The sequence below is a fragment of the Schistocerca serialis genome, chromosome 5, assembly GCF_023864345.2.
Source record: "Schistocerca serialis cubense isolate TAMUIC-IGC-003099 chromosome 5, iqSchSeri2.2, whole genome shotgun sequence".
Lineage (NCBI taxonomy): Eukaryota > Metazoa > Arthropoda > Insecta > Orthoptera > Acrididae > Schistocerca > Schistocerca serialis.
This window is the reverse complement of record NC_064642.1, coordinates 705,963,327-706,035,415: the sequence shown is the minus strand read 5'-3', so window position 1 is coordinate 706,035,415 and position 72,089 is coordinate 705,963,327. Positions and strand designations below refer to the sequence as shown.

The 72,089-nt window shown below is 43.6% G+C and overlaps 1 protein-coding gene across 1 annotated transcript; it reads right to left on the bottom strand.

Annotated features, from left to right (window-relative positions):
- Positions 1–14,185: 14,185 nt before the first annotated feature.
- Positions 14,186–67,748, bottom strand: LOC126482186 (uncharacterized). The gene is made up of 3 exons (XM_050106165.1): positions 66,943–67,748; positions 24,844–24,943; positions 14,186–14,320 (listed from the first exon to the last, which is right to left on the bottom strand). Exons 1-3 carry the CDS (start codon positions 67,746–67,748, stop codon positions 14,186–14,188), a joined length of 1,041 nt encoding a protein of 346 aa, XP_049962122.1.
- Between the last annotated feature and the right edge of the window lie 4,341 nt (positions 67,749–72,089).

The following is a 72,089-nucleotide window of genomic DNA, read 5'->3' as shown; positions in this document are numbered from 1 at the left end:
AATGAGATTCTAATTTTCCTTGAACCATTCAGCAACTATTTCATCTGAGTCAGAATGCACCAATGAAATTTATTTTGGTTGTCAAGTATAACTTATACCAATACTAATTCAATGCTAACTTAAAGCAAAATCAGTTTTCAGATCAACTGTTCAACGTACAGGTCAATGTCCAGGTCATAATAGAGTTTTGGAATGTTAGACCACGAATGTCACTGTTTTTGCACTGTTTTTGAAACAATTAATGTCGTTCTACTCCAGATATACAGAACATTGGATGTAATAGGGTTATCTGGACGCAGAACCGAAAAATACTGTTCTTTCCGTTGTAGTGACACTTCTTGTCTCCATGTTGTTAACGAAGGGAGGATGTATGACATCTGGCTGGCACTGTTTAACAACTGCAGTTCGACAACCAGTTTAGACAGAGATCGCTGTTGCCCGCCATGTCATGTTGCCAAAGAGCTCTGGGCAACTTGATGAACGCGCTCTGTGTGACGTCATATTACACAGCAAAGGATGTGCACGTTTAGGCAATGTCTCATCGTAGTGTAGAGGACATTTCTTTTTGCCGAGACCCGTGACTGAGGATATGGATCCATCATCGCACATCTTTCTCACAGACTGTTGGTATGAATGCTGAGAATCGGAATGTTTATTAGCCCTAAAAATATGACTGAAATTGTCGAACGTGGAAACTGAGAGAATTCCATAACTGTGAATGGAAATACTTCATACTTAACATTGCAGCAGCAATAACTTCGTGACCTTGTGTACCCTTTCCTTTGACACGCTAAAAAGCAGCACCAATCTAAACTACTACTAGAGGCAACTGAGACGGTGAAAAGCATGGTTTAAATTGACTGAATTTTAATTGTTATAGAATTAAATTTTATTTGCGTGATCATTTTTGCACCAGCTGAAGCGTGAAAGGAGCATGTGCGTATAATTAAACTCAAATACATTTACACCTTTCAATCATTTTCAGCTCACACTTTCCATCACTCACCGTGTACGTGTTGTTTGTCAGCTTTGTCCAGTCATTCCAGCATACCAATATTGCAAGAAGAAACGAACGAGCTGTATTATGTCGCTCTGTAGTTATTCTAACGTGACTGAACAATTTGAGCCACAGCGTTCTGCTGGAAGTTACTAAATTCGATCTGGATTCCTTGTAGCTTCTGATGTGGTATAACTTCTCCTTGCATTATAGCGATCCCTGCTACTTCATGCAGGATCAGTGTACAAGTCATTCTGGCTGAAGCAGTAAGCATTAGAAACTGTTTCGTGCTTTGTGCGAAGAGCATCATCCGAGATACAAAGCAAGATCAATCTGTCGCACGCTGTCTTCAGTGACTGTTAAAATGTTGCAGCAGCGTGTAGTATGAGTAAGTTGCCTGCAGCAGCTGAAACAAAGGACAAGTTACAGGTATTGCAAAGACTTAAACTGATGCTTAACTTAGTGCAGAAAAGGAAAACAAAACTCATTCACAACATGTTGCATGTTTCACAAGGAAACAGACAATTTAGTGCTTTATTTTCTTTCTTAAAAAATAAACAATTAATTTATGTCAGAGACGTAAACTATTTTTCCTAAATTCTCCGGAGACAATCGCTCTTCGTTAAAGATGCTATTCACATAAGCATTGGCCTGTCCGACATTTCATCAGAGATTCTTCGAACCATTTCTCAATGGTCCCTACTATGTTCACAGGAGCATTATAATGTTAATTTAAGGCAAAAGTTACTTATTTCTTTCCTAACAAACGCACAATGAATATTCCCACAATGGTTCCAGCATCAATATATCTGAGTTTAAAAAAATGATGCACTACACCTAGAAGCGTTTTAATGGAGAAAAGGGTTTGCTGGATCGCAAACTCTTGGATATACTGATCATTGTACTGCAGGGACCGATGACCATAGCAGTCTGGTCCCTTCAATCCCACAAACCAACCAACCATTGTATTGCATAGGTGCCATCCACCATGGAAAGGAAACCGTTTGTGCGTGACTGTCATTCTCAAATGGTTCAAATGGCTCTGAGCACTATGAGACTTAACATCTGAGGTCATCAGTCCCCTAGAACTTAGAACTACTTAAACCTAACTAACCTAAGGACATCACACACATCCATGCCTGAGGCAGGATTCGAAACCTGCGACTGTAGCAGCAGCGCGGTTCCGGACTGAAGCGCCTAGAACCGCTCGGCCACCAACGCCAGCTTTGTCATTCCCATATTAACTCACTTTATCAGGAAATTCAGATCACTGGCAACAGGCATATTACTTGATAAAGAACCATGTAATTACTTGCAAAACTTTTTTACTGTGTAGAGGAACTACAACTCAAAGAGCTATCTGTGCGATGAAATTTCTCTTCACAAATGTAACATGGCAACACAGATGTGATTTTATTTGTATAATGAAATATCTCTTTCTCGATTTTTTATTAAACCTTGTATTTATGCATCTTCATACACCATAAACACTTTGTTACAATTTTATATATCACGACTGCCAGTGTTTGCTCTTATCGCAGATAGTGAAATATTAATTTAATTAAATTGGGCGATGTTACCAACTTGGGTTAATTAATGACGCAGACACAAAGAGAGAGTAGCCTGCGTATGGAATATCTGAGGGAGGAAGCTGTCTGTTATTGGTAGTGGTAGTTGTTGAGTCGCCAAGGTAGCTGAATGCGCAGTGGTTTATCGTTTGATGTAGCTGCATCAGCATGCAGCGGCATCGGGAGGTGAGACTGGCTACGAGTTGTTGAACGTAAGTCTTTTCAAAAAATAATTCGTCTGGGAGCCGGCAGCACCAACCCGAAGTGTCCTCTTCTTACGTCAGGAAAATGGGGCATTGCACTCGTCCTCTGACCTCGTCGCATCTGCCACATCAGCAGTCGCGACTAAACGTCGCAGCCATTACACACAGATTTACCTGTATTTCAGTACTAAATTCTTGAATAATTACAGATCTGTTGACACTTCATTTATTCCTGTCTGCCTCCGGTAGCTGAATGGTCAGCGTGACGGATTGCCAGTCCTCTGGGCCCGGTTTAGATTCCCGGCTGGGTCGGGGAATTTTCTCCGCCCAGGGACTGGGTGTTGTGCTGTCATCATCATCCTATCATCCTCATCGACTACAGGTCGCCGAAGTGGCGTCAAATTGAAAGACCAGCACCTGGCGAATGGTCTACCCGAGGGGGGGCCCTAGCTATACGAATAAATAAAAGTTTATTCCTGACTAATCATTGACCTATGACGTTTTTACCCGACCAAGGGTTAGCTTTATGGATAGTAATATGTTAGAAGTAAACTATAATATCATTTAAAGGTATGCAAAAGTGTTGCCAATTATTTTCGCATAAATGTGCCTCATGACTAAATTGTAAAGTAAAATAATAGTTATTCCTTTTCTCTGAAATTAAAAAAGTGGTACGAATATAATTTACGATTTTTTAAAGTTAATGCTACTGGTAATTAAATTACACATAGATTATGTAATTCATTTTATAAACATTTAAATTTTTATCTGATTGCATTTTTATGTGTATCTTGTTTGAGTGTAGTATTGTGTTTTAAGGATGCATGAACGGTGTTCCACTAACCTAAAATGATTAGTCAGAATAAAAGTACTTAAAAGTACTCAGAAGAATAATTTTGATCATACTGCTTCAAATAATCAGAAAAGAAAGTCCTGCGAGGTAGCGTTGCTGTGACGCAACTTGTTTCCTTCAGTAGTGTGTGAGATCCTCAACCTTAATGAAGTGGCCGTCACGAAATTAGACAGATCGAGGTCTTCTCCCGTTGTCACAGTATTACCAATTAATGATGATTCCAAATGTTGCTAAAAATAACGAAAACATATGTATACATATCTACTTTTAATCTAAAGTACTAAAATATGATGGAGTATCTTCCAAAAGAAAGTTCTTGCCAGTCGTTAAAAAAAAAAAGACAACTAATTTTACAATAAATTTTGAAGAAATAATTTTTTCTGCTTCAAGGAAACATGAAGTTGACTGGAGGGATAGTCGGCTAATTAGAAATTTATATTTGAACCAGAGAGCAAGAGTAAGGATAGGAGGTGTGATGAGTGAAGAAATTGAAGAAATTTAACTGGGAAGAAGTGTAAGACAAGGTTGTTGTTTATCACCAACACTGTTCAATATCTATCTGGAGGAAATTATTAATGAAAGTTTTCATGGAAGGAGTGGAGTCTGTATAGGGGGTCAGAGAGTGGAGTGTATAAGATCTGCAGACGACATTGTTGTCATGGCAGAGAGTGCAAGAGAGATGAAACAGATGTTAGATGACCTAAACACAAAATTAGAAGAATATGGAATAAAGATTAACAAAAAGAAAACGAAAAGCATGTTAACTAGAGGAAAGAGGAGAAAATGACATATGAAAATAGGGGGAGAGGAAATAGAGCAAGTGAATAACTTCAATTACTCGGGAAGTGTAATAATGGATTATATGTATTGGTCAACAGAAATTAGGAAAAGAATTGCAATGGCAAAAGAAGGATTCAAGAAGAAACAGAAATTACTTTGTGGACCACTAAACAAAGATCTGAGGAAAAGAACTGCCAAATGTTACATCTGGAGCGTTGCACTGTATGATGTGGAAACGTGGACATTGAGGAAGGAAGATGACAGAAAATTGGAGGTACTAGAGATGCGGATATGGAGAAGAACGGAAAAAGTGAAATGGGAAGACCTAGTAAGGAATGAAGTATTAAGAAGAGCTGGAGAAGAAAGAAACATGCTGAAAGTCATCAGAATGAGAAAATGGAACGGGATTGGACATTGTTTGAGGAGGGACTGTGTATCGAAGGAAGGAATAGAAGGAATGGTGGAGGGAAAAAGGGGAAGAGGAAAAAGAAGATATCAAATGCTGGACAATATCAAAGGAGACAAATATTCAAAAATGAAAAGACAAAAGTGGAAGAGGCTTAACCCATGACAAGACCTGCCGTAAGGCAGAATACCATACCACCACCTGTGGAGAAAAAGGCACACTAAAATATTGAGACCGAAAAAATATGAACATTCTCAAATTTTATAGATGCATTTGATACATATTTTATCGTGAAACGTAACAGCATCTCGAGAAAAAAAACCACAAGAGGTATGAAATTGCTTCGCTTGTGAAACGAAAAATGTCGTCGCTGATGAGCTTGTGCCCTACTGAAACCAACTGAATCTTCCAGCGAGAAAGTTGTTAATAAAACTATAAAATTAATTTAGGTAACATATGTACGTAATGTGTAGTGTCATGTAGAAATACAATTTATTTAGGTGCCGCCACCAGGATTTTTGCTCCGACGGCCCGCCTTATTAGTACTGCTAATATTCCCTACCTCCCGATCTTTTAAAAAATGTTACAGACCCTTCATCTTTGCGACTTTCACCCATAAAGCCTATATACGTTATACAAAAGTAACTGTAGGTACTTTAAGGCCACTATTTCTGTTGAAACCGAGTAATATATATTTGTCCGCATGGTTTTGTGAAACCCAAGTGTACTACAAAACTATTATCCTCAGCACGCAAGTGGCTCTTACTGCTGCAAATGAGCGGGCAAGACGAAGAACGGAGGTCTCTCGGTCAGAATAATTAATTTTTTCACAGAGATCACCCCGAATTTTCTGCCCAGCGGATTCTTTCCTTTGTTGTAATAACGAAATGCAGTTCTGTACACTAACTTTTTTATATTCCTTTCCTGGGAATCAAAGCACGTGCCTACATCTGGAGATTCTGCCGATGTCACTGTACTATTAATACAGAATACGGTCGATTCGGAAATACCACAAGGTTTTTCTGTCAATTTATGAATCCGCACAAAATAACAGCGCCTCAAACCACTGCCCCGCCGTCAGGAGAAGCGGTTCGACTAACGTCGGCCCTATTAAACCAAATGTAAGCAAGCACGTAACTCAGGTACGGTTCGTCTGTTTATTATCACAGCTGTTACACAAGTGCTTAAAATGTTGAACTTGAGCATTGCCACACGCTATAAAGTGATTCTGCAGCTACAATACTACACGTTGAATTTCGTCCGGAGTTAACGGCAGCACAGGTCCGTGTTATAAGGCATTTCATACCTTGGTGTACTAAGTCAGCCGTCTATGGACCCTCTTCTCCTGACGGCAGGGCTGTGGTTTTCTGTGCTGTTATTCCGATTCTATTCGACCTAGTTACATACATGTTATGTCGTTTGAACTTCTCTCAGAAACTTCTTTCTAGTGGCACATAAAGAAGTTTATAATGCCATTAGAAAGAAAATACAAAGTCGGAGTCATTATTCGGCAACTATAAAAGATAATAATTATTTGCAACATCAGGAAATTCGCCATATTGTCGATTGTAACTTGGCGGAAACCGCACCCCTCGATATATTCATCCATTCTGGATATACGGTGATGTGACAAAAGTCACTGGATAGCGATATTCACATATACAGATAGCGGTAGCATCGCGTACACGAGGTATATGATTACGGCCACACGACGGGAAATGAAATGAAATGACCGTATGGAATTGATGGCCGGAAGGGCCCTTCCGGTGGTGTTCGGCCGCCGAGTTGCAAGTCTTATTTCAGGTGACGGCAAATAGAGGCACTTGCGCGTCGGTGATGATGAGATGAGAACAACACAACACCCAATCCACGAGCGGGGAAAATCACCGAGCCGACCGGGAATCGAACCCAAGCCCGCTGCATGGTAGGCAAGCACGTTACCACTCAGCTATGAAGGCGGACTAACGACGGGATTTAACAGACTTTGAACGCAGAGTGATTATTGGAGCTAGACGTTCATTATATCCGATATCTATGGTGTCAAGAGTGAGCCGGAAAGACCATATTTCAGGCATTACCTCTCATCACAGAAAACGAAGTGGCCGACCTCCTTCACATAAGGGGAGCCGGAACGATCCATCTCTTCCATGTTAATTTTAGCAAATAGAATGAACATTTTTACTAAAACAATTAAACATATTGCTCTGAAATCTGGACTACATGCTCAGTGAATATTTCATTACAAAGTTATAATGCCATGTTAAGAAATATTTATTGGTTTTTGTTTTACAATTTTTTTAAACAGATGCTTATTTTTTTCTCTAAAATTTTGCACTTTTTCTTCTATAACTCTTGAATTATACAATATTTTTTTACAATTTGCTAAAAAAATGAAGGAAAAGAAGTAAACAATATTGTGTATAAATTTCATTGATATACTGTTAGCAGTTTTTGAGAAAATGTTCCTCAACGATGAAAATTTTAAAGTTATGGGAAATGGTTTCCAAAAATGTTTTAATACATTCCTGCCCCATATGACATATTATCAGCATCCTCTTCTTTTTTCAGTGTTAGTTTCCTTTTCACTGGTCTTTTCTTCCCTTTTGCTGCATGTTGTAGGCTTTTGTCTCTTCTTCCTGCACCTTTTAGTCTTTCTTCATCAATTAGGAGCATTGTGGAAATGGTGTTGTGTCCTGGTTGGAAACCTAAACGTTTCAGCACATCTCATTTGATAATGTTTCCTTCATTGTACGTTGCCACTGCCCCATACACTCCAAAATGCAATGTTTTTATTTGTACAAACACTCTTTTGGGAATCTTAACCTAAATTAAATTATTTACACTTTCATTTTGATTTTGTGTTTTCCCATGTAAACACTATTCCAAAGAACTTGGCTGTGATAAATCTCTGAATATGGGCTTAATTACATCAATTACAGCATTTGGCAAATTGTTTTTATGGGCATCACCTGTGGGGCACAGTGCATGTTGTGGGTGCTCATTTGTTGATGTAGTATGAAAAAATAATGCCCTTACTGCTCTCCTCATATGCTCAAAGCTTCTTGTATTTTGCTTAATTGAACACCCACAATACCTCTGCAATCTATCATTGCTTCATCTGTCACTCTTCCTCTTCTTCCAAGGGTCTTACCATCACTAAGCTTCTGGAACCGTAATGTCTGCTTTAGTTTGTGCAAGCGAGCCCCCACGCGCAAAAATAATGTGAATTTCATTTCCATAAGGTTTGAGTTCCTCTACAGCTTTATATCCCTTAGAATCACCATCTCCTAGATAGTTAGTGTATCATACATTATTGCTTTCAGTCCCTCTACTTCCATCGCTCCACTCGTGTCGTGAAAATTTGCTTCACAGCTTTCACTATGTTCGTCCTTGGTATTGCCCTTACATCTACAATGTTTTGAGAGAATAGCAACATCAATTACTTTGCAACTCTCTCCACTGGTAGCTGTCACAACTCCATTTAGAGATTTATGACCTCTACGTTGCCATGATCCATCTAAAGCAACAGTTAATCTGTCACAACTTCTTCAACTGCTTTCTTCATTGTTGCTTGAGCAATATCTTCAGCAGAAGATCTCACCAATTCATTATAAAATTCAAACTTGGTTGGTGGTTTTGGCAAGTTCATAATTCCACATAACATTGTCCGTGCAGCACTGCCTTTGCCAATGCAACACAAGCCGTACACTAGCCCAACATTTATATCATACACCTTCTTTCCACTATTACCACTACGAGGAATACTGTTAGAATTAGGAAACGAAACTTCTGCAGCACATTTGTTGCATTTCAATAACATTTCACATGCCAAACCAATGTGTGAAGTTATTTTCAATTCCAGTCCTCCTCCTTTGCAAACTTGGCTAAAACGTAATGTTTCAAAATATTAGAGAGCAAGGGAATGTTAACTATTTCATTCACATCATTACTGTCACTTTCATAGTTTTCACATTTTTCTTTGCTGTCACAAAGTTTCTTGCTGAAAGAAGTTCTATCACATTCATTTGGAGTAGTCGGTGAAGCAGTCTGCAACAAAAGATTGCTTCTTCCACTCATTGTGCCTTTTCTTAAACACTCGATTGCCGAAACGGGACATATTGATATCCACAAACCAAATACGTAAAACAGGTACGAGCAAAATTCGTCAAATACGCAAAATTGAACAGATAAACAACACAAAGCAAACTCCACAAGTCAACACACACGGTATAGCGTTTATGTTTAGCGATATGAAGAGTCACTTGTCACAGAGATAAAGCCATACAACGTTGGAAGACAAAACACTAACTCCGCAAAGATACCCTGCTTGCAGCCAGCGAGCGGCGCCGTCAGAGGTGACACACCAAGTCGCTACAACAGTTCACGCGGCGCGTCAACTTTGCAGCGTTAAAAGACACACTTAGAATTCACTTAGAAGGTTGAGACCTGATTTGTTTTATTCAGAAAACTCCAAATAATTTTATAATGAAAAAAATGTAAATTTTGTCATTTTCATCGCTCCAGATTCCCTAAACAATCTAGAGCAGCGGCGTTTGCGTAGAATTGTCTGTGCTAGTAGACAAGCAACACTGAGTGAAATAGCAGCTGAAATCAATGTGGGACGTACGACGAACGTATCCGTTAGAACAGTGCAGCGAAATTTGGCGTTAACAGGCTACGGCAACAGACGACCTACGCGAGTGCCTTTTCTAACAGCACGACATCGCCTGCAGCGTCTCTCCTGGGCTCGTGACGATATCAGTTTAACCCTAGACGACTTGAAAGCAGTGGCCAGGTCAGATGAGTCCATATTTCAATTGGTAAGAGTTGATGGGAGGTTCAATTGGTTCAGTTGGCACTGAGCACTATGGGACTTAACTGCTGTGGTCATCAGTCTCCTAGAACTTAGAACTACTTAAACCTAACTAACCTAAGGACATCACACACATCCATGCCCGAGGCAGGATTCGAACCTGCGACCGTAGCAGTCACGCGGTTCCAGACTGTAGCGCTTAGAACCGCTTGGCCACGCCAGCCGGCTTGATGGAAGCGTTCGAGCGTGGCGCAGACCTCACAAAGCCATGGACCCAAGTTGCTAACAAGCTACTGTGCAAGCGGGTGATGGCCTGTGGGCATTGTTTACATGAAATGTACTGGATCCTCTGGTCAAATGGCTCTGAGCACTACGGGACTTAACATCTGAGGTCATCAGTCCCCTAGACTTACAACTACTTAAAACTAATTAACCTAAGGACATTACACACATCCATGCCTGAGGCAGGATTAGAACCTGCCACTGTAGCGGTCGTGCGGTTCCAGACTGAAGCGCCTAGAACCGCTCGGCCACACCGGCCGGCTGATCCTCTAGTCCAACTGAACCAATCCTTAATTGGATATGTTCTGATACTTGGAGACCATTTGCAGCCATTCATGGACTCGATGTTATGGATGACAATGCGCCATGCCACCAGGCCACAATCGTTTTAGAACGTTCTGGATAGTTCAAGAGAATGATTTGGCTATCCATATCGCCAGATATGAACCCCACCGAAGATTTATGGGACGTAATCGAGAGGTCAGTTCGTGCATAAAGTCCTACGCCGGCAACAGTTTCGCAATTGTGGACGGGTATGGAGGCAGCATGGCTCATTATTTCTGCTGGAGATTTCCAGTGAGTTGTTGATACACGTCACATTGAATTGTTGCACTGCTCCGGAAATAAAGAGGCCCAATGACTTTTGTCATTTCGGTGTATTTGCGGTGGCTTGTCTTGGTTACCTCGCGCTCTGTAGCCGCAGAAATCAGAGATTCATAGCATGTTAGATAAAGTCAAGTTTGGGACGCGCTGCATGTTGAAATGCAATATCACCAAAGTATCACATCACCAGAGCACATTTGCCTGCAGTGACGACGATAATCCAGTCGTTGGAGAACATAAGAACATACGGCGAGCCGTCAGCAACAGTGGCTGATGAACACAGAGGGTTGGGTTGGGGGTTGGGTTGTTTGGGGGGAGAGACCAAACAGCGACGTCATCGGTCTCATCGGATTAGGGAAGGATGGGGAAGGAAGTCGGCCGTGCCCTTTCAGAGGAACCTTCCCAGCATTTGCCTGGAGCGATTTAGGGAAATCACAGAAAACCTAAATCAGGATGGCCGGACGCGGGATTGAACCGTCGTCCTCCCGAAAGCGAGTCCAGTGTGCTACCACTGCGGCACCTCGCTCGGTGATGAACACAGAACAAAGCCCACAGTAGAGGAGGGGAGAGCACTTTGTTGTCGTATTGCGCACAGCTGCGTGCTTACCGAGAGGAAGGTGGCCCTGTTGATGAGGAACATCCTGCCAGCCGTCAGCGCCAGCGGCCTCTGGGCTCGGCAGATCACCAGCAGCAGGGAGCGCCGCAGCTGACAGCTGGACTCCGGCCACCCGCAGCTGTACGCCGCCGTGGACACTGCTTCTGCCTGCGCACATTGGACTCCGTTGCGCCATGCCAGGACACCCTTGCGGCCGTTCCATAAATTTTTCATTTACGTGTCTCACTTATTATTAAATTTGAGAAGTAGAGTGGACTGATAATACACACATCAAAAAAAAGTTTTGCATCACCTTGGTTCCGAGAGTTCCGAAACATGTACAGAAAATTGTAATAGAGATCAACAGAAACTTCATTTCCGCCCTTTTTATTGCTCATGATAACGAAACATTGCGTGTTGTACCACCACGCAGCGAGACCTTCAGAGGTGGAGGCCCAGATCGCTGTAAACACTGGTACCTCTAACACCCAGTAGCATATCCTCTTGCATTGATGCATGCCTGTATTCGTCGTGGCATATTATCCACAAGTTCATCAAGGCACTGTTTGTCCAGATTGTCCCGACTCATCAGCAGCGATTCGGCGTAGATCCCTTAAAGTGGTTGATGGGTCACGTCGTCCACAAACAGCCATTTCCAATCTATCCCAGGCATGTTCGATAGGGTTCATGTCTGGAGAACATGCTGGCCACTTTAGTCGAGCGATGTCGTTATCCTGAAGGAAGTCATTCACAAGATGTACACGATGGGGGCGCGAATTGCCTTGCCAATATGCTGCCTATACGGTTTCACTATCGTTTGGAGAATGGCATTCACGTATCGTACAGCCGTCACGGGACGACCCATGAAAGCCAGCGGCGTACGTCGGCCCCACATAATGCCACCCCAAAACAGCAGGGAACCTCCACCTTGCTGCACTCGCTGGACAGTGTATCTAAGGCGTTCAGCCTTACCGGGTTGCCTCCAAACAAGTCTCCGACGATTGTCTGGTTGAAGGCATATGCCAAACTCATCAGTGAAGAGAACGTGATGCCAATCCTGAGCGGTCCATTCGGCATGTTGTTGGGCCCATCTGTACCGCGCTGCATGGTGTCGTGGTTGCAAAGATGGACCTCGCCATGGACATCGGAAGTGAAGTTGCGCATCATGCAGACTATTGCGCACAGTTTGCGTCGTAACACGACTTCCTGTGAGTGCACGAAAAGCATTATTCAACACAGTGGCTTTGCTGTCAGGGTTCCTCCGAGCCATAATCGGTAGGTACCGGTCATCCACTGCAGTAGTAGCCCTCGGGCGGCCTGAGCGAGGCATGCCACCGACAGTTCCTGTCTCTCTGTATCTCCTCCATGTCCGAACAACATCGCTTTGGTTCACTCCGAGACGCCTGGACACTTCCCTTGTTGAGAGTCCTTCCTGGCACAAAGTAAGTAACAATGCTGACGCGATCGAACCGCGGTACTGACCGTCTAGGCATGGTTGAACTACAGACAACACGAGCCGTGTACCTTCTTCCTGGTGGAATGACTGGAACTGATCGGCTGTCGGACCCCCTCCATCTAAAAGGCGCTGCCCATGCATGGTTAAACAACCATCTTTGGGCGGGTATAGTGACATCTCTAAACAGTCAAAGGGACAGTGTCTGTGGTACAATATCCACAGTCAACGACTATTTTCAGGATATCTGGGAACTGGGGTGATGCAAATTTTTTTTTGATGTGTTTAAAAATATGTCTACCCCTTAACATAAATCCCCGAGTTATCTCGTTTTTTACTTTTTCTTTTTTTGTTTCACGGAAACCTAAAATGCCGAGTATACTCGGGCAACTAAACAAGAGGCCTTCGAAAAAACAAAGCCCCGATACCACCAACGAGCCAAGACATTATGACCGCTCGTATAACAGCGTGTTGGTCCGCTTTACAAATACAGTGCAGCAGTGATTCTGCTTGGCATGGATTCTACAGATCCTTGATCCGTTTCCAGTGGCACCAGATGCCCACTCACAGGACACTAATTTCCCCCCAAATTACGGGACAGTGGTTTACGGAGACCAGCTGGCGCCCAGTACGACGAACCTAGGTGCACGAATGGCAAAACGTCATTTTTTTCGGATGAATTCAGGTTCTGTTTACAGCAACATGATGGTCGCATCCGTGTTTTGCGACATCGCGGTGAACGTACATTGGAAGCGTGTATTCGTCATCGCCATACTGGCGTATCACCAGGCGTGATGGTATGGGGTGCCACTGGTTACACGTCTCGGTCACCTCTTGTTCGCATTGACGGCACTTTGAACAGTGGACATCCCGTGGTCGTGCGGTAGCGTTCTTGCTTCCCACGCCCGGGTTCCCGGGTTCGATTCCCGGCGGGGTCAGGGATTTTCTCTGCCTCGTGATGACTGGGTGTTGTGTGCTGTCCTTAGGTTAGTTCGGTTTAAGTAGTTCTAAGTTCTAGGGGACTGATGACCATAGGTGTTAAGTCCCGTAGTGCTCAGAGCCATTTGAACCATTTGAACAGTGGACGTTACGTTTCAGATGCGATACGACCCGTGGCTCCACCCCTCATTCGATCCCTGCAAAACTTTACATTTCAGCAGGATAATGCACGACCGCATGTTGTAGGTCCTGTACGGGCCTTTCTGGATACAGAAAATGTTCGACTGCTGCCCTGGCCAGCACGTTCTCCACATCTCTCACCAATTGAAAATGTCTGGTCAATGGTGACCGAGCAACTGGCTCGTCACTTTACGCCAGTCACAGCTCTTGATGAACTGTAGCATCATGTTGAAGCTGCATGGGCAGCTGTCTGTACCTGTACACGCCATCCAAGCTCTGTTTGACTCAATGCCCAGGCGTATCAAGGCCGCTATTACGGCCAGAGTTGGTTCTTCTGGTTACTGATTTCTCAGGATCTATGCACCCAAACTGCGTGAAAATGTAATCCCATGTCAGTTCTAGTATACTATGTTTGTATAATGAATACCCGTTTATCATCTGCATTTCTTCTTGGTGTAGCAATTCTAATGGCCAGTAGTGTATATCGCGCGAGAGTAAGCACGGTGAAAAATGTTAGAGCAGGAGACAGAGACACAGAGGCATTACCTGGTCCATGAGGTGCTGGGCCCCGGAGCAGTAGAGGAACACCTGTGTAGCGATTAGAGGCAGCGCGCCCCAACATTTCATGACAGCCGCGTCGTCTTCACTCTGCAATGACACCACAAGCTTCTCTCAACAGAACAGGCTGGGAATGTGCTTGATTAAGTAAGTAATGTACTTGTGGTGATAAAAGTTATCTCGTACTGACACCACGCTGTTCTTGTAGAGTCTTCCGATCCGAAATTTCGGCTAAGGCCATCTTCCGGAAACTGGCGGAACACTGGGACGCAGCGTTAAAATTTAACTAATTTATGGAGAGTGTTTCCGGCGTTTATCGCCGTAAAAATTTGAATGACGTGGCTGTTACTAGTGGAACCGTTAACTGATGTACTAGTAGTTGAAGGGTAGGGCATGAGTGGTACCTTGTTTGTGTTTGTGTTTATGTGTATTATGATGTATCATGTAATAAGATTGCTATGCATTGATGAGACAGTACGAGAGAGAGAGAGACTAAGATATTTTCGACTTTTGTAGTCCTGTCTTCCTCAGTTGCGTGTAATATTACGGTATATTGATAATTTGTACTTATGGACCGTCTGACAGCAACTGAATAAAACACAATTTTAGTGCCATACGCGTTTCGCCTTTGCTTTCTGCAAGGCATCATCAGTGGCAGATTGCGTGGACAATTTCCTACATATTACGCTCCTGTTGCGTTTTTGGTGTTGTTCTTCTTCTTATGAACGCCAATTTGCGGTTTTTTCCACATTCCACAGCACTATAGTGTGCAAACTTCTTCATCTCCCAGTACCTACTGCATCCCACATCCTTCTGAATCTGCTTAGTGTATTCATCTCTCCGTCTCCCTCTACGATTTTTACCCTCCACGCTGCCCTCCAACACTACATTGGCGATCCCTCGATGTCTCAGAACATGTCCTACCAACCGATCCCTTCTTCTGGTCAAGTTGTGCCACGAGCTCCTCTTCTCCCCAATTCTATTCAATCCCTCCTCATTAGTTATGTGATCTACCCATCTAATTTTCAGCATTCTTCTGTAGCACCACATTTCGAAAGCTTCTATTCTCTTCTTGTCTAAACTATTTATAGTCCACGTTTCACTTCCATACATGACTACACTCCATACAAATACCTTCAGAAACGACTTCCTGACATTTAAATCTATACTCGATGTTAACACATGTTTCTTCTTCAGAAACGCTTTCCTTGCCATTGCCAGTCTACATTTTACATCCTCTCTACTTCGGCCATCATCAGTTATTTTGCTCCCCAAATAGTAAAACTCCTTTACTTCTTTAAGTGTCTCATGTCCTAATCTAATTCCCTCAGCATCACCCGACTTATCTCGACTACATTCCATTATCCTCGTTTTGCTTTTGTTGATGTTCATCTTATACCCTCCTTTCAAGACACTGTCCATTCCGTTCAGCTGCTCTTCCAAGTCCTTTGATGTCTCTGACAGAATTACAATGTCATCGACGAACCTCAAAGTTTTTATTTCGTCTCCATGGATTTTAATACCTACTCCGTATTTTTCTTTTGTTTCCTTTACTGCTTGCTCAATATGCAGATCAAATAACATCGGGGATAGGCTGCAACCCTGTCTCACACCCTTCCCAACCACTGCTTCCGTTTTATGTCCCTCGACTCTTACAACTGCCATCTGCTTACTGTACAAATTGTAAATAGCCTTTCGCTCCATGTATCTTGCCCTTGCCACCTTCAGAATTTGAAAGGAGTATTCCAGTCAACATTGTCAAAAGCTTTCTCTAAGTCTACAAATGCTAGAAACGTGGTTTGCCTTCCCTTAATCTTTCTTCTAAGATAAGTCATAGGTCAGTATTGCCTCACGTGTTCCAACATTTCTACGGAATCCAAACTGATCTTCTCTGAGGTCAGCTTCTATCAGTTTTTCCATTCGTCTGTAAGGAATTCCCGTTAGTATTTTGCAGCTGTGACTTATTAAACTGAAAGTTCGGTAATTTTCACATCTGTCAACACCTGCTTTCTTTGGGATTGGAATTATTATATTCTTCTTGAAGTCTGAGGGTATCTCGCCTGTCTCATACATCTTGCTCACCAGATGGTAGAGTTTTGTCAGGACTGGCTCTCCCAAGGCTGTCAGTAGTTCTAATGGAATGTTGTCTACTCCGGGGGCCTTGTTTCGACTCAGGTCTTTCAGTGCTCTGTCGAACTCTTCACGCAGTATCATATTCACCTACTATGTTTCCTTCTCTCCCTTTTCCTACTCTCGAATTTCAGTCACCCATGACTACTAAATTTTCGTCTCCCTTCACTACCTGAATAATTTCTTTTATCTCATCATACATTTCATCAATTTCTTCGTCATCTGCAGAGCTAGTTCGCATATAAACTTGTACTACTGTAGTAGGCGTGGGCTTCGTGTCTATCTTGGCCACAATAATGCGTTAACTATGCTGTTTATAGTAGCTTACCCATACTCCTATTTTTTTATTCATTATTAAACCTACTCCTGCATTACCCCTGTTTGATTATGTATTTATAACTCTGTAATCACCTGACCAAAAGTCTTGTTCCTCCTGCCACCGAACTTCACTAATTCCCACTATATCTAACTTTAACCTATTCATTTCCCTTTTTAAATTTTCTAACCTACCTGCCCGATTAAGGGGTCTGACATTCCACGCTCCGATCCGTAGAGCGCCAGTACTCTTTCTCTTGATAACGACGTCCTCTTGAGTAGTCCCCGCCCGGAGCTCCGAATGGGGGACTATTTTACCTCCAGAATATTTTACCCAATTGGATGCCATCATCATTTAATCATACAGTAAAGCTGCATGCCCTCGGGAAAAATTACGGATGTAGTTTCCCCTTGCTTTCAGCGGTTCGCAGTACCAGAACAGCGAGGCCATTTTGGTTAGTGTTACAAGGCCAGATCAGTCGATCATCCAGACTGCTGCCCCTGCAACTACTGAAAAGGCTGCTGCCCCTCTTCAGGAACCACACGTTTGTCTGGCCTCTCAACAGATACCCCTCCGTTGTGGTTTCACCTACGGCACGGCTATGTGTATCTTGAGGCACGCAAGCCTCCCCACCAACGGCAAGGTCCATGGGTCATGGGGAGGGGGGGGGGGAGGGATTCGCGCCTTATGCACGTCGATATCATCATGCAGAGAACAAGTTATCAGGGCCCATAGAGGATCCTGTGCCTGCTAGGCAACAGGACACATGCTGAACTGAGGTGAGTCAGATGATAATCATTTCTACAGAACATTCTAATGTACATGCCCTGTGAACATGAGCGTCCTGTCTCAAGGTGCTCTTTTTTCCTCAACATGAGTGTATAAGAAATAGGAGTGGAATCAGAACTGAACCTTGCGAGATTCCCTCCGTGAATTCTCCCCGACATTTAATATTTTCTCCCCTTCTAACATTGTTTTGAATTACTGTGCACAATTTTGTGCGTTGTGTTTGTTAAGTATGATTCAAATCAGTTGTTTGTTAAGTTATAAATTCCATAAAGCTTATTTTTCTGAGAGACTAACATGATCTACACAATGAAATGCCTGTTGGTACCATGAAAGTTGCACTCGAATCCCGTGAGGGGTCAAGATTAGTCTTTTCACTCAATTCAAAATAAGGAAAGATATGAATACAATGAGCAACGCACAACCGCCTGCAAAGCGGGGCACTCGAAGCATTTGGTAATGGTTACCGCGGAATTTCTTGCTGAGGCTGACATATTCGTAAATCAAGTAGTTCAGGCCTGATCTTTACCTTTATCTCAGTGCAACCGTAGTTCAAAAGATCTCCACTAAAACTGCCACGTTAAAGCGTCTGTATGATACACTACGTGATCAAAAGTATCCTGATACCCCAAAAAACATACTTTAAAAAAAAAATGGTTCAAATGGCTCTGAGCACTATGGGACTTAACTTCTGAGGTCATCAGTCCCCTAGAACGTAGAACTACTTAAACCTAACTAACCTAAGGACATCACACACATCCATGCCTGAGGCAGGATTCGAACCTGCGACCGTAGCGGCCACGCAGTTCCAGGCTGTATCGCCTAGAACTGCTCGTCCACTCCGGCCGGCCACCTCAGCAGTCATTAGACATCGTGAGAGAGCAGAATGGGGCGCTCTGCGGAACTCACGGACTTCGAACGTGGTCAAGTGATTGGGTGTCACACAAGAATTCCAAACTGCATCAGGATTCATTGCAGGTACTATGACAGTTAGGCGGGAGGTGAGAAAACTTGGTTTTCATGGTCTAGCGGCTGCTCATAAGCCACACATCACGCCGCTAAATGCCAAACGACGCCTCGCTTGGTGTAAGGAGCGTAAACATTGGACGATTGAACGTGGCACTATCACAGCACAGGCCTACATTGGTGTTTTAAGCACCTTCTTGCTTCCCACTGTTGAAGAGAAATTCGGGGATGGCGACTGCATGTTTCAACACGATGGAGCACCTGTTCATAATGCACGGCCTGTGGCGGAGTGGTTACACGACAATAACATCCCTGTAACGGACTGGCATGCACAGATTCCTGACCTGAATCCTATAGAAGACCTTTGGGATATTTTGGAACGCCGACTTCGTGCCAGGCCTCGCCGACCGACATCGATACCTCTCCTCAGTGCAGAACTGTGTGAAGAATGGGCTGCCATTCCACAAGAAACCTTCCAGCACCTGATTGAACGTATGCATGCGAGAGTGGAGGCTGTCATCAAGGCTAAGGATGGGCCAACACCATACTGAATTCCACCATTACCGATGGAGGGCGCCACGAACTTGTAAGTGGAGGAGGAGGTTAGTGTTTAACGTCCCGTCAACAACGAGGTCATTAGAGACGGAGCACAAGCTCGGATTAGGGAAGGATGGGGAAGGAAATCGGCTGTGCCCTTTCAAAGGAACCATCCCGGCATTTGCCTGAAGCGATTTAGGGAAACCACGGAAAACCTAAATCAGGATGGCCAGAGACGGGATTGAACCGTCGTCCTCCCGAATGCGAGTCCAGTGTGCTAACCACTGCACTACCTCACTCAGTAATAGTGGAAGAGTTTTATTATATCAATAATGAAGAATACATCTTGAACCTTACATTAGGCTTCTGTTTCAATTTTTGCTTATTAAGAATTGACATTTTTAAATCCAGTTGCTGCTTAACGGTGTTGGAGCATGATGAAAAAGCTATGTCGTTATAGTAAGACAAATAAACAATTAGCTTTCTGATTCTCTTACGAAGCCAGAAAAATGTCGCTGATCTAATCCTCACCATTTAGTGAAATTAATTATTTTTTGAGACATGTCAGCACATATTTTGCTTGACGTATAACGCTGTGCGTACAATTAGTGTGACTGATCTTAGTTCGATACTAACATTAATTTTGTAAGGTGTGGGGCAAAACCATGTTTTTTCCTGTGATCAAAGCGGCTCCTTCTGTAGCTACAAGATTTAATTTTGACATAGGTGAACTGTATTTTTGCAGACAATAAAAAACACAGATAAATATATCTTGTCCATCGTTATTATTTTACACTCGTAATAGATCAAAAAACTTCCCATAAATATTACAATCTGTGTCGCTAGCACGAATAAGCAAATATAATTCATCTACACTCTCGTTACAGGCAATGAAAAAGACATCGAGGCTAGATGATTTTGCTTTGGTCTGCATGCTTAAATTGTTAATGAATTAGCAATTCTTTCCGCTAGTGTGTCCGTAAATAATGAAAAGTTTGATCAGCTTCCATGTTTTCCAGAAAAATTACGTGTGAGGGGTAATTAGATGTCCCATAATAAAGTCACTGCAAGTAAAACTTTTGAATGTTTACCAACTCTGATGACATACAGCTGCCACGTGCCACGGGTTTACTTCATTTTTACTTTTTTAGTAAGCAACATCTGTTAGGTTTTCAGCCTCCACTGTAGAATATGCACGGTATTGTACTTTCTATTTATTTTTATGTTATTCTACCAAAAAGTGACGAAAGAATCAGTTAATATATATTGTACATTAATTGAACAAAATATTAGTTTTAGGTGCACCTTGCGTTATTGTTAGTAGCACTGCAATACGCCTTCTTCTGCTACGCTTCCAGATGCTGTGACGAAGGAAACTGTGGGATGCATTTGCTCTTTGCGCAGTGAATGCCGAAAGAGTAAATCCACAAGATGTTTGAAAAGCTATCCGATCACAAAAATAAAAAAGAACATCGTTAGCCGCCAAACGCACGAGCGGGCCCCAAAGATATTCATAGTCTGCCTCATGCGGCCATAGAGTAAATATCTCTGGAGTGAGCATTGCGTTCTGTGCATGTTGTCAACATTAAACCAGGATTGTCACGTGTTTTCTGGACTTCGCTGTGCGTGTGTGCTTTCCCCAGAGTTTGAAGTTTATAATATCAAGTGTTTTTGTTATGTTTTCACCGTTTGTTGATAGTGTAATAGCGATGGTGAATTACTGTTGTTGCTACGGATGCAAAGAAAAATATGTGAAAGGAGGTATAGTAACTTTTCATGGGTACTATGTTTAAAATTTTCAAGACGCATTATAATTGAGGCTTGATTCTGTAGACCTATTTTTCTACGATTTTATGACTGTATAATAGATATTACAACTCGTACAAAAGCTTACAAACAATCGCTTCCTCTTGTAAATTATCTAGTGGAACGGGAAAGGGAATGATTAGTTGTTTCAGCAAATACTATCCTCCATGCATTTATCAGTGACTTGTCGATTATGTATATAGATTTGAAAGACGGGAAACAGATAATTTCAATAGAGTGGGAGTCTGTAATTATCTTCGTATAATATGTGTGTCCAAACCTTTTTGTGTTCTATAAAGTTACAGTAGGAGACCATGTGAAGTGTGTCTAGGACATGGAGAATGATTATGTGTGATTTATATTTTAGTTTCCCGAAGGATGAACAACGAGTAAAGATCTGGCTCCAGAAAATGAGGAGAAGTAATTTTGTCCTCACAAAATATTCCAAAGTATGTTCAAAACACTTTGAAGAGGAATGTTTAGACAAAGAAAAATTTGGACGTGTGTGGCCGAAGGTAGATGCTATACGAACTATTTTTAATTTTCCACAGCACCTACTACCAATTTCTGCGTTCAGCTTAAATACATTTTCTGCACAAATCAAATAAAAAACACAATAGTGTAGCTAATCAAAGTACACATTCATCTTCTTTGGTGTATTTTGCCTTCAATTTATTTTCTTCAACATTTGATTAAGAGGTGTAAAATATTAGTAAACATGTCCCCAAACTCTTTCATTTGTGTCATTTTCCACTTCCCTTAATGGTGTTATATGGGTTGACTGTTACATGACCGACTGTATTTGCTTTACAGTACATTTATTCTCGGATCGCCTTTTTTCCCCCCTTCTTACTCAGTCTACTATTTATTTAATAAACTGGGAGCAAGTACGTAAAATGCGTTAAATAAAACTTCAAAGTGTCACTTTGTGATAGGTGTCACAGTTCAGATGAACTCGATTTTTGGTAGTTTGCGGTATGATACGGCACTTCATAGAATTACAGAGCCTGACGTTTTTGCATTTATAGTCTTGCAAAACGACTTGACAGTACGCTATTACTTTTGCAAGTGTCCGAAATACACCGAATTTGCCACACATTAGCGATTATATCCCTGCTAATTCGTCCTTTTCTCTACTATTTCTGCGTATTTATTTTCTTTTTTTTTTTTGCGACCTAAAGCACAATTTTTCTTGCTGGTGGCACTTTGAAGTTTTATTTAACGCATTTTACGTACTTGCTCCCAGTTTATTAAATAAATAGTAGACTGAGTAATAAGGGGGGAAAAAGGCGATCCGAGAATAAATGTACTGTAAAGCAAATACAGTCGGTCATGTAACAGTCAACCCATATAACACCATTAAGGGAAGTGGAAAATGACACAAATGAAAGAGTTTGGGGACATGTTTACTAATATTTTACACCTCTTAATCAAATGTTGAAGAAAATAAATTGAAGGCAAAATACACCAAAGAAGATGAATGTGTACTTTGATTAGCTACACTATTGTGTTTTTTATTTGATTTGTGCAGAAAATGTATTTAAGCTGAACGCAGAAATTGGTAGTAGGTGCTGTGGAAAATTAAAATTAGTTCGTATAGCACCTACCTTCGGCCACACACGTCCAAATTTTTCTCTGTCTAAACATTCCTCTTCAAAGTGTTTTGAACATACTTTGGAATATTTTGTGAGGACAAAATTACTTCTCCTCATTTTCTGGAGCCAGATCTTTACTCGTTGTTCATCCTTCGGGAAACTAAAATATAAATCACACATAATCATTCTCCATGTCCTAGACACACTTCACATGGTCTCCTACTGTAACTTTATAGAACACAAAATGGTTTGGACACACATATTATACGAAGACAATTACAGACTCCCACTCTATTGAAATTATCTGTTTCCCGTCTTTCAAATCTATATACATAATCGACAAGTCACTGATAAATGCATGGAGGATAGTATTTGCTGAAACAACTAATCATTCCCTTTCCCGTTCCACTAGCTAATTTACGAGAGGAAGCGATTGTTTGTAAGCTTTTGTACGAGCTGTAATATCTATTATATAGTCATAAAATCGTAGAAAAATAGGTGTACAGAATCAAGCCTCAATTATAATGCGTCTCGAAAATTTTAAACATAGTACCCATGAAAAGTTACTATCCCTCCTTTCACATATTTTTCTTTGCATCCGTAGCAACAACAGTAATTCACCATCGCTATTACACTATCAACAAACGGTGAAAACATAACAAAAACTCTTGATATTATAAACTTCAAACTCTGGGGAAAGCACACACGCACAGCGAAGTCCCGAAAACACGTGACAATCCTGGTTTAATGTTGACAACATGCGCAGAACGCAGTGCTCACTCCAGAGATATTTACTCTATGAATAAATGTCGCTTGTGTGTAGTGTCTCTGGCGCCCAGCGTGAAAGTTTCGCGGCACTGTACTTGCAAACACCAGTACATGTCACGGCGGTGGACGATTACAGAAGACACCACAGTTACCTTTGAGATTGGACGTGGTGAACTGATGTTAGCCAAGAATGCATTTAAGGCGACAAAGACGCTATTATCAGCACGCCACTGAGTTTGTACGAGACCATGTAACAGGGCTACGAGACGCTAGATGTTCTTTCTGCGATACTGGAGAAAAACTTGGCGGGAATGTAGCCACCGTACACTATTACTGCCAGTGGTGTTCACGAGAATGTACGGTGGCAGGAAGACCGGGCTCCGGGAGGCTACGTTGCACTACGGAGAGGAAAGACCATCGTGTTTGGTATTGGCTTTGTCGTATTGTACAGCATCTGCAGCAGAAATGTGAGCAGCAGCTGGCACCACAGCGACACAACGAACTGTTACAAATCGGTTCCTTCAAGGACAGCTCCGTGCTGGATGCACTGTAGAGCGCATTCCACCAACCCTCAAACCACCGCCATCTGCGACTTGAGTGGTATCAAGCGCGAGCTCTTTGGAGGGCTGGGTGGGAGGTCTGTTGTGTTATCTGATGAAAGCTGGGTCTGCTCCGGTGTCAGTGATGGCTGTGTGTTTGTTAGAAGCAGGCCAGTTGATGGCTTGCAACCAACCTGTCTGCATGTCAGAAACACTGGAGTTAGGGTCTGGGATGCGATTTCGTATGAAACAGGGGCACTCTCGTGGCTACCCCAAGCACACTAATTGTACAGTTGTACGTCAGTCCGGTGATTCGATCTCTTGTGCCGCCATTCATGAACAGCATTCCAGGGAGTGTTTTCCAACAGGATAACTCTCGCCCATATACCGCTGTTGTAGCCGTACATGCTCTACAGAGTGTCAACATGTTGCCTTGGCCTGTTCAGTCACCAAATCTGGGACATCATCGGATGACATCTCCAGCGTCATCCACGAACAGGATTAACCGTTTCTGTATTGACCGACCAAGTGCAACAGACATCGAATTCCATCCAATTAACTGACATCCGGCTCCCGTACAACACAATGCATTGACGTCTGCATGATTGCATTAAACTTCCTGACAGTTACAGCGGTTATTAATGTACGGCATTTCACATTTGCAATTGCTTATCTCACGCTTACATTAACCTGGGATCTCGCAAAGTTAATCATTTAAATGTGTTACCTTGACAAATTTATTCCCGAAATTTCATTACTCTACATTAATTATTTTTTGGTATTGTGTTTTTTTCGTCAGTACACCAAGAAGTCTTAATATCGAAGCTATGTTCAAAGGAAAATAACATTTTCTAGAAATTGCATACGCCTTCATGTGTTTTCGGCGCAGGTCGTTTTGTTAAGAGTCCAAGCCAGCCGAATTTTTCCGAACTGCCGCTTGAAGACTTACAACGCAGGGCGCGTTCTCGGGATGACTAGACAGTCACTAAGGTGCGCGTTGTTCCAAAGATCCAGGATCTGAGACGCCTCATCATAGACAGACAATTTCTCGGAGTGCCTGATGTATACCGTATTTCCTGTCAACCTAGCTGCAGCCTCCTGAAACTCCTAGAAGCATCTCTGTGAGACGCGTTAAGATCAGATACGTATGGTAAGTGTGTGCGAACTTACATATGTGGCCGGAAACAGCACCATGCAGGTGTTGATAGCGCCCACCGCCAACTGCATCATCGCCATAGGACTCATCACAATGTTCAGGTACCTCACCAGACTGCAACAAAAGTAAAAATATTTGTATAAGTTATAAAGGAGATATCACCGAGGTGACAAAAGTCACGGGATGGCGACATGCACATACACTCCTGGAAATGGAAAAAAGAACACATTGACACCGGTGTGTCAGACCCACCATACTTGCTCCGGACACTGCGAGAGGGCTGTACAAGCAATGATCACACGCACGGCACAGCGGACACACCAGGAACCGCGGTGTTGGCCGTCGAATGGCGCTAGCTGCGCAGCATTTGTGCACCGCCGCCGTCAGTGTCAGCCAGTTTGCCGTGGCATACGGAGCTCCATCGCAGTCTTTAACACTGGTAGCATGCCGCGACAGCGTGGACGTGGACCGTATGTGCAGTTGACGGACTTTGAGCGAGGGCGTATAGTGGGCATGCGGGAGGCCGGGTGGACGTACCGCCGAATTGCTCAACACGTGGGGCGTGAGGTCTCCACAGTACATCGATGTTGTCACCAGTGGTCGGCGGAAGGTGCACGTGCCCGTCGACCTGGGACCGGACCGCAGCGACGCACGGATGCACGCCAAGACCGTAGGATCCTACGCAGTGCCGTAGGGGACCGCACCGCCACTTCCCAGCAAATTAGGGACACTGTTGCTCCTGGGGTATCGGCGAGGACCATTCGCAACCGTCTCCATGAAGCTGGGCTACGGTCCCGCACACCGTTAGGCCGTCTTCCGCTCACGCCCCAACATCGTGCAGCCCGCCTCCAGTGGTGTCGCGACAGGCGTGAATGGAGGGACGAATGGAGACGTGTCGTCTTCAGCGATGAGAGTCGCTTCTGCCTTGGTGCCAATGATGGTCGTATGCGTGTTTGGCGCCGTGCAGGTGAGCGCCACAATCAGGACTGCATACGACCGAGGCACACAGAGCCAACACCCGGCATCATGGTGTGGGGAACGATCTCCTACACTGGGCGTACACCACTGGTGATCGTCGAGGGGACACTGAATAGTTCACGGTACATCCAAACCGTCATCGAACCCATCGTTCTACCATTCCTAGACCGGCAGAGGAACTTGCTGTTCCAACAGGACAATGCACGTCCGCATGTATCCCGTGCCACCCAACGTGCTCTAGAAGGTGTAAGTCAACTACCCTGGCCAGCAAGATCTCCGGATCTGTCCCCCATTGAGCATGTTTGGGACTGGATGAAGCGTCGTCTCACGCGGTCTGCACGTCCAGCACGAACGCTGGTCCAACTGAGGCGCCAGGTGGAAATGGCATGGCAAGCCGTTCCACAGGACTACATCCAGCATCTCTACGATCGTCTCCATGGGAGAATAGCAGCCTGCATTGCTGCGAAAGGTGGATATACACTGTACTAGTGCCGACATTGTGCATGCTCTGTTGCCTGTGTCTATGTGCCTGTGGTTCTGTCAGTGTGATCATGTGATGTATCTGACCCCAGGAATGTGTCAATAAAGTTTCCCCTTCCTGGGACAATGAATTCACGGTGTTCTTATTTCAATTTCCAGGAGTGTATATCAGACGCCGGTAGGATCACGTACACAAGGTATAAAAGGGCAGAGCGTTGGCGGAGCAGTCATTTCTCTTCAGCTGGTTCATGTGAATAGGTTTCCGACGTGGTTATCGCCGCACGACGGGAATTAAGAGATTTTGAACACGGAATGGTAGCTGGAGCTAGACGCAAGGGTCATTTCATTTCGGAAATCGTTAGGGAATTCAATATTCCGAAAGCCACAGTGTCAAGAGTGTGTCGAGAATACCACATTTCAGACATTACCTCTCACCACGAACAACGCAGTGGCCGACGGCCTTCACTTAACAACCGAGAACAGCAGCGTTTGCTGAATTGTCACAGCTAACAGGCAAAAACTTCTCCGTGAAATAACCGCAGAAAGCAATGTCGGACATGAGACGAACTTATCCGTTACGACAGTGCGGCGAAATTCGGCGTTGATTGTTAATGGCTGCAGGCGACCGAGGCGAGTGCCTTTGTGCCTTTGCTAACACCACGACATCGCATGCAGCGCCTCTCCTGTGCTCCTGACCATATCGATTGGATCCTAGGCGAACGGAAAACCGTGGCTGGTCAGATGAGTTGCGATTTCAGTTGATAAGAGCTGATGGTAGCGCTCGAGTGTGGCGCAGCCAGTCAACAAGGCATATGTAAGCTAGTGGTGGCTCTGTAATGTTTTTTTGTTTTTTTTTTTTTTTGTTTTTGCACATCTACTTACGTAGGACCAAACTGAGGAGAGAATCTCCAAGGTCATGGAACGTGTCAGTACATGAAATTACAACATAAAAGTAATAACAGATAAAATAAAGCGTTTATGAACCCAAAAAAAGACAAGCCATAAGTTTACGTAAACGCAACCAACAATATAACACACGATTCAGCTTAATTTTTCAAGGAACTCCTCGGCAGTACAGAAGGAGTCATCCATGAGGAAATTCTTAAGTTACGATTCGAAAGTCCGTGGGTTACTGCTAAGATTTTCGAATTCTTGTGGTAAGTTACTGAAAATGGATGTAGCAGTATAATGCACACCCTTCTGCACAAGAGTCAAGGAAGTACGCTCCAAATGCAAATTTGATTTCTGCCTAGTATTAACCGAGTGAAAGCTGCTAAGTCTTGGGAATAAGGTGATAGTGTTAACAAGAAACGATAGTAAAGCATATATGTCTTGAGAGGCCAATGTCAGAATACCCAGGCTAATGAACAGGGGTCGACAAGGGGTTGGCGTAATTACACCACTTATTGCCTGAACCGCCCGTTTCTGAGTCAAAGACATCCTTTGAGATGAGAAGAGTTACGCCAAAATATACCATACGTCATGAATGAAAATAAGCAAAGTGGACTACTTTTCCTGTCGAACTATCACTTATTGCAGATACCGTACGAATAGTAAAAATGGCAGCAGTAAATCGTTGAGCAAGAGCCTGAACGTGGAATTTCCAATAACATTTTACTGTCTATCTGAAGACCTAAAAATTTGAACTGTTCAGTTTCACTAATCATACGCCAGTTCTGTGAAATTAAAACGTCCGCTTTTGTTGAATTATGTGTTAGAAACAGCAAAAACTGAGTCTTACTGTGATTTAGCGTTAATTTGTTTTCTACAAACCTTGAACTTATGTCATGAACTGCACTATCTGAAACAGAACTAATGTTGCACACAACGTTCTTTACTACCAGGCTAGTGTCAGCAGCAAACGGAAATATTTCAGAGTTACTCGTAATACTAGAGGGCATATCATTTATGTAAATAAGGATCAGGAATGGCCCCAGCACTGATCCCCACTGATCCCCACTCCGACCCTACATCATAGCCCTTCTCAACACTGTGAACAATGACCTTTGCTGTCTTTTGTTAAGGTAAGAGGCCAACCAACTGTGACCTACTCTCCATATACCATAATGGTCCAACTTCTGGAGCAATATTTTGTAATCAAAACTGGGCTGTGTTTACATGACATGGTTCAAATGGCTCTAGGCATTATGGGACTTAACATGTGAGATCTTCAGTCCCCTAGACTTAGAACGACTTAAACCTAAGGACATCACACATAACCATGCCCGAGGCAGCATTCGAACCTAAGACCGTAGCAGCCGCGCGGTTCCGGACTGAAGCGCCTAGAACCGCTCGGCCACAGCTGCCGGCTTGCATGACATTGGCTGGGCCCTCCGCTCTGGTCCAAATGAACTGACAATTGACTGGAAATGGTTATGTTCGACTACTTGGAAACTATTTGCAACAATTATGGACTTCATATTCCTAAATAACGATATCATGTCATCGGGCCGCAGTTTTTCGCGATTGGTTTGAAGAACATCCTGGACAATTCGAGCGAATGATTTGGCCAGCCAGATCGGCCGACATGAATCCTATCCAACATTTGTGAGACATAAAGCAGAGGTCAGTCCGTCCACAAAATACTGCCCCGGCAACACTTTCGCAGTTATGAACGGATACAGAGACAGCATGGTTCCGTATTTCTGCTGGGGACATCCAATGGCGCGTTCAGACCATGCCACGTCGAGATTCTGCACAACGCCAGGCAAAAGAAAGTCTGACAGTATATTACAAGGTATCCCGTGACTTTCGTCACCTCAGTGCAAAGGTGAAGTTCTCCTCAACACAAAGGTTGATTTGAACAACGTACTGCTTAATTAGGCTTTTAGTTATTAGATGTGGTAGTCGTTTCCTTCTTTCGACCTTTGAATAGACTTACACAATCAGTTACAGGAGGACATAACGTTACTTCGAAGTACACTGCAATTTGGAATTTATCACGTTTACAAAGTAAGTAATGCGACAGAAAAAGGTCTTGGGACCTTCTTGCAATGTACGCTGTCGGAATTTCAAGTGTAAACCTCTCGGTGATGCACGAAGCTTTTCTTGTAGCGTCTGCGATTGGACTTTCTTGAGCTTCTATGAGACGCCCTCGCGCCGACTAAATGATCTGGTGACTAAGTGTGGTGTTATTCGTTGGGTCTTTTCTATCTCTTCTATAAATTCAACCTGATAATGTTCCCTGGCTGATGAGCAATACTCAAGAATCGGCCTTAAAAGTGTTTTCAAGATATTTCCTTCTCGGACAAATTAAATTTCCTTGAGATTATTCCAATGGATGCTGTAGCGCCATCTGCTTTTCCTACAGCGTCATTCCACTTCTGGTTGTCCCGGATAGTAACTACTGGATATTTTATGGTTGTCACTGTCTCCTGTTATTTATCGCCAATAGCATAGTCTAACAGTAAACAATCTCTTTGCCCAATCCAAGCGCAAAATATTGAAGTTATATACATTCTAGATTTTCTAATGAATTTTTATTATTTTCTTATGGAGTTCCATAATTAATTAAACATTGTAAATTGGAAACGCTTTGACACAAAAAAATTTTTCTGCTAAGTGTTACTGGGAGGCCGATGCCGAATAGAGCCGTGGTCATCAAATTTTTTAGCTTAAGAGCCAATATTGACATTGTAGGGCGATTCTTCGGACCGGGGGATATAAAACGGCCACTCAAAGAGCAATTCAGTTTTCACCAAATCATGGTTACTGATAGGAACTTACCACTTACACATCTAGAATCTAGATATTATAAGGTTTCATAACAAATATTTTAAGCAAAAAAGAAAATAATATGTTTAAACTACATATATGTTTCTGAATGCTTACATGGAGACAAATTTTCCTTATCTAAGCGGGTGCTGTGGGTCTGCCAGTGCAACATGATGTCATGATTTTTCCTGATTTCCGGGCACGTCTTCTGGGCATCTTCACCCGCTAGTGTCCGAAAGAACATCGAGCAGCTTCAGCAGACCATTTTCATTCGGATTTTTGTATTAGGCCAGATGTAACAGAACAGAGACGGTATTAAAACTTAATTGATTCAAAACTGTGTCGAAGGACTGAAATGTCATTTGATAGTTTCGTATATAAAAGAGTTCAGAATTCAGTTTATCTATAGTATTACGCGTGTTTTTAGAAAGCACTGCTGACCAGACACTTCCTTCACAACTGACCATATCGTTTTAATTTTACCCTGTGAATAAGCTATTCTATTGGCGCACCACATAGTCTTTGCCTTCCTAATAACATTTTTAAGCACCTTACAATACGGTTTGTACTGGGCAGCTGTAGCTTGATCGTGACTACTTCTAACATTTTGATATAATTCCCGCTTTGTTCTACATGATATCCTTATCCCACTAGTCAGCCGCCCAGGCTTCCTTTTACTGCTAGTACTCATTTAGAACGCTCTAATGGAAAGCAACTCTCAAGGAGCATCAGAAATGTCTTAAGGAAAGCATTATATTTGACAGCTATGTTATCGGTACTATAAACATCGTACCACTGTAGTTTCTTGATGAGTTTTAAAAAACTCTCTATTGCCGTTGGATTAACTTTTCTACATAGTTTGAAATTATATGTGACATTTGTTTGAGTACAAAAGCCTTTTAGTGTTAAAATTTGTGCATCATGGTCTGAAAGGCCATTCACTCGTTTACTAACAGAATGCCAATCTAATTATGGAGAATGATTAAAAATACTGTCTATGGCTGTGCTACTGTTTGCCTGCACCCTAGCTGGAAAAAACACGTCCGCATCAGATCATATGAATTTAGGAGATCAACCAACATCCTTTTTCTTGCACAATCATATACAAAATTAATACTGAAGTCACCACATATAACTAATTTCTTGTACTTCCCATAAAGTGAACCAAGAACCCTCTATAGCTTGAGCATAAATGATCTGAAGTCAGAGTTAGGGGACCTATAAACAACAAACTTAGAAGTTTAGTTTCATTAAATTCAACTGCCTCTGTACTATATTCAAATATCTGTTCAGTGCAGAGCCGTGATACGTGTATGGACTCAAATGGAATATTGTTTTTTACGTACATGGCCACTCCGCCACCCTGCAAAAAACCCCTTGAGAAACAGCCAGCTAATCTTTATCCTCGTAAAGGAAGCCTCTGAACTGTCAAATTATTTAAGTGGTGCTCCGATATACCAATAATTTCATATTCAACATCTATAAGCAGTTCACTAACTTTATCTCTTGTTAGATCGCTTACTACTGCTACAGTGGCAGGTTATCAAGATTTTGTGAGTTGGAACGTGGTGTTACAGTCGACGCACGAGCGATGGGACACAGCATCTGCGTGGTAGCGATGAAGTGGGGATTTTCCCGTATGACAATTTCACGACTGTACCGTGAATGTCAGGAGTCCAATAACATCAAGTCTCCGACATCGCTGCGGCCGGAAAAATATCCTGCAAGAACGGGACCAACGACGACTGAAGAGAATCGTTCAACGTGACAGCAAACTGCTGCAGATTTCAATGCTGGGCCATCAAGAAGCGAAGCATTCAACGAAGCATCATCGATATGGGCTTTTGGAGCCGCAGGCCCACTCGTACACCATTTATGACACAAAGCTTTACGCCTCTCCTGGACCCATTAGCACCCACATTGGACAGTTGATGACTTTAAACATGTTGTCTGGTCTGAAGAGTCTCGTTTAAAATTGTATCTATGTCAGCAGGGGACTGTTCAGGCTGGTAGAGGCTCTGTAATGATTTGGGGCGTGTGCAGTGGGAGTGATATGGAACCCTTGACTCGTCTAGATACGATCTGATAGGTGACACGTCACCTGCATCCATTCATGTCCATTGTGCATTCCGACGGACTTGGATAATTCCAGCAGGACAATACCACACCCCACACGTCCAGAATTGCTGCATACTGGCTCACTTCCGCTGCCCACCAGACTCCCCAGACATGAATATTATTGAGCGTATCTGGTATGCCTTGTAATGTGATGTTCAGAAGAGATCTCCACCCCCTCGTACTCTTACGGATTTATGGACAGCCCTGCACGATTCATGGTGTCAATTCCTTCCAGCACTACTTCATACATGTGTCGAGTCTGTGAAACGTCGTGTTGCGGCTGTTCTGCGTGCTCTCGAGGGCCCTACATGATATTAGGCGGGTGTACCAGTTTCTTCGCCTCTTAATGTAGTTCGGCGTGTTTCTGTTTATCAGGCTATGTGTTAGCTTACTAGTTTTCCGAAGGCATGCAACTGTTCGGCACAGAATGCTGTGCTGTGCAGCGTGTGCTGCAGAGTGTCTGGTTCACTGCAGCTGTCACGCGTCTGTCCTGACTAGGTGTGTACCAGTTAGTTTTTCATTTGCCGGTATCGTCCTGCTGACAACCTTGTACGACGTACTCCGGATTTCTGGTGGTAAAAAACGCTTTGAGACGTTTTACCATACTACATTTCACAGGTATTGCGGAGATTGGATATTTTTGACTCAGTGGTTTTCTTGAGTGGATTTCCTCTGACTTGGACATATATTTTCTGTGCACCTCTAAAATCAATACCTCTTATGTAGCTCTTTTACACCAATCATCAAACCTTTGCAAATCTTCCTGCATTTTACATACATAGTTCCACAAGAAAGTGTACGCCGTTGTCTGTATGAAATAAAAGACACTAGTATAAATATAAGTTTACATGAAAATACATGTTATTACTAATTGCACAATTACCTAATAGTTAATCCAATCACCACCTTATAGATTATAGCTTCGAACCTTTTTGGCGTGCTTTGATGTCTTGACCACCAAAATTGCTGACCTGAACCTGATGGAACACTTATGAATTCCTATCGTTCTCCAGCTATGTGCTCACAATCCACTATCCCGTAACTGACGGGAATTCCCTGTTTATGGCTGGAAGACGAAATTCTGTATATTATTATCATTATTATTATATTTCGTAATATTTATCTGCGCAAAAATAGTCTGTAGTTCTGTATTTTTCCTTATTCTTCATCTTCCTTCCTCTCTCACCGCCCCAAATATCTTTCACAAAATCTTCGTTACCCATCTCAATAACCAGCCTTCCTCCTTTGTGCCCATCACCCAGCATTCCTATCCGTACATTACTATAGGTCTCAATATAGTCAAATATATTAGGATTTTTGGATTCCCACTAACATTCCTGGACTTGAATACAATCTGCAAGGTATAATAACATCGGTTTCCACTTACTGTCCTTTCTTGAATTTCTGCTGCTATTATCATCTGTTATCATCGAGCCTAGATATTTAAACATTTCCACTCTTGGTATTCTTTCCCAGTTATTTTTATTGAAGTCTCTCCTCTACCCCCACCAGGATCTTGCATCATCATATATTTTGTTTATCTATATTAACTTCCAGTTCTAATTTTCGACGCTGCTTATCCTTCAAGGCTTTGATATTCGTTGCAGTTAATGTTACATGATCAGCGTGTGCCACCATCTGGGCCTTCCGATTAAATACGGTTCCTCTTGTGGTCTGTTGGTATTTGCCGAATTACCTTCTCTAGTGCTAAGTTAAAGAGCAGCGGGAGAGCATATCTCCCCGCCGCAGCGCTCTCCCCATGTGCAACTCCCCTGACAACTCTTGCTCCGTTCTGAACTTTCATACTGTTGCTTTCATGGTCATTTGACTCAGCCTCACTCATTTTAGCGAGATTCTAAAATACTTTGCTTGTTCTATTTATAAAATTTCTCTAGCATTTGTTTCAGTAAGGAAATCTGGTCTATTATGAATCTATTTCTCCTAAAACCAGTCTGATAATCTCCGTGTATCATTTCCACCAAGTATTCTAGCCGAGAGGCTAAAATCTTACTAAATAGCTTAAACGTTGTATCTAAGAGAGTAATACCGCGGCAATTGGTGCACTCTGCTTATCGCCTTTATTATGTAGTGGACAGATTGTTCCCCATTCTCGAGTCCTTAGGCACTTGTTCATTTACCCGTATTTCTTTTATTAATTAATTAACAGCAGTCTTCTCCTACTGATTTATTATTCTTTAAGTTTTTAATTGCATTCTTCACTTCGTCTAAGTCCGGTGGTTGTACTTAGACAAAAAATAGTAGAGACGCCCCTCCCCCCTCCCCTTAAAGAGGCATCATGTTAATTCGATTTAGGCCTACGTATAGCCTAGATAATCGTCTCGGTTCGGCGAGGGAGTGAATCCACAAGTTTTTTCAAGAATTCCGTATTCAGCTGGATTCCGTATCCAGCTGAAGCGTCTGATTCATCAGTTAGAGCAGGGCCGGCCACGGCGAGCCAAACTTCACGCATGGAGGGTGAGTGTGCCGCGGGCGGGCCAAGTCCCGGCCTGTCCAGGCTTTTCTAAGGTACTCGCAGCAGCGCGACATTTCAGACAGCATTTTAGATCCTGATGGATAATGGGCAAGGGGCACGACATTTGTAGTGTGTGGACAAACTGAGAATTAGGTCTGACGGAAGGCATGCTAAGGTAGTCTGTGCAACTGCGATGACTAGTGGTCCCGTTCTTGCAGGATATTTTTCCGGCCGCAGCGATGTCGGAGACTTGATGTTTTACTGGACTCCTGACATTCACGGTACAGTCGTGAAATTGTCATACGGGAAAATCCCCACTCCATCGCTACCACGGAGATGCTGTGTCCCATCGCTCGTAAGTCGACTGTAACACCACGTTCCAACTTACTTAAATCTTGATAACCTGCCACTGTAGCAGTAGTAAGCGATCTAACAAGAGATAAAGTTAGTGAACTGCTTATAGATGTTGACTCTGAAATTATTGGTATATCGGAGCACCACTTAAATAATTTTACAGTTCAGAGGCTTCCTTTACCAGGATAAAGATTAGCTGGCTGTTTCTCAAGGAGTCCCTTGCGGGGTGGCGGAGTAGCCATGTACGTAAAAAAAAAATATTCCATTTGAGTCCGTACACGTATCACGGCACTGCACTGAACAAATATTTGAATATAGTGCAGGGGCAGTTGAATTTAATGAAACTAAACTTCTAAGTTTGTTGTTTATAGGTCCCCTAACTCTGACTTCAGATCATTTCTGCTCAAGCTATAGAGGGTTCTTGGTTCACTTTATAGGAAGTACAAGAAACTAGTTATATGTGGCGACTTCAATATTAATTTTGTATATGATTGTGCAAGAAAAAGGGTATTGGTTGTCAGAGCATCTGCCTAGTAAGCAGCGGACCTGGGTTCGAATCCAGCCCTTCACAAATTCTCAACTTTCCTCATTGATTTCAATCAATGTCCGCTCGCAACCAATAACTGTAGTTCCTTTGTGTCATATTTCATTCAGTATTGCTGTGTGACATTTTTTCGGTCGGTACAGCTCTCGAAAATTCGGCAGAATCGTGGTGTCAGAGCTGTTTACCCTCCACTGTTTGTTCCTGCTATGGAGGACGTTCACAGATCCAGTGTCCGCACAAAATGGCAGCTAGCGATCTATCGTTACAAGCCTTTATAAATGAATGGAAATTGTAGGAGAGAGGGATAGGAATGCTCAGTCTATATTATGCAGTCGAATAAGCGACGGGTATTGCAGATTTGCTATGAAACAACATTACGGAACAATGAAGAAAGAACGTAAAGATTTATTTGGCAATGAAAGAGCCAAAATTTTCAATGACCGACAGGTTGTATTCATTGTTCTCCACATCAAGAAGCATTTTGTGCTAAATTTACAGGCATGGGGCGTTTAAAGAAATTGGTCGTTCGAAAAGAAAGTTTCTGTAGTTAAACATATCATTCCACTGTCAGTTGCTACATTTTTCGATGGACCTGAACGAAGAGCATAAGGACTTCACATATTGGTCAAGTGAAGGGGCATGCCTGGGACGATTTTTCGATTTAAAACTCACTATTGTTGAATTTATGAAGGAAAAAGAAACATTCAGAATGAACTGCAGAACTCACATTTTAAGTAGACGTGACTGCACACTGCCCACAGTAGGACATAGCAAGGAGAGAAACAACTTGTTTCTGATCTGTTGGGTATGCATGTGAAGAAGGGGCACATTCTGAGAAACACAGTCGAGTTCCCTAAGCTCAATGGCATTAAAGAAAATGCGAGGTTTGAAGAATTCATCGTGGCCTTGAAAGAATTACGGGTTTAGTTTCCTACTCGTTTTGAGGACACTGCTACCCTTACATATGTTTTCGAGACCGTTTGCCTTTTCAGTTGAAATAACACTAAAAGAAGTGCAGTTACAAGTGACTGATCTGCAAGTTAAGTCCCGTTTTAGACACAAATCCCTTTAGCGTTAACACGGTCCGGTACGTCTTCATTGCTTTGTTCGGGTAGAGTTTCCACGTCTGCATAATAAGATTGCAAAAGTGGTACACTATTTTCATCAACATATGTGTGTAAAGACGTTTTTACGATTATGAATCTAAATAAGTCACGATTTTGTGGCAATTTGAGGGCGGAAATCTGTGAAATTGTCTGCGTCTGTCCGTATCTCGACGGTTTATACCAGATAAACATTATATGTCTTCACTGCGGAAATCGTAATTAAAGAATACTGAAAATTTGTTTTGTGTTTTATGTGTGTTGTTTAAAAACATGAAAAATAAAACCAAGTCTTACGTAGTGCGACTGACTGCATTGCCATTTAAATGCGGCGCGCTCGCAGTTTTCTCCCCCTCACGTTCAGACAGCGTAGCGTGGTGGTGGGGCAACGCGCAAGCCCGTTTGAACTCTATGGCACTCGTGTCAGGGCATGACCCGCGGGCGGAATGCTTGACCAATCCTGAATTAGAGCCTCTCGTTCGTGACTAGATCCCGTAGAAGTACTGAAAAGGGGTGGGTAGTGGGATGTTGATTGCTACACGTCACCCGCTGTTCCACATAATGAAAAACGCTTCCTGTGGGATGAAGATCGAGTGATTCAGTGGGCCAGTCGAGTTGCGATTGGCTGCCAGTGTATTCGTCAAGCCGCGAGCGTAAGCGTGCAGTCATTCGAATGTGGAGGCTGTCATTTTGGAAGGCGGAAGTGCCCTCAGCATACACGTAACTGTACGTGTAGAACAAAGGGCAACACTAGATCTCCAGGGGTGTTTAAATAAACACCCTGGTCAGGTTCACGAAACTCGAGGCCATGTCATGGTGTGCCAAGGTTGGCACTGCTCCAACGTATGACATAAGTTGGCAGTACTTCTACCGTCTGCGATTTACGAGACCGCTGCCAGAAAGGATGTTTATCTGTGGGTCAGCAAGGAGGAAGTGGGCAGTGACAATACGGAGCTGAATGAGGAAGCAGACAGTTGTGGCGGCTTTCCTTGTAAACAGATATCCGCAGCTGGTTTGAAGTGTGCTCTGAAAGACTGTATAGGATATCTGTGGTAAATTCCTATGGGACCAAATTGCTGAGGTCACCGGTCCCTAGGCTTACACACTACTTAATCTAACTTATTCTAAGGACAACACACACACCCATGCCCATCCGACGGGGGGGGGGGCTGGGAAGAGTGGTGGTTGGGGGGGGGGAGCCCTGCGAACCGTGCAAGGTGCCTCAGACTGTATATCAGACAGGTGCAAAGACTGTATATCAGACACGTCTGTACCCCACTGGGCCTGAAAGATGGAAGAGTGCATTTGCGGTGTGTGTAGCGAGCCTGGGCTGCGCTTGCTCTTTATGCTAAAAGGCGCTGTCGTATTTGCTGAGTGCCGTCTTGGGTGGCAATGAGCTATCTTATGAGTCCACCCAGAGACAGTGTTCTTGTACTGAAGCACACAGAGTGTTTCTACTGGCGCTGATATTTGTGTTTACTATTTTCTGAAACCGAGTTATATTCATGCGATTAACTGTCAATTACTGGAATGTGTACTGATATTTACGCTGGCCAGCAGTTGTAGTAAAAGGAAGAAGTGTTGAACTGCCTTAAGGTAATACACTTACACTGGCTTTTAATTATGGTCTGTTGCAGGTCGGATTCCCTTTACATTTATTACTTGGAAGAATCGATGTGCTAAACGCCTGTCATATGCGGGAAGGAGAGCACGTAGTGAACAAGAGCAGCTAATGTTTTTTGTGTCTCGTGTTATCCCGAATATACTGCAGCTGCTATAAAGCATAATTCTAATGTTAGTTGGATGTGATGGAAGATAGTTTTCGTTATGACTGATGTAAAAGTTTCCAGGAAGCTTCATTTTCTATATTTGCGTGATAATTTCTCAAAGAGAACCATATGATCAAGAATTTCCTTTGGTAGTCATGGTTGTATGAGTGCATTGTCTGGTTTAATCTTTTACAATTACGCCGCACTTGCTGGCCTTCCTTAGCTAAAGAATATTTTCCTCAAGCATATTAACTCTTTATTGAGATAAGAATTTTGACTGTTGCGTTATGTGTCACCCTTTCTTTTTTCTGATATTGTGTTTTCTGAATCTACTGTTACTGGCAAACCTGTTTAAAGAATTGAAATACATTTTGGCTAAAGCTGTCTTGGTGAACGGCTATTTTCTGGACTGTTTTCTTAAGTGATTCATATAAGTGAAGGCTTAAGTCTTTTAAGTAAGTTTGGCTCGTTCTTAAATTCATATTTCTTTGAGCTGTGAGTCCATGTGAGTTGGCTTAGGAATGTTAAAGTGGGTTAATGTTAAATGTAATAAAAGTTTCAATAAACGTTTTATGTAAAATGTGATCCAAACTTAATCAACCGTTCCACCCTTTTAATCCTGTTGGCACAGTACTCTGCAACGGTCGTACGAAAAATTCCCCCGACAACGTCACTTCCAACCTAAACCATATCCTCTACACATAGAAGATTGAACGTCTCATTGGGCTGTCGGTGCGCTCGACACCTTATGCCATTTGAAAAGATGCAAAACCGCTACTGTTCGGATTGCGCTAAACACCTGCAGTCGGCTACTGTCTAGTCTCTGCGTTCTTTGACCTATTGTGGACGCGCCGCTGTATGTGCCAGTGTGAACAACGGCCTTTCGCGAATCCAAATCTCAGTTGCATGAACTTTCCTTCACAGTGTTCGTCGGAAGCTGATTGAGGTGGACCTTCATTTACTAATGTTACGTGGCAGTTTTTGACGATATGATACGTAATCAAAGTATCATTCATTTATTTCAATTAGGAGACCCCCTAAAGTCGTAATATGAGTAGTGCACTTGAATATGCAATCAAGTACGTGCTATTACAATTATTGCCTATCCCTTTGGTTTCTGTTCACTCTTTTAACGCTCGCCATTCTTTCTGCCAAGAAGCCAGGTGCTTTTAATCGAACTTGTAAAGCGAGCACTGGCTGCCTCACGGAAATTATTTGGTAGGTGAAGGATGGGCTCGCGTGTGTGTACTTACCTTCCCTTTCATTTGTCAGGACGGAATGTCACAATTTTACGGGAAAGAACTCAGAGATTCTGCCCCCACTTTAGAGACAGGTAACATCATTGTTTAAACACGTAAGGAAAGAGGTTTTAGTACCATACAAGAGCTACTCAGGAAGTAAGATCTGATCGGTAGCGAAATGGAAACAACAGTGAAAGTCAAAAATGTTCTATTTCCAACAGTTAGCCACATCTTCCAGATACTTCTCTACGTAGTCGCCGCTCTGACTTCTGTCGTAGCGTTGTACCAACTTTCGAATACCCTCGTCATATGAGGCAGCCACCTGTGCTTTCCGTCTATTCTCTACACTGGTCTACAGCTCGTTGTCTGTACCAAAATGTTGTTTTCATAGCCAGCGGTTTATGTGAGCAGGGATGAAACTCAGGGGGAGACAATTACGAGCTGCGTTGTGGGTGATGAAACGCTTCCCATCGGAAACGCTGCACGAACGTCTTCATTGCCTCTGCAGAGTATGGCGGAGAACTGACATGAAGAAAGACACACATGACTTTTGTGTTATGTGGGCTGCATAATGTCAGGCGAAATCTCTCATAAGGTCCTCATACTTGGCGGGAGACACCATTTCCTAGGAATATTCACGCGCTCTCTACACTCAGAACTGAAAAGAGCGAAGTATTAGGATCGACGAGCGTACTAGAGACACTGCCCAACACATCTGTGCAAAGCTTCATCGAATTTTTAGTGTGGGATCCATTTCGCGCCCGATCGGATCTTACTTTCCGAATAGCTTTCGTATTTCGGAACTGATCGTTGGTCGGAACTTTCAGTCTTTTCCGTAATGCTAGAGAATTCCTACGCAGGGAGAGCTAGCACAATTCTATAATAGCGAACGGAGACAGATTTTTTCTTGGACAGACAGGAGGAACACTTAGAGAATTCCTACGCAGGGAGAGCTAGCACAATTCTATAATAGCGAACGGAGACAGATTTTTTCTTGGACAGACAGGAGGAACACTTCATCTTAGGCGGGCACCGAGAACTCCTCGACTTTTAAAGCCCAGCGGCCACCTTCACCTCCGTCTTACAGAGTTGGGATTCAATATTCCGAGGTCCACAATGGTAAGAGTGTGCCGAAAATACCACATTTCAAACATTACCTCTCACCACGAACAACGTAGTGTCCAACAGCCTTTAATTAACGACCAAGAGCAGCAGCTTAGTATAGAGTTGTCAGGGAAAGAGAGAGGCAACACTGTGTGAAATAACCGCAGTAAGCAGTTTCTGACGTACGACGAACATATCTATTAGGACAGTGCAGCGAAATCTGGCGTTAATGGGCTCTGTCAGCAGAAGACGGAAGCGAGTGTCTATGCTGACAGCGCGACATTGCCTACACCGCCTCTCATGGGCTCGTGACCATATCGGTTGGACCCTAGACGAGTGGCAAACAGTGGCCTGGTCATATGAGTCCCGATTTCAGCTCGTAAGACCTGATAATAGGGTTCGAGTGTGACGCAGAACCCACGAAGCCATGGACCCAAGTTGTGAAGAAGGCATTGTACAAGCTAGTGGTGGCTCCTTACTGGTGTGTGCTGTGTTTACATGGAATGGACTGGGACCTCTGGTCCAACTGAACCGATTATTGACTGAAAATTGTTATGTTCGGCTACTTCGAGACCATCTGCAGCAATTCGTGGACTTCATGTTCCCAAACAACGACGGAATTTTTATGAATGACAAAGCGCCTTGTCACCGGGCCACAATTGTTCGTGATTTGTCGAAGAACATTCTGGGCAATTAGAGCGAATTATTTGGTCACCCAGGTCGCCCGACGTGAATCCCATCTAACATTTATGGCGCATAATCGAGATACCAGTTTGTGCACGAAATCCTGTCTGCACCAGCAACACTTTCGCTATTACGGGCGGCTGTAGAGGCAGCATGGCAGGGGACTTGCAATGCCACGTCGAGCTGCTGTACTACACCGGGCAAATGGAGGTCCAACACGATATTAGGTGGTAACCCATTACTTTCGTCATCTCATTTTATTTCCCTCTCGTGTTGCCTACGGTATTAGTGCACCATGGGGTCACACACTGCCTGCAGCTATCCTGCTTCCCCACGTTTTATAGTTCAAATGTTCTGTCGAAATTCACGAGCATCTCATCCTAGGGACCAGTTGTTTTTATTTCTTCCCATGCCAAATAGGTCGATAGGGGCGGCGAGGGGCTGTCAGTCGTACAAGGATCTCCTTTAGCCAATAGATTTAAAATACATATAAAATCGAAACGAACATGAATGAGATTTTCACTCTGCAGCGGAGTGTGTCCTGATATGAAACTACCTACCAGATTAAAACTGTGTGCCGGACCGAGACTCTAACTGGGGACCTTCGCCTTTCGCAGGCAAGTGCTCTACCATCTGAGCTACCCAAGCACGACTCACGCCCCGTCCTCTCAGCTTTACTTCTGCCAGTATCTCGTCTCCTACCTTCCAGACTTTACAGAAGCTCTCCTGCGGACCTTGCAGAACTAGCACTTCTGAAAGAAAAGATATTGCACTAGAGCACTTGCCTGCAAAAGGCAAAGATCCCGAGTTCGAGTCTCGGTCCAGCACACAGTTTTAATCTGCCAAGTAGTTTCATATCAGCGCACACTCCGCTGCAGAGTGAAAATCTCATTCTGGAAACATCCTCCAGGCTGTGGCTAAGCCATGTCTCCGCAATATCATTTCTTTCAGGAGTCCTAGTTCTGCAAGGTTCGCAGGAGAGCTTTTGTAAAGTTTGGAAGGTAGAAGACGAGATACTGGCAGAAGTAAAGCTGTAAGGACGGGGCGTCAGTCGTGCTTGGGTAGCTCAGATGGTAGAGCACTTGCCCGCGAAAGGCAAAGGTCCCCAGTTAGAGTCTCGGTCCGGCACACAGTTTTAATCTGCCAGGTAAGTTCAGAAACGAACATAATTAAAAAGACGAAAATTTGCATGTTTTCCAAAATTGCTGCATACATCATTTGCATTCATGGTATGAAAAACTAAATATGACCTTTAGGACTTGTCCTGGGAAAGGCTGCGTAGAGGAGAGAACGTCAGGAATTTCGTAAGGGTGTGGTGGGTTGTAATTGTGGAGACCGGGATAAGTGATGAGGTGGATTGTTGGAAACAGAAACGGAGTAAGAGACAGGGATGTGGGCTAGGTCATATTGTAAAAATGACAGGAAAAGATGAAGAGGAAACGAGGAGCCCTGATGTACGTTGGGATGCGGAGAGAAGAGTTGATAGGAGGGATAAACATTGGGGCAGATTTCATAGGCGTGGTGGGAGGTGGAGAGTGAGAGAAGAGGGGAACGAAGGGGGAGAAGCTTGGTTGAGGGAGGATATCGAATGTGTCTATGAGCAGGGTTGATGGGATGTGTCAGTATTCATATGGCAGTTTACCAGCATTGTAAGCTAGAGGAGAATAATAGCGTTGTTGGAGACGAGATTTACGATAACGTAGGAAATACGGAAGTGCAGGCACCAGTATACAACATGCATCTGTTAGACCTAACTGGCAGAAATCGATCCGAAATCATCAGTCGTGCTGACAGTGTCTCTACTAACTCATTCTTAAACAGGATGGAACTTGCGGTAATGTAACCTAGGTCTAACAGCATACATGGGATGCAAGTAGGTTCCGTGCAGCAGGCAAGCCCTCTCGAGCCATATTTACGGCGCTACGCATCTTCCCAGCCTCTGCTCCTTACAGCGAAGCTTTCCCCACGTCTGTATTTACTCACATAATCAGGCCACTTCGCAATTCGGTGTTCGGTTTGCCATCTGCGATGCGTGCAGTGCACAACTAACACGTCTAGTATTAGACTTTAATGTCTCAGTGACAATGAAGTCATTAATGATGGGCTACTAGTTCAGATATACAATGGTAGAGGAGGAAATGAGTCATGGGCTCCTTGAAGGACTGATTTCTGTATTGTCTGATATGACCTACCCCTGCACGTCACCTTACAGTAGGTGGTGGAGGATTTTACTGGTACCAGTATCATTTCTATTCTTTCGTATTCCATACACAAACAGCGCATGGGAACTGGCCATTAGCCTTCTTTTTTCTTATTTGTTGTTATTTTCATACCCTACAAAAGGTAGGCCGGTAGCGGTCTTTCTACGCCGTTCTTCGGCCATAGGAAAACAGGCCGTAAACAGGAAGACATAAAAACCGACATACATGAATGGTAAAAAACTGGAGACATACATAAGGAACGAAAAGAAGGCGTTCGCAGAAGTCACTGGTGGGACAAGTAAGTTCAGCACTGCACACAAACGTAGACAAAACAGATGCACACGCGAATGAAGGAGCACTGAAGAATAAACACCGACGCACTTAGACAAAGAGAACACTGTAGCATATGGGTGACGATCTTTGGCGCACTAGACACACTATTGCACGAAAGAGGGGGGGGGGGGGCTGCCACATGGAATAGGGGAGGTTAGGAGGGAAGTGGGGAGGATGCCAATGGGAGAGAAGAAGGGATGGGGGGAGAGGGTATGGTGGGGTGTGGAAGCCTGGGGGGGGGGGAGGAGGAGAGGGAAAGAGGAGGGGAAAGGGAGTGAAGGGAAAGAGGGAGCCCTAGCAGGAAAAACTCAGGAGGAGGAAGGAGGATCAAATCTGGTAGGAGGGGTAGATGGAAGAGATGAGGGCATCATCCGGGAGGGGGCGGAAGCCACCTTGGGCAAGGGTGTGGAGTGTGGTAAGATGGAGAGAGGGTGGGATGCAGGAGTACAGGCACAGCAGCGGATTGGGGTGAGAGAGGATGGGAGAGACAAGTGGGTGAGGGGGGATCAAGTTTACGGGAGGTGTAAAGGATCCGTATCGGTTCAAGGAAGAGGAGGAGGTATGGGAAAGGAATTGAGTTATAGAGAAGCCACGTGGGGGATGGGAGGCGGATGCGATAGGTGAGGTGGAGTGCATGGCGTTCCAGGATTTGAAGGGACTTCTGGCAGGTAGGAGGGGCGGAGATCGAGGTGAGATGGGCATCACAGAGGATGGGTCGGATGAGAGATTTATAAGTGTGGAGGATTGTGGAGGGGTCCAGACCCCATGTGCGGCCGGAGAGGAGTTTGTGGAGGCGGAGTCAGGAGCGTGCCTTGGCTTGGATTGTCTGGACATGGGGGGCCCAGGAAAGGCGACGGTCAAAAGTGATTAGCCTTCTTATGAGCCCCGATTTCTCTGATTGTCTGCCGCGGTCTTTCCACGGGATGTATGTGCAATGTACTCTGTTTCTAGTCTCTTCTCTAAATGTACGTTTCCGAATTTTTAACTCCTTGAGCACCAGTGGTTTCTGCCTGAAATCAAGATTTTATTATTAATATTTTTTTAAAGTGCCAGTGCCTTTCTCATGAAAGTACCGGTGCTGTTGCAAGACAGAGACATCTAGTTTTACACTGCGCTACTCCTACGAATATCCTAGTGCACTGTAGCAATCATCTACAGTGCAAAAGCAACTGTTCGCATGGAGATTGTGCTAGGTGATTCTTAAAGATTGTGACTATTTTGTGATAATTGACAACACAAGTAAATATCTAAAATCATTGTAATGTAAATTTGCCAGGAGTTGAAAATACCGCTTCTGTTGTCAGGTTCTATTTATTTAGAACACGACCGATTTCGGGCTCTTATATGGCCATCATAAGGTGTTACACTGAAAATAAACAAGAGACTAGAGCTAATAATAGTTTTACACGCAGTAATACAATAAAAGGGCGAAAAAGAAGTTTCATGTAGCATTTTAGAAACCAGCGGCAGGGCTAGGAGCTTTAAAACCTAATTCAGTGGCGAGCGCCGCGGAGGGGGGGGGGGGGGGGGGGGAGGCGAGTACAGGACGCGGTGCATCACCGCTCGAACCGATTATATTCTAAATAAAAAGGACGACGGTTCAATCCCGTGTCCGGCCATCATGATTTAGGTTTTCCGTGATTTCCCTAAATCGCTCCAGTCAAATGCTGGGATGGTTCCTTTGAAAAGGCACGGCCGACTTCCTTCCCCGTCCTTCCCCAATCCGATGAGACCGAAGACCTCGCTGTCTGGTCTCCTTCCTCAAACAACCCAACCCAACTCTAAATAAAAAGAACCTTATAGCTGAAGTGGCAATTTCAATCTCTTCTGTAATACTCAGTTGCAGATGTTGCTCCGACAGGATGGTTTGAATGTAAATTTTAGTTTGTACTAATGTTTTTATGAAAGGTTTCAAAATGAAATAACCGTGGAATTATGTACTTTTGTAAAAAAATAATTAAATTTTAGGCCCATTTTTTGCTTGTTCTTTACAACTGTAATTTGTTTTAGTCATGAATTAATGGAAGTTTCGAGGTATGGGATCTTGTCTAGAAAAAAATGCGAAATTGCTTTTAAATATAACACACGATAACATGGGTGATTGTGCTACGCTAGTATAAGTCTTAGTCGCAGGAAAGGGGAATTTTGTTAAAAATTCAGTAAAGGCACAGTTGGACGATGAAGTCTGAATCTGCTGGCATTGTGTGGTAATAGTCAGCAGCCAGTAGGCCAGGCAGGGTAAACATGGCGCGGAGCTGCAGTGGCGTATTGTGCGTACGAATTATTTGGAGTGGAGCAACAATGAGGCAGGGAACTGCAGCGTTGCTTTAAGTTATTGCGATGTACGAGGCGAGGCAGTAGGCCAGAGCCGGAGTGACGACGTGTAAGTGGCTCACGTATGGGAATTTACCCCTGCCATAGTTTCTGTCTCTCTCTGACACTATGTCAGAAGCGAGGGGAAAAAAGCAGTATAAATAGTCAGGCACTTTTAGCATGAGGTGTGACAGGGTGGTCAAGAGTTGGGTCGGTCCTGTGCTGGTCTACGCTTATAGGGACCGGTCTGGCAGCAATGTTGTCAATATTCTGTGTACACCTGCACTTTGTTTCTATGTGCTTGTTCAGGCTGCATGCCGCCTCTGGGGACACAACACTGGGGTGGGAGGAAACGGCAGCCAGGTACTTGGAGGTTGTACGGTCTGCCCGAAGGAGGGCAGTGACAGCAGTCTGCAGCGGGTCCAGGACGGGCCATATTCGCTTCCCTCCTGGCGTACTGGGGTCCAAGGTGAGACGTACGCTGTGGGAGGTGCAGCAGCGCTGAAGCAGCATTAGGGCCGCACGGGTGTTGCCATCTGGCAAGCACCACTAGCGGCAAGTTGCGGCACGGCATCCAGGAGGGAGGAGTTCAACTCCGGTCATGTCCTGGGAGCAGCAGCAGCCAAAGACCACAGGTGACAGTACAACCACCTTCATGCCATAGTCGGACAGAGCAGGCCAAATGGGGTGGAGGGCGGCATTGACCAGGGACCGTAACAGCCTCAGGAATCACGGGCAGTAGAGCGGCGCCATTCGTTATGCCTCAGCGGGTAGCGACCGGGTGAGTGCAGCTGACTTCCATCGTTGGGTGGCCTTGATGACTGCTGCAGCGGTGTTGGCAGTCCAGGAGTGCTGAGACGGCTGGACTCGCGGAACAGGGCGTGGGCGGCTGGCTCACCAACATTACACTTCTGTAAACTAGCTGAATAAAGGAATACTTCCGAATAGCGCTGTATCACTCTGCACTGCCCCTTGACGCTACTGAACTTGCTCGGCCTCCTGACGAGAAACGGCGTTGGTGGGCCCAGCTTCAGCTCTGCCGACTGGAGTCCCGGGTTCGACCATCGAGGGTCCGCAACAATGGTGTCAGAAGTGGTGCCAGTTACAATTCTGGTACCGGATTTCCACTCCCACATCTTATGTCGAGCAAGTAGCATTGAGGTGTGTCTGTGTAGAGGGGTAGCTGAGGTGTTTGGTTGCGTTCTTAATGGGTTTTCGTATACTTCTTGTTACGTCTTGTTGATCGGGAAGTGTTCGTCCATACCAGTATAGGAAGGAAAGCAGGACTGTCACCTGTGCACGAGCATGATGGGGATGGGTGAGTAACGTTTGATTTACTGTTTATGTGTCATTCTTGTGTTTTAAGGGGTTAAGTGTCAATTAGGATGGACTTTCTGAAGGTGTCTTTTATAAGGCCATAGGAGCCTGTAGGTGTATCTGAATTCAGGGGAAATGGGGGGACATGACGACATAGCGCCTAAGCTATGTAATTTTTGTAACCTGCCAGGTCATGGATTACCGTATGCAAGGTGGGTGCCAAATAGTTGTTTTATTTGTAACAGATTTGGACATTTGCTCAGAATGTAGATGGGCGATGATTCCCAGTGGTCCCAAAGTGAAGCCCCCTTCTTCAAAACAATTGATTGTTTACGATTTTCCAATTTCTTCTTATATTCGTTGCTTAGTATGACATTAAACGTTAATTTTGCGAAAAATTTTAAAATTACATTTCGAAGTGAAACAAACTCAAAACAATTGATTGTTTACTTCTTGCCAATTTCTTCTTATATTCGTTGCTTACTACGATACTAAAGGTTAATTTCGTGAAAATGTTTTAAATTCTATTTTTTTCTTGTTCTTAGGATTCAGAGGGTTAACCACAACTCCTGCGTGATGCGTAACACCTCTGCTGCTTTGTCTGTCACAAAACCAGTGATGAAACGCATCGTTGTTATTTGAATCTTCTGTATTTCATCTGTTAGCGTTACGTGCTAATGGTATAAGTCTGGGGATCAATACTGAAGAACCAGACACCCCTCTCGTGGATGAATTATATTTACTTAGGAATCTTCCTATGAATTTCAGTCAGGGATCTGCTTCCACTGCAGATAGTTGTATGTGGTCATTGCATTTTAACTCATTTCGAACTGTTACTGACAGGTGTCTGTGTCCAGTGGTACATCACCAACGGCGTAATGGAACAATAATGGATCTTTCCATCCTCTTATGCGCAATAATTGCATTTATTGAGAATCGATTGCCAGTTCATGCACAAATCCCTGAATCTCTGTAGGTCTTCCTGTATTTTTTGCATTCCTAAGTGGTATGCTACATCACTGACGTTCAGGAAACTGTTGGTTCCATATCCTTAATTCCCAACTCCGACTACCCTCCCAAGTTTTTGTATACTGTGACTTTAAGAATACTTTGGCTTTAACCGAACAAATTGATGGGTTGTAGTACACAGTGATTTGAAAATACATTATCTGATCAACTGCATCCGGACACCTACTAGTGGACATTACTATGGTGTGAGTCCACTCATCGCCTTTATTATGGGTTAAACTCTGCTGGTGACATTTAGAATGAGGTCTGTGTCTGAATTTCTGTGGAGGAATGGCAGTCTATTGCTCCTCAAGAGACGAAGCCAGAGACTGTAATATTGGACGATGGGGTCTGGCTCTGTGAAATGTATTCATATCCTCCCGCAGAAAGGGTTTTCTTAAGCGTAATAAGAGGACCACACCCTAACTACGAAAAAAGCTTCCGTACGCTAACACCACCTCCTCCATACTTCACTGTTGGCACTACACATGTCGGCAGGTAGTGTTCTTAAGGCATTCGTCAAACCCAAACGCTTCCATCCGATTGCCACAGAGTATACCACTCCAGATCACTCGTTTCAGGTCATCTATTCTCTAGAGGCGTCGCCCTTTACAGCATCTTAAGCGTAGCTTGCGATTGATGGCAGAAATGTGTGACTTATGAGCAGCTGTTTGACTGCTGTACCCCATTCATTTGGACTCCCTACGCACACTCACTGGTTAGCTGGACTGGCTGTAACACTCTGTAACTCACGAATGACTTCTCCCACTCATTTCACGCGATCTTTTTACAATCGCTCTCGGTAATGCCCAATGGCCCCTGTCCATCAGTACACGAGATCTGCCTTGTTTTACTTTAGCTGTTATTATTGCTTCCTGTTCCCACTTCACAGTTACACCTCCAACAGTCAACATGGGCGGCTTCAAAATGGTACAGCTATCGCTGATGGATTTGTCAGTCAGGTGACATCCATTTTCCACGTTCTGAGTCAATCAACTCTCCTGACCGACCCATTCTATTGATACTACTGCGCTGCTGATAACAGAATACTGTCTGCCTTCTTTTATACTGACGCCACCACCTCTCGTGACATCTAACGGCCAATGCCGTATTACATACTGCTGTCGGGATACAGATAATGTAGCTAAACATCCGAAACTACTCAGAAGTGAATGTGAAATAGATGGATATTTTAATCCAACAGTAGTAGCCCATAGAGCAAATGTATTATCACCTAGAGAATTCGTTGTGCCCGAAGCCACCATTGGACCTAAACATTCCATTGCAGTTTCTGTCGTTACAATTTACTTACATACTATAGCGTCGTCCGTGAACAGCCTAACAGAGTTTCCGACGATACCAAAAAGATCATTTAAAGACTTGATAACGTTATCATGTGTTTATCCTGAAATTACGTTTTCATCACTGTATATCATCGTCCCGTTAAGAACGTCGTCCCGTTTTATGTTCCAGTAAGTCCTACTTCCAGTTACAAACCACCTTCGCTGCTCGTAATCCCGTATTCTGTTCACTAAGCAACAATGTGAAACTGTATAGAATGCCTTACTCAAGTCAAGGAACATGATACCAACATTTAGAGGAATTCTTGATGAGTAGAGTAGGGTAGTGGCCGAAACCCCTATTGTCTTATAAGCGAATTTAGTAAATTTAAGATTGTTTCATCGTCCTTATACAACCAGTCCCACTTTCAAATGTTGTTGCACCTGGACACGTAAACTTCGTCCACAGCCCCGGCGGGCCAATCGGTACCGACCGACCGCCGCGTCATCCTCCGCCACTGGCGTCACTGGACGCGGTATGGAGGGGCGTGGGGTGAGCACAAGGCTCTCCCGGCGACTATCAGTTTTCGTGATGTGGAGCTGTTACTACTCGGTCAAGCAGCTCCTCAGCCGGCACTACGAGGCTGAGTTCACCACGTTCCAGTTCGCCAACCGAGGAAAAATCCTTGCAGTAACCGGAATCGAACGCGGGTCCTTCGCGTGGCAGTCAGCTGCGTTGGCCACTCAGCTACGAAGGAGGACATTTATCGTATACCTCACAAAGTTTCCGATGTGATGAAACTCCAGTATAAAGCTTCTACGTAGCTGGCGTGAAACTGGTAATATGGTCGACAACCTCTTGTACTATGTGTCACATGAACAGAAACTACACCTAAAAAGCACCGGACGAAAATAAGAGTTATTTTCAGAATATTTTACTGTAAAGGATCCACGGACACCAGTGGCTTGGTAAATAGTAATTGTAATTCGGTTGGTTTTTTACCCCTAATTACATTTCTTGTGCATTGCATTGAAAATATAAGAGTAGGATAAAGATATGGAAACATGGAGTAACTCAGCGTCTTTTGACATCCTTAGTTATTCCTTCCCATCTTCTTCATCAAAGGGTCAGAACAACTCTCAGGCGTGGTGAAGCCAGTCTTCCTAGGGGAAGAAAACCCTCATCACGAATCCTGGTCTTCCAGGATGGCAGTTCTGCGATGGCGTCTCGCTATCCACATTAAAAAGACAGCCAGCTAAAATATCCAGTAATACGCTTCGGTTTTCGGATTTTTTTTATGGAATTCGACAATGGAAACAAAAATGAACTTTGCATTTTGATATCTGGAATGTACAGGGCATCCATGACAAACAACAAGAAGTTCTAATAGCTATAAGACAACACGACATTGGTGTACTTGTACTTACCGAAACAAAAAAGAAAGGTACAAACTGTGAATATCTGCTGGAGTTCGCGCGCTATTTTGCAGAGTGGACAAAAGCAGCAGCGCGAGAGCAGCAGTATCCATCATTCTAAACAAACGGTGATCAAAATATGTGACATCGTGAGAAGCAGTTAATGCGAGGTTGATAAAGCTCAGCCTGAGAGCTAGAGCCATGAATACAGTGTTACTGGGCGTATAAGCACCTACTGAAGACATGCCATTGAAAGTAAAAGATTTTGAACAGATGCTGATAGGAACAACACAAGCCGTTCCAAGCGGCCACGAACTGATAATGGCAGGAGATTTTAATAACAGAGTAGGGAAAGAGAGGAATAGTAAGCCAGTTGGTGTGTATGGAGAGTATGTTAGGAATGAGAATAGGAAAAGGTTGGTGGATTTATTGGAGCAGTATGAATTACGAGTACAAGGTACACTCTTTGCGCACAATGATATACATAAATTTACATGGTCTAACTATGCAAAAGATTGAAATCAATTACTGATTGTCTAATCTTGAAGCAAAAGGTCAATTTAAAAATTCAGAATGTGAGAGTTGAAAGAGATGCACATTGTGGAAGCGACCATCATTTCGTGAAACGTAAAATTTATATTCCCTATACTTTCAGGAGTTGCGAACAGAAGAGGTCGCAACATACTGACTAACCTGAGATCATGAAGTATTTCTTGGACAGTTTCATGGAAGATAGTACTAAGTACGTGTACCAACAGCAACTGGCAAACAAATTGAAAAGTACAGAGAGAGCAATAGAAAAAGAATATGAGCGCATAAAGAAGGTCATAGATGAACCAGCGAAAGACGTTGGAGAATAAAAGAAGAACATGAAAACAGTTTGGTGGGATGCAGAAATAGAGACGATTGAAAGGGAAAAGAAGCTGATTTGGCGTTCCTGAATATGAATGATAAGAGTAGAGATAGACATACAGGGTGTTACAAAAAGGTACGGCCAAACTTTCAGGAAACATTCCTCACACGCAAATAAAGAAAAGATGTTATGTGGACATGTGTCCGGAAACGCTTAATTTCCATGTTAGAGCTCATTTTAGTTTCGTCCACCTACGCTCAATGGAGCACGTTATCATGATTTCATACGGGATACTCTACCTGTGCTGCGAGAACATGTGCCTTTACAAGTACGACACAACATGTGGTTCATGCAAGATCGAGCTCCTGCACATTTCAGTCGAAGTGTTCGTACGCTTCTCAACAACAGATTCGGTGACCGATGGATTGGTAGAGGCGGACCAATTCCATGGCCTCCACGCTCTCCTGACATCAACCCTCTTGACTTTGATTTATGGGGGCATTTGAAAGCTCTTGTCTACGCAACCCCGGTCCCAAATGTAGAGACTCTTCATGCTCGTATTGTGGACGACTGTGATACAATACGCCATTCTCCAGGGCTGCATCAGCGCATCAGGGATTCCATGCGACGGAGGGTGGATGCATGTACCCTCGCTAACGGAGGACATTTTGAACATTTCCTGTCACAAAGTGTTTGAAGTCACGCTGGTACGTTCTGTTGCTGTGTGTTTCCATTCCATGATTAATGTGATTTGAAGAGAAGTAATAAAATGAGCTCTAACGTGGAAAGTAAGCGTTTCCGGACACATGTCCACATAACATATTTTCTTTCTTTGTGTGTGAGGAATGTTTCCTGAAAGTTTGGCCGTACCTTTTTGTAACACCCTGTATAACACTATCTAGCGGAATAAAAAGAAAAGTGTTAAAAAGGAAAAACAAGGCGTGAGAAGGAAGGTGCGAATATGTAGATAAGTGATTGGTGGTGCTCGTAGTGCTGAAGCATGGAGAACAATTAGATCAATGCGAGTGTCAACTAGTGACAAGTTACATCATCATGATAATAGTCATGTTCAATGGAAAACGTATTTTAGGGATTTATTCCAGGAAAATAGCCCTGAATTTTCACGTCGTTGTGAGGTGAGGATACAAGAGGAGGAATTATGGCGTTCAGCTATAAAAATTCTTGAATAGGCTGTGAGGAGCTATAAGAGAAAGAAGGCACCAGGTTATGGATCGATGTATCCAGAGGCGATGAAATTTGGTCCACTGAAATCGCTGTAGCTGCTAAGGAGGCTGTTTGAAAGAGTATTAAATGGAGAAGATGTTCCTTCGAAATGGAAAACATGGTTCATAAGCATTAGAAAGGGTCACATAATGACCTAAATAATTATAGGGATTGCCAGTGATCCCCTTCGGTCGAAGACTTTACTCGAAAGTACTGAAAGATCTGGTAGAGAAAGAGACAACTAACAAAAAGAGCAAGCATGGTTCCGATCTGGAAGCTCGGTAATGGACAACATCTTCACAATGAAGTAATGTAAGTGCGAATGTAAAGTGCGAAAAAGGCACAAATGTTAGACTGGAGACAAATGTTTCACTGATTGACCTGGAGAAAGCAATGATTATGTATCCACCAACAAACTGTGGGAAAAGTTGAGAGAGATAGAGTTAGATCAAAGACTGCTAAAGGCTGTTATGAAAATAACAAAGCAAGAGTAAGGATTGTGAATAGTTGAATAGAAAAAATCGAGGTGAATAAGGGCCTGCAGTAGGGATGTGGGCTGCCATCGACCCTCTTTAAGCCATATCTAGGAGCAATCCTGCAGACTTGGCATAGAAAATCCCAGATTACAGGAATCACAGAAGAGGACAGTAAGACACTTAGCCTATATTTTGTAGATGACTAGATTGTATCAGTAGAAGATGGAGATGATCTGAGCCACATGACGAGAAAAATTAAAGAGGAATGCAATAAGGTTGGAGTGAAGATGAAGTTGAAGAAGCGTGACTACTTGGCTGTTGGAACAGAAAAAGTAAAAAATTTCGAGGTAGATAGAGAAGTAATTGTAGGTGTGGAAAAGGCAAAATATCTTGGAGTATTATTTAATAAACAGGGTGCAAGCAATGATGAAATCACCAGAAGGATTAATAAAGGCCGGGCAGTAACGAGGGCAATGAATTCTGTTCTGTGGAACAAAAAAAAATAAGAAGAACAATGAAAATAGGAATGTATAAAACCATAGTCCAGAGTGTAGTTTTGTATGCAGCAGAAGCCTGGCACGTTTAAAACAGGTAAGAACAAGCTGCTTGCCACTGAGATGGATTACTTAAGACGAAGCTCAAGCTGTAGTAGGATGGATAGGATAAGAAATGGCGTTTTGCGAAAATGGATAAGGATGTTTGTGACGACATAAAAAAAAAATGAGGTTTAACATGTCAGCAGGCTGAAAGAAGACAGAATACCAAATAGGATACTAGGGTGGATACCATCGCACCGGAAGAAAAGGTATCGCCCATGATTCATCTGGAAAAATGATGTGGAGGAGGCAATGGATGCAAGGAATATGACACGAACGTTGAGGAAAGTTAGTGAGACGCCCTGCTAAACCCGCAGAACAGGTAGTTTAAGTTGTGGAAAGGGGCCAAAATAAGAGACGGTCAGTTACACTCGAATATACAACTTTATTATTCGATCAAACATTACAAGAACCCCCAAAAAATTTTTTTAAACACGCAGCTTTAATCGTTGGGACTTAATTATTGGCTGAAACTCACTTTAATTTAAAAATAGCTGAAGGCCAATAACTTAAAAAGCATGCATAATCAGAAATTTAAAAGGCAAGCCTCATCTTACAACAGTTCTTTATTTAGGCTGAATGCCCAAAGAATCAGATACTTCAAGAGCAAACGTTAAATTCAAACTGGCTGAAGGCCCAACACTTAAAATTCAACAACATTAAAACCTTCAAAATGCCAAAGGTCTTACGTGAAACAGTTCTTTAAATTAGGCTGAAGGCCTAAAGAATCTTACGCCTTAAGAGCAAAACAACCTTAATTTTAAAAAGAATCGGCTAGAAGCCATACAAGTACATACAACAAGAACAAATAAAGAAAACGCAGTACACCCAAGGGCGCTCAGATGTTCGAGGGTCGGCTTGGAATTCAAACACTAACGCTCGCTTGGGTGAGACAGGCAGTCGGCCCAACCATTCACAACTCGACAACAACCCAACCGACCGACGGTCAGTGGACCCACCGACAAGATAACTTCCACTTCACCCGACCAGAGCACAACAGCAGGGAGTTCAACGGAACAACATAGAAGATATTGGCGCCCACATTCCAATTATACACGGAGCTGTCAAACTACGCACCGTGCTGGACAGCAACAACACGATGAGGAAACTACACTGCCTGAAATTTACGTCAATGGCCAAGGCAGGAAACCGGAACGTTAACGGCCACAAGGCAGAAGATTCCGCTGCTGCACTTCAATTCAAATAACCAAATACAGTGAAACTCCAACCTGAAAACCACGTTGTTGCTCGTGGGAATATCCCAACAGCCGACAACGAACTCCAAACGACACAATGTGAACAGTCTTGACTTACTGAGAGATTAAATGAAAACTCAACTTTCGTGTCCAGGGTCGGTGAGCCACTGACCTCGCAGCAATGGGAACAGCGCCACACACTCCGACACGCGTAGAGACCGCCAGCGGCCTCAGCCAAACTACGTCCCGCGGAGAATTCCTCGCTGCTCCACGCCAACTGACCGACTGCCTGGCCCGGAAACGATGAAAGGACCATGTATACGTCGGCTGATGAGACGACCAACTGAACGACCAACCAACAGTCATCCTGCTCCAATCTGTCGGACTGTTCATGTGTGTCACCAGCAGTCGGCGAGCACTGGCTGTCGGCGCCTCACCAGCGCTCCGTCCCCGACTTCACTACTGCTGGGCCACGACTGCACTGCTGATATATCCAGAACTGAGTAGTCAGATACACGACGACCCGGAAAAACTATCGGTCGCTCCATAGATAGTACGACAGTGCGCTTATAAATACGCGCTGCTGCTGCCGCTCACGGGCAAGTAAGGCAGGAAGTTACCCAGTAAATGGAATAAGAAAACGAGGCGGCAGTACCGTAATTGAAGATGACAAACAATAAATGGCATGAACACGAGCCGTGCACGGCTCCGCTAGGTCAGATGAAGATGACGAGTGGGGAGGGGGGGGGGGGGCGAAGGCGACGCTAGTTGTTGATAGTCCGCGTGAAGAGGAAGAAGAAGAAGACGAGAAATACGTGCTTGAAAGTCAGTGGAGATGCTAGCCAAGTCTCCAGGTCTGCAGGTTGTGCTGTTGTACATATTTTAGCTGGAACGGCACCTGTGTAGATGTGAGCGCATTACGACGGAGCTAAGTGAATTAAAACGTGGGAAAGTTGTTAGTGGTGGTATGGTGGGTACTTCCGTAACCAGTGGAGCTGAAGTGTTATGTGTTTCAAGAGGCACCGTATCGAATATTCACACCGCTAAATCACAACGCGGACGACAGTATGTGTAGAGTGATAGTGACAGACTGTCACTGAAGAGGCTTCTGACGGAAGATAATAAGGCGACAGCTGCGCAGCTTATTGCAGAACTAAATGTCGCACTCCTGAACAGTATCAGCACCAGAATAACACGAAGGGAACTCCATAAGCAGCGAACTACAGGGCGAGCTGGAATTCTAAAACCACTCATCAGTGACGCAAATGCGTCAACATGTTGGCGAAGCCATGAAACCTGAACTGTGGTGCAGTGGAAGAATGCCATTTGACCGGATGAGTCTTGCTTCACACCGTTTCCAACTTCTGGCCGAGTGTGAAACACGGCGCGGCTCTGTGATCATTTGGGCAGCGACATCGTGGTAATCCATGGGACCCATGGTTAGTCTGCAAGGTTGCGTTACTGCCAATGATTATTTGACCATTTTGCTTGATCATGTTCAAATGGTTCAAATGGCTCTGAGCACTATGGGACTCAACTGCTGTGGTCATCAGTCCCCTAGAACTTAGAACTACTTAAACCTAACTAACCTAAGGACATCACACACACCCATGCCCGAGGCAGGATTCGAACCTGCGACCGTAGCAGCAGCGCGGCTCCGGACTGGAGCGCCTAGAACCGCACGGCCACCGCGGCTGGCTTGCTTGATCATGTCCATCCCATGGTACAATGTTTGTTCCCCAACGGTGATGTTGTGTTTCATGGTGACAGGGTGTAACACGCCCGGGAGTACTAATGGGGATTGGGGACCCTTAAACTGGTTGTCACTTCTGCTTTTCTAGACCGTGCGCCCTGTCCACACTACGTACCTGATAATCCCGTACTGTCCTGCTCCAAACTGCTGGTGGCTTGCCTGAAATTATCTATCGAAATATGCAAGCGAGTCAAGGGAGCCAGTCATCGTCAGAACACAACACTGTTCTACGTCTGGTATGAACAACTATATTCTGAGACGATTAAAGGAAATCGCAGGTTGCACTGTTTACATTCTAATTCATAAGTGTTTATCCCAATTAATGTATGATTACCAGTCCACAATATCACTTGGACGAGCGTACGCGTAACCGACACGACGCGGGTGATTGTTGATGATGCGGAAGCCGAATGATCGCACGAAAGTTCTTACGCTCGTCACGCATACTCAGATATTTGATACCAGTCCTCCTTGACACTAGTAATAAATTTTAACACCTTTCAAAAAGTTAAATTTACAGTTCACAGTTCTCAGTTGTACGAGCGTGCGCGTAACCGTCTCGGCGCGGCTGATTGTTGACGACGCGGAAACGCGATGACCGAACGCACGTTCTCACGCTCGCTGCAAGACACTGGCACTTGTTTGCACTCTTTTGTGGTAACTAATTTTTGCTGATTCACATTAGTTCATTCTGAGAGACCGAACACGGCGCGGATGATAGATACTGTACGGTACGACACGCAACGAGAGAATACACAAATACGTTATCAGCAGCACTGCTCATTTTTAAATTACTTCTTGACGCACTTTCCTCTGAATCACTTGCATATTTTATCAATTTACTGTAATAACACTTGTAGCAACACTTCAACTTCCATGCTAACAATGCCTCTCACATGCAGAGCTACCCACAACATAACATAACAGATCCGTGTCCTACACTCGACTCTGCAAAAACGCTGCCCGCAAAGATACTCCGCAACCAAGCCTGCGATAAGACAATACGCTTACAAGGACCCCTGTTCATACATCTCGCATTGTCCAAGACTGGTTTTGCAAGAACGAAGATGAATTGTTGTATCTCTCCTGGGTACCGTAATCCCCAGATCTCAATATTATTGAACTTTCATCGTCAACTTTTGGAAGGGGGGTGCGTGTTCGCTAGCCAACTGCTTTCCTACACTGTAGTAGGCATTTTAATGTGTTGTGTGTTTAGTATCTCCCTATTTTTGTCCATCGTTTGCATCAGCACAGCAGTGAAAATGACGACGGTATGCGCTATGTCTCTTGTTGGAAGGAAACTTGTTCTTCTCAGTCAGGGCACTTCCAGCTGACGGTACTGATGCACACCTCAGACCTCACACTCTCTTTGCGTCAGTGCCGCTCGATTCCGCCTCGTGTTAGTTTCTCCGGTAGTGCTAGTCCAAGCAGTCTGCAAAGCGAACTGGAAACCTAGCCACAGCGGCAGCACCGCCGTGTTTACTCTCCAGAAACAGGGAATGGAGGTACTAATAGTATACACTGCACTATTCTAAGCGAGAGAGATGGCGTAGTGGTTAGCACACTGAACGGGTATTCTGCATGACGACGGTTCATATCCTCGTCCAGCCATCCCTAAATCGCTCCAGGCAAATGCCGGGATGGTTCCTTTGAAACAGGCACGACTAATTTCTTTCCAATTGTTTCGTAATCCGAGCTTGTGTTCCAACGAACGCGCTTTCCACGGGACATTAAATACCAATCTTCTTTCGTTCCTTTCCAGTATTCTTGCAAGCGGAGCGCTGTCACAGTATTACTCTCTGTACGCCAGTGCTTTGCATAGCACAAAAAATGACCAGTGACTGCCGCTTTTGTTTGACAGTACTCCTCGCACAATATAACTGTGACAACATTTACTCATGGAATAATGTGGCTGGCTAAATCTCAGTCCACTTTACTTATGATGCATCATTTTTTTTCGTAAAAATCATATACGACTTTTTTTTAAATTACCCCGCATTGGTAGCACATAATGACTTACTGCTTGTGAAACTCTTTACAAACCAAGTTTCAGGGACAATATTTTTTCTCGGAAATTCCTCGCTAGCCTTGATGTCCATTTCCACGCAACAAAAGCCATGAAATGTTCACAAAGTCTGTATTTCTCTGTATTGTTCATAAAATCACAGAAATTGCGACGGAATAACATAGTTATCCATATCTTCAGTACGATGTTTATTTGTGCGTACGTTGGTTCTTCTTCTTTGAAGCAGAATCCCACTCCGCTCTGCATCGTGCCTCTGCTGTCGTATTTTGCACGCCATCGGCTTATTCAGCTTTAATGTTCACAGTACTTTTTGATCTGTATAAAGGCACCTACGAGAAACCAGACCCTTAATTATGTTTCAGTGGTTGCATATTACAGCCTTTTTTACTGTTGTGAGAGTATATTTACAGAAACAAAGATAACTGGACAAACAAACTGAATAGATCATAATTGGATTACTACTCTGTAACAAGCCACTGGAGAACATGGACTCATTCTACCAAAGAACTCAGAAAATATCCCTAAACAATACCCGAAACGTTGTTGGTGGAGTTCGTGTTCACCAAGCACGAGGTGTGTGCACCTACGATATGTAAATCAGCTTTCATTAAGAATGCGTACATACGCTAGTACGTGCTAAAAGCTCTTGTCATGGGGCGAAGGAAGAACGTATAATGACCACCTTTTGTCGGAAATTGCTTGCATTCGACACTGGTGCAAGCGTGGGGAAGAGATGACGTGAGTATGAAATGCTTTGATGACTCGTCCTATTACTTTCGCAACGGAACGGAAATAGCTGATGGTCTACCACTTTCAGATCTGCTGTCGAGAAGCATAACGGCAGAAGAGATCGAGCACGTGCCACAGGGGCTGGCACAAAATTATTTGTTCGTCTCTGTGAGAGATGTCGGAGAAAATTCTTTTTGGCGAGGACAATAGGTAAGGAAAATATCTGATTTCGAGTTGCACCGTGCAAATTGGCCAACGAGAAGAAGGTAACATGAATGAAACTGCTGTATATTTCACTGACACGAATGGCCGAGATCCGTCTTTTCTCCAAAACAGTCATAATAAGGGATACGACCAGTCAGTTCCAGATTAGGCTTGCCACTTATAACAATCACTGTGTACAGCTGCCTGTATTACACTGCAAAAGGCATCGAAAGACTTGTGACATAAATAGTTCGATAACTCTGTGAACCAGCCCACCTACTTCACAAATGTTTTCAAAGTTGCTTCGTAGCTGATGATTACTTCGAAGACGACTACGAGTACTGGTATTTTGCATCTTCTAAAATCTGTATCACTGAATTTGTTAGACACATAATGTATTTTACGATAGTGTACTTTGCCATGTTAGTTCCACGACTGCTTAGTCCAGTATCCACAAGCGTTTAACCTACAATGGATCCACGGAGCAAGAGGAGGTTGCTAATATGCGCTAATCAGTAACATCGAGTTTGGTAGGAAGGAATTTAGTTACAGCGTTCCACCAGTGAGACTATGAAGAGGAAAGGCATGACGCAAGGACGTAAGGTCACTGGTCGACTGCTTTTCTAGCATGGAGTAAGGGGAAGCAGTAGGATTCAAGCTTCCACAGCCGGAATAAATTTCCATAATATTCTTGTGAGTTTAAATGGTACTGTGCTGTAAAATGAAGTACCGATATTTCCACCACCACTAGAAGCTACCGTCATCCAGACATGAATAAATAACCCAGTTAAATGCAAGATGCAGTGTTGGCTACAACGCTGATACATTATTTTTCAGCTTCCTATGGTCTACAAAGCTGTTTCTCAAATTTCAGCAATAATGTAGAGACTTCTAGTATTCTGTCGGGATGGGGCGTTTGGCAGCCTCTTTTTAATGTCTCTGAAAGAAAATAGGCAAACACAAATATTTTTAAAAGTATCACTGACTGAGAACTATGAGACTGTTAAAATTTCGGCCGTTCTTTCCCAGCGGCATATATTCACTAGCCAAATCAGACCCCCATACACTTTAAAATTATTGCCGTAGCATGTAGCGACAAGTGCTATTAGAAATGGTGCTATCTTTACAAAATCAAGATAAATATCGCATCCTACGTCAGAAAAAGTATATCTGATTGGTCATTACAAAAAAAATCATTTAATGATCCAGCCACTCTGTTAACACATTAAAATCTCGTTCCTGCTAATTTAGCCAACAGAATACACGTCTCACAAAGATTTTAAGATCCACGCTGATGACATTATTAAACGGAAGACAGATCAGAGATGCCTTTACTGCCTTCATCCTTCTATCCGTCACTTGCAGTCACTCTTCCAATCCACAGAATGCCGTGGTTCAACATGGAGGCGACAAGACGCAGAGAGACGCACATTAAGCCACATGGTTTGACACGCAAGCTTCATTGAGTGCCACATTTGCTGATTTATTTGACTCTGATTTCCTGCAAAATATAGGGCGTTTCAAAAAGATTAATCCCATTCACATGACTATATCTTATACATGAATGAAGATAGGAACTTGTGGTGGATTTTAATTTACTTATCGAAACTAAAAGTTTATTTGCCGCCACTTTTAATTCACCGATTCATGTGGTTCCTGCTGCAGCTAGCTCGCTCGCTCGTTCATTGAACAGTAGCGAGAACTTGCCGACGACTTCATACTTCAATAGGATGGAACACCACCGCACTGTGACTGCATGTAAAGAGTGTTTGTTGACAGTGAAATGCCTCCATGATGGATCGACCGTAAGAGACAAACGAATCTCGCATTGATCGCCTATGCAGTCTGATCTCACGGTATGTGTGTGTGTGTGTGTGTGTGTGTGTGTGTGTGTGTGAGGAGGCGAGGGATTCAAATAACTACGGGTGAACGGGAAGCACTCCAGACGTGCTCGCAAAAAAAATGGGACGGGTTGAATATTATTTGAATGTACGTCGTGCGTCCGTTGGAGGGCATACTGGTCAACTGTGAAAGGTAAATGAAAACTTTGATCCTAAACGTAATTGTAAAATGCACCCCAACGTTGTAGGCGCATGCGCGTAAATGAATACATCCGTCTAATATCCGATGGTTCTTTTGTAAACATAAACTTCGTGGTTTTGTGGGTAAGTTGGAATCTATCATTACTTTTAGTCGTAATTTACGTGTAAGATATAGTCTTTGTAAAGGCAGTATGATCTTTTTGAAACACTCTGTACTTCGGTGACTAACTTAGTCGTTTTTATCAACGAAATCTGAATAAAAATACGCAATCATTTTAATAGTACTTAATTATACTGTACTATTAAGGTCGTATTGTATTGCATAACCTTTCCAATTTAGAAGTATAACTGCGATATTGACTGTGCATTGTAATTGCTAGTTCTCTTTACCAGGTGCTTTAGGAGGAAGGAAGGAAGACCAGGGTTTAAGGTTTAGTCGAGGACGAGTTCTTGAGAGATGGAGCACAAGTTCGGATAGGGGAAAGAAACTGACTGTGCCTTGTGAAAGGAAAGGAACTATCGTGGCACTTGCCTAGAGCGATCAGTCAGATGTTCTTTGTCGTGCGCATAGCTGAATTCCATGTAACGTCCTTATTAATTTGCGCACGCTGCAAATATTGTAATGTTGTTGTCTTCAGTCCAGAGACTGGTTTCATTGCAGCTCTCCATGCTACTCTATTCTGTGCAAGCTTCTTCATCTCCCAGTACCTACTGCAACCTACATCCTCCTGAATCTGTTTAGTGTACTCATCCCTTTGTCTCCCTCTACGGTTTTTACCCTCCACGCTGCCATCCAATACTAAATTGGTGATCCCTTGATGCCTCAGAATATGCCCTACCAACCGATCCCTTCTTCTAGTCAAGTTGTGCCACAAATATCTCTTCTCTCCAATTCTATTCAATACCTCCTCATTAGTTATGTGATCTACCCATCTAATCTTCAGCCTTCTTCTGTAGCACCACATTTCGAAAGCTTCTATTCTCTTTTTGTTTAAACTATTTATCGTCCACGTTTCACTTCCATACATGGCTATACTCCATACAAATACTTTCAGAAATGACTTCCTGACATATAAATCTAAACTTGATGTTAACAAATTTCTCTTCTTTAGAAACGCTTTCGTTGCCATTTCCAGTCTACATTTTATATCTTCTCTACTTCGACCATCATCAGTTATTTGCACCCCAAATAGCTAAACTCCTTTACTACTTTAAGTGTCTCATTTCCTAATCTAATTCCGGCAGCATCACCCGACTTAATTCGACTACATTCCATTATCCTCGTTTTGCTTTAGTTGATGTTCATCTTATATCCTCCTTTCAAGACATTGTCCATTCCGTTAAACTGCTCTTCCAAGTCCTTTGCTGTCTGTGATAGAATTACAATGTCATCGGCGAACCTCAAAGTTTTTATTTCTTCTCCATGGATTTTAATACCTACTCCGTATTTTGCTTTTGTTTCCTTTACTGCTTGCTCAATATACAGATCGAATAACATCGGGGATAGGCTACAACCCTGTCTCACTCCCTTCCCAACCACTGCTTCCCTTTCATGCCCCTCGACTCTTATAACTGCCATCTGGTTTTTTGTACACATTGTAAATAGCCTTTCGCTCCCTGTATTTTACCCCTGCCACCTTCAGAATGTGAAAGAGAGTATTCCAGTCAACATTGTTAAAAGCTTTCTCTAAGTCTACAAACGCTAGAAATGTAGGTTTGCCTTTCCTTAATCTATTTTCTAAGATAAGTATTGTAATAAAAGTTGGGATCTCTTGGACCAAATTTTTTATTTCAGAGTGAGTCTCTTTTCATGCAGTTTGTTAGTACTGAATTTTGGGAGTGTCAATACTCAAGACTAATCGTGCATTAGTGAAGGCAATTTTAGCTACAAACAATGAACTGCAAGCCAAGGGCAGAGGAATCAACCACTGGAAAATCGAGAAGCTCTGACAGCGTGTAAGAAGGCTGAATAAGTGGAAGTTGCTTAAAAATAATACCGCTAATGGAGACATGCAGAGGTTCAGAAGTTCAAATGGCTCTGAGCACTACGCGACTTAACTTCTGAGGTCATCATTCGCCTAGAACTTAGAACTAATTAAACCTAACTAACCTAAGGACACACAACCATGCCCGAGGCAGGATTCGAACCTGCGACCGGAGCGGTCGCTCGGTTCCAGACTGTAGCGCCTAGAACCGCACGGCCACTCCGGCCGGCAGACATGCAGAGGATAAAGGGGCTTTATGACAGAGTACGACGACAGACGGACTGGTTTCATTCTGTGCACAACCATGAAAGCACAGCAGCAAGTCCGCTGAAGAGCTGTCAGGCTCACTGCAGGGGGTAGCCCGATTCTTATTTGCTTTGTATTACTTACGGATTACGTGGTGCACGAACACCAGATGTCACTCAGTGAAACTGTCGAGAAACTGTTGGTAAAATAGAGATGACAAGAACCACATGTTGGCGAAGTGGAAAGTTAAGCAGCCTTTCTGCACTGAAATCTGAAGAATCTTATGGTTCAGTGAAACTATTGGAGGTCAAATTAAAAATGTTATTTCCAGAAAAGGAAATAACGGTAACAGAATTGACGTATTGGATATTGGGTGGTTCTACCTACGTATGGCTATTAAGTGGGTAATTGTGAAAAGTAAAAACACAAATGGGCGTAGTTCCAACCACAATTGTTTTCAGGATTTTTTTTTCTGCATTCATCGCTTCTTCCCCGTTTTGTAATGATCAAAATTTGTGAAAAATACTATGCCACACAGCGGTTCGGAGTCCACTTAAACAGTATATCCTCCTATAACTGGCTACCTAAGCCAGTTCAATAGAACCTTGTCAAGTAAATCAGTGCGTCGTCCAAACCTATGTTGCGTAGAGATTAGCTTCACTTTTGCCTTATTTACTAACACGGTGCCCGTTGTCCACTAATAAATTTTTATAATTTCTTAAGGTCTAACGGAACTCGAATAGAGTGCTCTTAGGAGCCGAGTGTTGGTGGGGTGCCGGCCGTTGTGGCCGAACGGTTCTAGGGGCTTCAGTCCGGAACCACGCTGCTGCTACGGTCGCAGGTTCGAATCCTGCCTCGGGCATGGATGTGTGTGATGTCCTTAGGTTAGTTAGGTTTAAGTAAAGTCTAGGGGACTGATGACCTCAGATGTTAAGTCCCATAGTACTTAGAGCCATTTGAACCATTTTGTTGGTGGGGTAGATGTTCAATACAAATGGGGGAAAACAACAATGTGAAGGCTCGAAATAACTACAGAGCTCCCGTATCTGCGCCTAGTGTCTTACAATTGGCCACCTAGTATTGACAAAAAATTGTAGCTCGTTATTGTAAAATTTCAGGAAAATAACTATGTTCATAATTCCACAAAAAGAGTAATGTTTCCTATTCCAGAATGAGATTTTCACTCTGCAGAGGAGTGTGCGCTGATATGAAATTTCCTGGCAGATTAAAACTGTGTGCCAGACCGATACTCGAACTCGGGACCTTTGCCTTTCGCGGGCAAGTGCTCTACCAACTTTTTTTGTTTTTTTGTTGCATGGTGTGAGGTCAGGTGAACACGAAGGCCACCGTAAAAGAGCTGTGTCGCTTTTACCATTACGACCAATCCAACGGTCAGGGACTTAAGTCGTTCAACCAATCTCGTGCAGAGGGATGTCAATGGGGAAGGGCTCCAGCTTGATGCCAAAAAAAGTTTTTAAGGTCACTTTCTAACATTCTTGCAACATATGCAGACAAGGGTTCGTGTCAAGGAAGCTTCAGCGAAAGAGCCTTCTCCGTACACTTGACATCGGGACAAGTGCAGAAAACGATTTTGGAGGCTCTGATATTGTACACGTCCATGAGGATGTTATGACCTCCAGACAGAACACTACCAGTATTTACCTTCCCACTTAGCTGAAAAGATGCTTCATCACTGAACACCACACGATCAAAAAAGTCATCTCACTGCTGCAACACCTCACATGCGAAGTTATAATGTACACGATAGTCTACGGCTTGAGGGCACGTACCAACTGTAACTGGTATGGACACTTGTTGAAACATTTTCTTAAAACTTTCTACACTGTTGTCTTGCTTTTCAAAAACACTACTTAGGACTACGAAGGGAGTATGCTCTAACACGGTCAACATTTTCTTCACTTTTGGTCGTTCTGTGCTTTTACCCTTTGCATGTAGATCCAGTCGATTTGGAATGACTGATTTCTTTCAGGAGTGCTAGTTCTGCAATGTTCACAAGGAGGGCTTCTGTAAAGTTTGGAAGGTAGGAGACGAGGTACTGGCAGAAGTAAAGCTGTGCTTGGGTAGCTCAGTTGGTAGAGCGCTTGCCCGCGAAAGGCAAAGGTCCCGAGTTAGAGTCTCGGTCCGGCATACAGTTTTAATCTGCCAGGAAGTTTCAATGTTTCCCATGTGTACTTATGTAAATAAATATACCTTTCACTTATTACTTTGTTAGTTACAAATAAAAATGACCTTATTTCAAACACTATGAATATCTTCGCGCCAGGAAACACGTCAGAAATTGGAAAACAAAAGTTGCGGAGAGGTGTCAGACAGTCAACATTTCTTTACGTACCTCAGTAGCTTCTGATGAGTCTCTACGCAGGCACGCAGTTGTCGGTGAACGACGTCGTGACCCAGTCGGATCTGAGGGCTTACTTCGCGGACAGTGCTCGGTTTAGACTCGGCCACCATCGCCTCGACGGCGTTCAGGCTGGCGAAGCGAGACGCCAGAATTCTGAACTGGACAGACACGTGGGCCATCACGGCCATGAAGAAACAGTCGGTGTCCATGTTGATCAGCGAGAAATAGGCGGTACCGACGCACTGGAGGGCGTAGGAGCACTCGTATAGCGGGGAGCGACCCCAGGGCTCCAGGGGCAGCTGCTGGAAGGGCCAGAGGCGCTCGCCAGGGGGTGCCAACAGCGGGATCACCGCCCACGAGAGGAGGGCGAACAGAACGTACCAGTGCAGGAAGAGGGTCAGGCGGGTGGCGCGCGCCTGCGAGCGGCTGCTCAGCTGCAGCAGGGAGGAGTCGCGGTCGCAGAACACCTGCTGCTCCGCCGCCATCTGGTCCACTCGATGTACCAGCGCGTAGAAGAGCGGCCGCCGGCTCAGCAGGAGCGCCGACTTGGATAGCGCTGTCAGAATGACGAACAGGTTGGCCAGCCCGAGCGTCACCTCGGCGAGGCCCCCGGGCCGCAACCAGAGACCCACGGAGGCGACGGCGAGGTGCGCCACGCCCACCGCCAGCACGGCCGCCGTGTAGGCGTGGAACAGCGCAGAGCCCGCCGGCTGCCACAGCCCCAGCGCGCACAGCAGTCGGATGTTGGGCCGCAGCACCGACTGGCCCCGCCTCTGCTCTGTCTCGCACTGCGTCATCGCTCTCGGCCTCTTCCTCCCTACCTGTTCCTCCCAAAAACTCCCAAGAATTCCGACTGGGCCTCCAGTATCCCGCGCATCTTTCCTCCCTCTATTTTTATACACCCGTCACCTAGCGTCAATATTAAACGCTCCGCAATTCTTACAAACCTCTCCCTTCGACCAGTCTAAAGAGAATTCTCAATCAGCGTAAACAGGACGGTTTGTAATTAATTACTCGCCCGTTACATCCAAGTTGTGATTCTCAAGTGTCGATTAACGTTGAATTACACTCGGCCGATTTTAATATTGCAAATGAAAGTAAGTCGATATGAAGAGTAAATATTGCATCAGAGAGAGCGCGCCCCCCCTAGCGCTGGGATTGAGAGAGTAAATTATACATCCGCAAAGCAGGGAGACGGGGGGGGGGGGGGGGGGGAACACTGTCAGCTCCGACCGGCTGATGCGTCCTTCTCGCGTCCGTGGGTGCCGAGTCTGAACCCAGTAAGCAGCTCGACACCTCGGACAACATCTACATGTGCATGCATGTAACACCTGCTACGATGTTGTAACACTACTGCACAACATACGTCTCATAACACACTTTCAAAGAAAGAATATCTCACAATTACGAGGGTAATCCCAAAAATAAGGTCTCCTATTTTTTTTATAAGTACATGGACCTGTTTATTTCTACAATGGTTTACATCAGTTTACAGCGTGAACATTTAGCTATTTTTCGACGTAATCACCATTTCTGTCGATGCATTTTTGTAGACGCTGTCGCAGTTATTGTATGCACATGTCGTACCAGCTCGCCGCCATGCTGTTCAAAACGTTATGAACCTCTTCTTTCACCTCGTCGTCGGAGCTGAATCGCTGGGACCACAATTAACGCTGACAGGTACTGTGAGATTCTGGAAAAACTCAACGGGCAGTTCAGAACTGGAGAAGAGCAATGTTGAGCAAGGGTGTACACATTCTCCATGACAACGCTCGCCCACACATCGTTCGGCAAACCTTTGCTCTCCTGCAACAGTTTCAGTGGAACATAATCACCCTCCCACCCTATAGTCCTGACCTGGCGCCCAGTGACTATCACCTCTTCCCTAGGTTAAAAGAACCTTTGGCCGGAAAGCGATTCAGCTCCGACAAGGTGGAGGAAGAGGTTCATAACTTTCTGAGTAGCATGGCGGCGAGCTGGTATGACATGGGCATACAAAAACTGCCACAGCGTCTACAAAAATGCATCGACGGAAATGGTAATTATGTCGAAAAGTAGCTAAATGTTCAAGCTGTAAACTGATGTAAACCATTGTAGAAATAAACAGGTCTATGTACTTATAAAAAATAGGAGACCTTAGTTTTGGGGTTACCCTCGTAGTATGGTACCGTTGGCTCGCATATCCGACGAGGTGGGTTCAGGGTGTTCTTCCCCAGAGCATATTGGTTCCTTTCCTTACGGATATATGAGAGTTGTTTCGTATGGGTAGGTGAGTGTCATAGATGCATGCATAGTGTAATGATATGTTTTTGTTGAATGATAATAATGATGATGATGAGAGACTCTCACAAGTTAAGACGACAAAGACGCATAGCAAATAACTTGAGTGCGTCTCTTTTGCTACTGCACATTTGTATTGTACATGACAACGATTATCAGTTGTCCAATATATCCGAGTTTCTTCCGTTTCCATACACGGGTACGGATTTTGTGAAATCCGGTGTCTACGTTCCTCTACGCAATTTGTCATTAATCCAACTGCCATGGACTCCACGGGAGCGAGAGGTGGTAGGCCGAAGAGCACTTGCATATTTTTCCCCCACAGTCAAGTCTTGGATTTTTCTTAGTTTTTTCGCGATTTCCGAGGCTTCAATTTGTAGTGTCTGACAGTTCAGACTTGGTTTCAGCATTTCTGTCGCAGTGTCTCACATGGCAAACAAGCCTAGAATCACCTGCACCAACCTCCTTTACACACGCTCTGGGTTTCCTCTTACTTTTCACATTAAAGATATCTTGGTAGTGCATTAGTATAAGTCGCTTGTATCCAATTTCGTATGTAAGCAATCTCGTTTTAAACGTATTACAGTTTCAGATACCCCATTAATTAATCGCAATCTGCCCTTCCACCTGCCTAGAACTGAACCTATACGATCCAACGACGTCATGGCTCCGTACATTGGTACTCCCAAGTATTTGTATCACATAAATAAGTACACTTGCTAGTCATTAATCCTATAGTCGAACGCTACTCTACTTTTACGCATATTGAGATGCACGATTTCACAGTTCTTTTCATTAGAACATAGTAGCCAATCCTTCCACCCAGCATGATCCTTTACAAGATATGGTTGAATATTACTAAAATTTAATACAAATAACATTTTCTCATTGATATCCATGTCATACGAACATTTCCTGCATAAATGACGTCATGAGGGCTGCAACTGTTGCTATACATAAAATAAAACAGTTTTCTACCTCAGTCACTTACTTATTTTGCCATTACGCCTTTCGGTGGTTCACACCACTATAATCAGGTGAAGAAATGTGTAGTTACACAGCAGGTTCTAGTGAAGAGCACAGACGTCTTTCCACAGCAGCAAACCAAGGACAATGTAGATTATGTTGCTTCCTTTGCTGAGGATAAATATTCTTTCCTAGAAAAGGCTCCTTTGATGTTAGAAAACATGAATTGTGACAATAAATTTTCGTTACATTGACAGTGCAGTCGTAAAAAGTCTGCATACTGCTATTTAGCGTATGTCCTCTTCGCTGTCCATTATGTTTGCAATGTCACTACAAAGATGTTATGCATGTTACAGATACGGTTGCTAGCATTGGGTATAAAGATAATTGAAAGGTTGAACAGCTGGAGCTTGTTTATTCAATACTTTGCATTACAGCTCTGATTGCACCTTTCGGTTACCTTTGTATCCTGTGTAAGAAATCACATATGTAACATGTACAACATTGTGAAGTAGAGTAACGAATAACCAAGCTCTAGCTGTAGTACTTTTTAATTATCTTTGTAACAAATGTGAGGAAGCATCTCTGTAACGTCTACTTTTCCTCTAAGTACAATTTACTGTCACAAATTCATTTTTTCTGACATCCAAAGTGCCCTCTCAAAAACAAAAATTATCATCAGAAAATGACGCAGCATAATTTACATTGCTCTTGGTCTGTTGCTGAGAAAAAACGTCTGTGCTCTTCACTAAAACCAGCTAAGTACGAGTAAATAAACAGCTCCCCAACTGAGGACGATGGTGGTTTGAACCATCGAAACGCACAGTGACAAAAAAAAAGTGATATCCGCAGAAAACTGTTTTCATTGTATCCATGCCATTGGCGAAACATTTGAGATTGCAGTTAACACTCTCCGCTATCTCGCTTATCTACATCACGAACAGAAACTGCACTATCACACTTCCCAGGGGCACCATCAGGAATTCTTGCGTGTCTGTAGGTAATTATCCTTGCATGATTAAGAACTATTTTCTGAATTTTAAGCAAATTCGCCCCCAGTCTCATAAATGGCAAATATATTTTATTTAGTAGAAATCGGTGTGGTTTCTCATGGAATGCATAGTTAAAGTCTACAGTCTCCGAGTCCAGTCGACTACTTCTTTCGTGGGTATTACGACATTGAGCGAAGAGCGCGAAATGAGTTTGTATGTTATCGGTTATTATGCAATACGTGGTTATTTTCATCAAGACGATGCCTTAGTCATTCCTACGCGTCATGTACCCCTCCAACACTCATATGCTAACTACACTGTATTCGAGTATCGTTAGACTCTAATTTCTCATAAAAATTTATTAGTTGTAGAGGAACGGCAAGTTAATAAATTAGACAAAGTCGAAACTCCTCTCTACACAAAGATTAGTTTGGACAATGCAGTGCTTTACTTGGCACGGTTCTTTTCAAATGACTTAACTAGCCAATAATAGAAGGATCTACATTTTAACGTGCACTCCGAACCGCTGTGCGACTTCGCATTTTTCAGAAATTCGGATCATTAAAAAATGTCAGTGATGATATAAGTGCCGAAAGAAATCTATTAACCAACTGTGGTTTGAACTCCGCACGTTTGGATTTGTAATTTGACACTAACTCACTTAACTACCAAGCATCTAGGATGAAAAGAACGACCCAGCATCAAACATGATATGCTAGTGCCTATTTTTTTTCCGAATTACGATGCAATGTTGAGATGGTTGACGACATATGGATGTTTGGGTCGTGCTCGGATAGCGAAATGGCATGCGGTCAATAGGGTACAAGGAATAGCGACACACATGTATAGCAACGGCGAAAAGAAAGCCCTCGGTTTGTGGCAATACATGATCGACAAGTT

Coding starts and splice junctions, on each gene's coding strand:
- LOC126482186 (XM_050106165.1), bottom strand. CDS start 67,748: ATGACGCAGTGCGAGACAGAGCAGAGGCGGGGCCAGTCGGTGCTGCGG. Junction 24,944..66,942: donor ACTCATCAGAAGCTACTGAG/GTACGTAAAGAA, acceptor CTTTTGTTGCAG/TCTGGTGAGGTACCTGAACA. Junction 14,321..24,843: donor TGCTGTTTCCGGCCACATAT/GTAAGTTCGCAC, acceptor GTGTCATTGCAG/AGTGAAGACGACGCGGCTGT.